This window comes from Hyperolius riggenbachi, chromosome 6, assembly GCF_040937935.1.
Source record: "Hyperolius riggenbachi isolate aHypRig1 chromosome 6, aHypRig1.pri, whole genome shotgun sequence".
In the NCBI taxonomy this organism is placed as follows: Eukaryota; Metazoa; Chordata; class Amphibia; order Anura; family Hyperoliidae; genus Hyperolius; species Hyperolius riggenbachi.
In genome coordinates, this window is record NC_090651.1 from 336739625 (window position 1) to 336811713 (window position 72089).

General features: G+C 45.1%; 1 long non-coding RNA gene across 1 annotated transcript; it reads left to right on the top strand.

Moving 5' to 3' along the window:
* The first annotated feature begins 678 nt into the window (after nucleotides 1–678).
* LOC137522941 (uncharacterized) lies at nucleotides 679–59501 on the top strand. The gene is made up of 5 exons (XR_011022486.1): nucleotides 679–758; nucleotides 28673–28789; nucleotides 36514–36663; nucleotides 43339–43479; nucleotides 58310–59501. It is a non-coding gene; the product is annotated as an uncharacterized lncRNA (long non-coding RNA).
* The last annotated feature ends 12588 nt before the right edge of the window (nucleotides 59502–72089 follow it).

Here is a 72089-nt window from a genome sequence, read left to right on the forward strand (position 1 = left end):
CAGTGAAATGCATATGTAATGTAAGTACAGCCAATATTTAGCTACTGATATATGTGTTTATTTTCTCTGAGACCTTATACCTAACAGCTCCTCTTTAACTCTCTTGACCCAAAGGGCCCTAGAAGGAGGTTGAACGAAAAAACCATTTTTGAAAAATTTCTTTCATGGCATACCTACGTGCCACTGGCGTAGGGATCACCATAGCAACCAGAGCAGCTGCTATGGGGCCCATAGGGCCCGTAGCACCAGTAGCCAAGGGGGGGCCGGAAGCCCATGGTGTGTAGTAGTTTTTTTTATGTTGCTGGGGGCCTGCTGCGGGATCCATGTGGTGCACGGAAGGTGCGAGTGGACAGGAAACTCATCTCCCTGGGCGGCTCTCCCGGCAATCTATCGCCGCCCGCCATGCGTCATGTTTCTATAACAACAGCGCCCCCTCCTCATGTGGCCGGACATCGGGCCATGTGACCACGGCCATATTACCACACACAGGCCACCTAGGACGGTATCTTGCCGACAGGAGAGCTGGGGGCCGTGGCAGCAGATCAGCTGTTGTTGTCCCAGTAATCAGCTTTCTGCTGTTCGCTATCATCCAGTCTTTCCTGCCTGTGTGCACAGCACAGAAGAACACCCCTCCTCTCTTCTCCTCTCCACTCTCGCGCTGAGGGGTGGGGCTGAGCCAGCAGACCTGGAGATTTGAACTGAAGGAAGAAGATGGTAGTCAAGTAAGCTATTCCTGGAGGAGGCTCTGTGCTGATGGGGTAAGGGAGTGAGAAATGCAGCTTACAGACATTTTACTTACTCGTAGCACGCTTCCTGTTGCAAAGCTGCTGTGGAGAGAGTGACCAGCTGGCAGCCCTGTTACTGCTACTATCTTGTGTTGTTAATCAGGACAGGCAGCTTTCCTTTTCTCCCCCTCCCTCCCACAGCTTTCATTCCCTCACTGGTCATTGTTATTCTAGTTTTGTACAGAAGGAGACATTGGCAGCGCTTCCAAACAGAGGCTGCACCCGAATTGACTACCTGCAATAGATGTGCAGAGCTCCACAATTGTGGACTAAAACACACAACATGCATTCAAAGCAGGTACAGCAAAGGAGGACGTTAGCATCAGTATAAATAATATGTGCACAAATGATTCCCTACTAGACTTCCCCACGGAGGTGACGGGTCCTTTCGGGGAAGACCTACCACTAATCTAACGATAAAAACACGATTTTTTTCCTAGTGCTGCTAGTCATAAAATGGTATACACATTTCTCTCAAACAGACATCAAACAAATGACAGCGCTCATAGGCTGCAAATGAATTGTAGACCAACAGACGTATGCAGAGCCCCACATTCAAATTGCATTCAAATTATAGATTAGGACAAGTACATGATTTGGATCTGATTTGCATTCAAGGCATGTATTTAGCCCTGTGGGGCTCTGCACACCTCTGTTGGTCTACAATTCATTTGCAGCCTATGAGCGCTGTCATTTTTTGTTTGATGGTTATTCTAGTTTTGGTCTTCTGAGCATAGTGGTTAACCAGACAGACAGAGAGAGCTTGCTTTACTGCGTGTTTGTGTTTTCCATAGCACTTTACTGTGTACATAGTCACTGACTGATTGTCTTCGAAGGAGCTCTAATCATACCATAGTCATAGTGTAGTGTCCTCCAATTTTATTATTATTATGTATTTATATAGCATTGACATCTTCTGCAGCAGTTTACAGAGTACATAGTCCTGTCACTGACTGTCCTCAGAGGAGCTCACACTCTAATCCTACCATAGTCATAGTCTAATGTCCTACCATATTAATATTATGTATTTATATAGCACTGACATCTTCTGCAGCACTTTACAGAGTACATAGTCATGTCACTGACTGGCCTCCGAGGAGCTCACATTCTAATCCCTACCATAGTCGTAGCCTAATGTCCTACCATATTATTATTATGTATTTATATAGCACTGACATTTTCTGCAGCACTATACAGCGTACCTAGTCATGTCACTGACTGTCTTCAGATGAGCTCACAATCTAATCCTACCATAGTCATAGTCTAATGTCCTCCCATATTATTAATATTATGTATTTATATAGCACTGACATCTTCTGCAGCACTTTACAGAGTACATAGTCATGTCACTGACTGGCCTCAGAGGAGCTCACACTCTAATCCCTACCATCGTCATAGTCTAATGTCCTACCATATTATTATGTATTTATATAGCACTGACATCTTCTGCAGCACTTTACAGAGCACATAGTCATGTCACTGACTGTCCTCAGAGTAGAGATGTCACGAACGGTTCCCGAACCGTTCGCCGGCGAACATCTCAATCTCCCTGTGCCCTGTGACCCGGAGTAGTATGCCTGCGCTGGCCCGGCAGTGTGCATCCTAGATCACGCTCCTGTTGCCGGGCACTTTCTGCACATGTGCGTGACATCATGAGTGACGTCAAGCTCATGCGCAGAGAGTGCCCAGCAACAGGAGCGCGATGTTCGCCGGCGAACGGTTCGGGAATCGTTCGCGACATCTTTACTCTGAGGACAGTGAGTGACATGACTATTTTTTTGGGGGGGGGCCCAATCAAAATTTTGCTATTGGGCCCCGTGATTTCTAGCTACGCCCCTGCTATGTGCAAAGCATATTAACCAAGGTAATATGTTGAGTGGATAGTGTAGCATCAGTATAGAGGCCCAGAAGGAGCCTCTTAAGGTCTAATACAATTCTCTCGCCCAGAACATCACTCAATAATGCACCAACCAACACCCAATAATTCTGAATAATATCATAACACCAGACCATGTGAAAAAAGGACCCTTCCTCCCTTTTACACTTGGGGCAAAGCTCGGATCTATCTGCATAAATAGCATGCAATTGGATTGGGGTGTAGTAGACTCTGTAAATCAGCTTAAAGCGTTATAAAACCCTAACATAATATTCAATAAAAACATGTTTTCCTACTTTTTATATGCCATATGGTTATCCAGGGTCAGACTGGGACACTGGGGGCCCACCAAAGAAATTTCAATCTGGGGCCCACACATCCCATGATTGCAGTGAAAAAAAGGGTGTGACCATGCGCCGGAAGGTGGTCATTATGTATTATGGACAGGGCCAAATGTACATGATCTTAGCAGCATTGTAATTCAGAGACACTGCTGCCCAGCAAAACTTTGCATAGAGTCCCCTCCTTCAATATAAAGTAATGTCCTACTTTGCAGAGGTTGCGACCGCATTGGGGCCCTTGGGCCAAAGGGGCCCCGAAGGGCCCTCAATCAACTACAATTACCTCTCTATTGGTCCTGTGCTCCTAATAATCACTTCTATAGATACTTTGAACAATGGTAATCATTAACAAGCTATTTCCCATCCCTTTCTTGCACCTCTGACACTGTAGTTGCCATTGGCAGGTTTTGGTGCGTCGTTTCAATTGTTATGTATAGAGTGCTTGGGGGGCCCCATTGTAAAATTTGCATCGAGGCCTACAGCTCCTTAGCTACGCCACTGCTCTCAGCATGAGTGATTATAGCACTGAGAAGAGAATTTTTGTGCTGCAGGCAGCAATTGGAGCTCTGTCAGACAAGGGTGGGGGGGGGGGGCCCCACCAGAGACCTGAAAGCGGGGCCCACCGAGGGAAAAAACTGTACTACTGTGGCCCAGTCCGACCCTGTGGTTATCATACCAATATCCGCCACCCACTTGGCCCTGGCTCTGTCTAATCTAGGAGTGGTTTGAAGGATCAGTATGGCATACACTTCAGATAGAAGTCTATCCTGGTTCTCACGCAGGAGTACACTGTCCAGCAGGTCTGACTCCCATGTCCATGTTTCTGGGAACTGGGTTTGCCATGCGTGACGGACCTGGAGGTAACAGAAAAACATACTATTAGGGAGCTGATATCTAGCTTTCAGTTGCGGAAAGGTAAGTAGCACTCCAGCTGGAGCAAGTAGCACTAACTGTTTGATACCCCATAGGGCCCATGTCTCACATCTATACATCAGGAATAGAGGCAAAGTGGAAAATCCTGGGATTGCCCCATAGCGGTGTAAAGGGCGAGAGGGTGTTCGGCTTCTGCAGGCTAACCCTGCTAACCTCCCAAGCTTTCATGGTGGTTTGCATGGGGATCGTTATAGTAAAGTACTAGTTCACTCCTCTCCTACGGGAGATTAGTAAGCGACTCTTGTGACTCAACAATTGCTACTTCCAATAAGTCTGCCGTGTTACGCTTATCTTGGGAAAACCACCACCTCATAGTACCGATGCCAAAAAATACTTTTGCAAATTGGGGAGAATGAGCCCGCCACCATCAATGGGAAGCTGCAGAGTAGCCAAAGACATTTGCGGAACACCCTCCCCCCAAATAAAGCTAGAAAGGATGGAGTCCAATGTCTGAAAAAACGGTTTGGGTTATCCAGACTGGCGATTGGCGAAATACATAATTAAATCTAGGGAGGAAAAGCATCTTGAAGAGGTTCACCTGACCCACCAGAAATGGTCAATGACAGGCTGGAGGTTTAATAGGAAAAAATGGCTAAGATCTCCATCAACTATTATTCCCAAGTATTTAAAGCTACGAACCCATTTAAGTTGAGCATGAGGGAGCGGAGGCGAGTTAGCTCTATCAATAGAGTATAGCAGGGATTTATACCAATTTATGCAGATGCTTGAATAGACACCAAACAAGTTAAGAATGCGTAAGGCTGCTGCGAGCGAGGATCCGGCGTAACCCAGAAAGAGTACCATGTAGTCCGCGTATAGTGCCACCTTCTCGACCAATCTCCCCACACAAAGCACAACAACATCAGTAGATACATGAAGCCGAATTGCAGATGGTTCAATCACGAGGGCAAACAGGAGGGGGAAACACAGCATTTGGGATCTCTATCTTTCTTTGGGACCACAAATATAAGAGCAGTTCTCATGGAATCCGGGATAAGACACTACATCTTCTTTTTATAGGTTGTAGTATTCCACAGGAATACCATCCAGCCCCGGCATCTTACCCGATTGCATGCTAGCAATTGCTAATTCAACTTCATCTGCAGAGATATCAGCATCTAGGCACTCAGCCTGTTCCACTTCCAGTTGTGGGAGGGGGACACCCCCAAGATAATGCTGTAGTGAAATTAGGGTGTAGGTTGCTTTGGATGAGTAGAGGTCTTTATAGTAGTCTCTAAAGACTTGATTAATGTCTGGTGGCAAGGTGCAGAGAGTGCCCATCTAGTTGAGGATGTGGGGTATACTGGCTTTATTGGTTTGTTCTTTGGCCAGCCAAGCTACCGTAATGCTCCCCCTGCTCAAATATACGCGTGTTTGCCTCAACAGGAATTTTTTGGTTAGCTCTACTTCAAGATAATTGACTTTAGTTTGAGCTATTTTCCATTGCCGAAAGCATTAGCAGATTGACTGGAACAGAATTCCACTTCCTGGGACCTAGCATAATTTTCTGCCTGAACAAGGGACAGTTTGCGAGTGTCTCTCACTTTTTTAATAGTAGATCTGTAAGCTCATTTGATGTATGCCTTGGAAGTAGAGTTGAGCTGAAATTTTCGTAATTTCGCATTACTATAATTACGCATGCGAAATTTGCGATTACGATGCGAAATTAGCGTAGCGAAATTGCCATTAAAATCGTAATTGAAAATACCGTAAGCGTAATTTTCAACGCGAAATTTCGCGTTTCGTTCATGCCGTAATTTCGCATTAAACGCTACCGTAATTTCGCGTTAAACCGTAACGCTCCGTATAATATAAAACAGCCGCCGACTTTAAGGGTTAATAGCAAAGCCCCCTTAAATGCTAAGAGCCTCAAATTTGGAGAATATATTAAGGAGATCAGGAGGAATAAGAGGAAAAATTTTTTTTTCAAAAAGACCTTATAGTTTTTTAGAAAATCGATGTTAAAGTTTCAAAGTAAAAATGTAAACATTTAAAAACCCGCCGACTTTAACGGTTAATAGCAAAGCCTGCTTAAAGTTTAGGAACACCAAATTCCTAGGGTATATTAAGGGGATCAGTGGGAATAAGAGGAAAAAATTTTTTTTTCAAAAACACCTTATAGTTTTTGAGAAAATCGATTTTTAAGTTTCAAGGGCAAAAATGTCTTTTAAATGCGGAAAATGTCAGTTTTTTTTGCACAGGTAACAATAGTGTATTATTTTCATAGATTCCCCCAAGTGGGAAGAGTTTTACTTACTTCGTTCTGAGTGTGGGAAATATAAAAAAAAAACGACGTGGGGTCCCCCCTCCCAGACCTCTTTAACCCCTTGTCCCCCATGCAGGCTGGGATAGCCAGAATGCGGAGCACCGGCCGCGTGGGGCTCCGCACCCTGACTATACCAGCCCGCATGGTCCATGGATTGGGGGGTCTCGGAAGGGGAGGGGCAGCCAAGCTTTCCCCTCCCCCTCCGAGCCCTTGTCCAATCCAAGGACAAGGGGCTCTTCTCCACCTCCGATGGGCGGTGGAGGTGGAGGCCGCGATTTCCTGGGTGGGGGGTTCATGGTGGAATCTGGGAGTCCCCTTTAAAAAGGGGTCCCCCAGATGCCCACCCCCCTCCCAGGAGAAATGAGTATAGAGGTACTTGTAGTACCCCTTACCCATTTCCTTTAAGAGTTAAAAGTAAATAAACACACAAACACATAGAAAAAGTATTTTAATTGAACAAAAAACATAACCACGAAAAAAGTCCTTTAATATTCTTAATTAACCATTAATACTTACCTGTCCCTTTAAATAAATGATCCCACGCAATATCCTCGGAAATGTTCTATCAGTTACAATGTAACAAAGTTATTACAATATAACAACTTTGTTACATTGTAACTACGCCGCACCCGACGTCACTCACCGCCGCCGCCGCGTCTGCGCTGCAGGACCCGACAGAGCTCTGAGCTATAGCTCAGAGCTCTCGAAAGCATCTTTGTATTTGGGCTCCAAGGAGCCCCATTGGTCCTTAGCAGACCAATGGGGTTCCTTCTGATTTGAAGGAACCCCATTGGTCTGCTAAGGACCAATGGGGCTCCTTGGAGCCCAAATACAAAGATGCTTCTCAGAGCTCTGAGCTGTATAGCTCAGAGCTCTGTCGGGTCCGTGCAGGACGCTAAGTCCCCGCCGGCTCCGCTGCCCTCCCCGCCTCTCCCACATGTCACCCACATGTCACCCACATGTGGGTGACATGTGGGTGACAGATGTGGGCGGGGTGGACAGCGGGAGCTGCGGGGACTTAGCGTCCTGCACGGACGCGTATGCGGCGGCTGAGCGGCGAGTGGCGTCGGGTGCGGCGTAGTTACAATGTAACAAAGTTGTTACATAATAACTTTGTTACATTGTAACTGATAGAACATTTCCGAGGATATTGCGTGGGATCATTTATTTAAAGGGACAGGTAAGTATTAATGGTTAATTAAGAATATTAAAGGACTTTTTTCGTGGTTATGTTTTTTGTTCAATTAAAATACTTTTTCTATGTGTTGTGTGTTTATTTACTTTTAACTCTTAAAGGAAATGGGTAAGGGGTACTACAAGTACCTCTATACTCATTTCTCCTGGGAGGGGGGTGGGCATCTGGGGGACCCCTTTTTAAAGGGGACTCCCAGATTCCACCATGAACCCCCCACCCAGGAAATCGCGGCCTCCACCTCCACCGCCCATCGGAGGTGGAGAAGAGCCCCTTGTCCTTGGATTGGACAAGGGCTCGGAGGGGGAGGGGAAAGCTTGGCTGCCCCTCCCCTTCCGAGACCCCCCAATCCATGGACCATGCGGGCTGGTATAGTCAGGGTGCGGAGCCCCACGCGGCCGGTGCTCCGCATTCTGGCTATCCCAGCCTGCATGGGGGACAAGGGGTTAAAGAGGTCTGGGAGGGGGGACCCCACGTCGTTTTTTTTTTATATTTCCCACACTCAGAACGAAGTAAGTAAAACTCTTCCCACTTGGGGGAATCTATGAAAATAATACACTATTGTTACCTGTGCAAAAAAAACTGACATTTTCCGCATTTAAAAGACATTTTCGCCCTTGAAACTTAAAAATCGATTTTCTCAAAAACTATAAGGTCTTTTTGAAAAAAAAATTTTTCCTCTTATTCCCACTGATCCCCTTAATATACCCTGGGAATTTGGTGTTCCTAAACTTTAAGCAGGCTTTGCTATTAACCGTTAAAGTCGGCGGGTTTTTAAATGTTTACATTTTTCCTTTGAAACTTTAACATCGATTTTCTCAAAAACTATAAGGTCTTTTTGAAAAAAAAATTTTTCCTCTTATTTCTCCTGATCTCCTTAATATATTCTCCAAATTTGAGGCTCTTAGCATTTAAGGGGGCTTTGCTATTAACCCTTAAAGTCGGCGGCTTTTTTATATTATACGGAGCGTTACGGTTTAACGCGAAATTACGGTAGCGTTTAATGCGAAATTACGGCATGATACGACTGTAATGCGAAAATTACGCGAAAATTACGCTTACGCGAAATTTCGCGAAATCCTTCTTCATTACGATTATGTACTTACGGCCATAATCGTAATTACACTAATTACGCGAAATTTCGCAAAATCGTAATTAGGTCATTACGCTCATCTCTACTTGGAAGCATCCCACACCATGTCCTCTGAGCTAGTGCCTGTATTTGTGTTCCAATAATTAAGAAGGCTGGTGTGTATTTCCTCTGGACATCTGCATCCTAAAGCCAATAAGCTGAAAGCCTGCAAACGGCTAGTGATCTTGCTCCACCCGAGGGCAATGTCAGTTTAAGTGGCGCATGGTTGGAAATGGCCCACGGGAGGTGATCAATCGCCAGTACCAATGAGAGGGTCCCCCAAGGCACAATGTCCAGTCTGGACATTGAGTGATAAGTTGAGGACTGGCATGTAAACCCCTGTGTCTCAGGGTGTTTCCACCTCCAAACATCAGTGAGGTTATAGGCCTCAGCCCAGTATGCAATTCAGGCGAATGTCTTATGGCCGGTGGGGCACTATCAGAGGCTGACATTGTGAAGTTGAAATCACCCGCAATAATCACATGAGCAGTCAGGAATTGAGCCGTAAGTGGAACCAGATCATTATTATTATTATTATTATTTAGTATTTATATAGCGCCGACATATTACGCAGCGCTGTACAGTGTATATATATATATACATATATATATATTGTCTTGTCACTAACTGTCCCTCAAAGGAGCTCACAATCTAATCCCTACCATTGCCATATGTCTATATTATGTAGTGTAAGTACTGTAGTCTAGGGCCCATTTTTTAGGGGGAGCCAATTAACTTATCTGTATGTTTTTGGAATCATAGAGGAGCCTAGAATCTGCAGGAGGGGGGAGACACACACCAACCACAACATATTCAATAGAGTTAAATTTTACATGTAGTAAGATATATCTGGCGTGTTAGTCAAGTTTAAGGGACAGAAAATCATATATTAGCTGCCTATGGATCAGGATAGAAACACCTCTAGAATAGGTGGAAAAGGTGGTGTGGTAATGAGATGCAACCCAAGGTTTTTTAATGGCAAGTACAGTATACGACTGCCACGCAGATGCGTCTCCTGCAGGAGACAAATACATGGTTTGTGTTGTTTCAAGTAGTTAAGGACAAGGGAGCTTTTGACCTTATTATTAAGGCCTCTAAGTAGAGATGGCCCGAACGGTTCGCCGGCGAACGGTTCCAGGCGAACTTTGGGTGGTTCGCCTTCGCCGGAAGTTCGGTTCGCCCCCATAATGCTCCATTAGGGTCAACTTTGACCCTCTACATCATAGGTTCTCAACGTGTGGTACGCGTACCCCAGGGGGTACTTCTGATGGTTCCAGGGGGTACTCGGGCTTGATATACTTAACCAAAAATAACACATTTAGAGTATTAGAAAATGATAAATCTTATTTAAACAGCACTAAATTAGTATTTTGGCTAATTAAAAGCAATAATAAATGCTTGGAAATTGTTAGAACCAATTATAATGTACTACGATTAAATATATATTTGTCAAGGGGTACGTGTGATATTGTTTACTATGCTAGGGGGTACTTGGTGAGTCCAGGGTTTTAAAAGGGGTACATACCAAAAAAATGTTGAGAAACACTGCTCTACATCACAGTCAGCAGGCACATTGTAGCCAATCAGGCTACACTCATTCCTGGAGCCACTCCCCCCCCCCCCTTATATAAAGCAGGCACCGCCGGCCTTTACACTCACTTGTGTGCCTGCAGTAAATAGAGAAGGAACAGCTGATGGCAGACTCTCATAGGGAAAGATTAGTTAGGCTCTTGTAGGCTTCTTAGCTTGCTCCTTGCTGATTCTTATTGCTAAAATAGCACCCCACAACAGCTCTTTTGAGAGCTAATGTTGTTCTTGTGATCTTTTTTTTTTTTTCTGTGTGTCCCATTGACACTTGTGTTGCATAGACAGCCTTGCTAATTCATACTGTGTGTGTGCCACTGCCAGGCCCAGCACATTCAGTGACTACCTGTGTGTGTGACAGGTGCACATTGTAATATCCATCACTGCATATACCTACCTGTTGTGTTCAGTGCACCCACCTCATCACTGCATATACCTACCTGTTGTGTTCAGTGAACCCACCTCATCACTGCATATACCTACTAGAGATGGCCCGAACGGTTCGCCGGCGAACGGTTCCAGGTGAACGTCCGGTGATTCGCGTTCACCAGCGACGGTGAACTTTTGCGGAAGTTCGGTTCGCCCCCATAGTACACTATTAGGGTCAACTTTGACCCTCTACATCACAGTCAGCAGGCACACTGTAGCTAATTAGGCTACACTCTCAGGGGCAAATCCAGGATTTTCAAGGTGGGGATTCCTGAAATGTTCGATCAGGGTTCGATTCGATATGCGTTCGTTCAACGCAAATCGAATCAAATCCTGATCGGACATGTTGGATTTTATCAATTTGATCAGTGATCGCATATCGATCGCATGACAAATCGAATGGTGTAGAAGATGGGGCTGGGCATGAGAGGGATATGGAGGCTGCCATATTTATTTCCTTTTAAGCAATATCAGTTGCCTGGCAGCGCCTCTGATCTATTCTGCTGCAGTAGTGTCTGAATCACACCAGTAACAAGCATGCAGCTAATCTTAATAATGTTAATAATGTCAGAAACACCTGATCTGCTGCATGCTTGTTCAGTGTCTAGGGCTGAAAGTATTAGAGGCAGAGGATCAGCAGGATAGCCAGGAAACTGTTATTGCTTAAAAGGAAGTAAATATTGCAGCCTCCATATCTCTCTCGCTTCAGTTGTCCTTAAGACAGCAACTGCCATGACTGTGTACTAAATATTGCAGCCTCCATATCTCTCTACGCTTCTGTGTGCTTTTTTTCAGCAACATGTATCTGTTAACATTATGTGCTGAAAAAAAGCGGACAGAATTGCACGAAGTGTGAATGAGGCCTAAGTGTAAGTGCTGCAGAAGATGTCAGTGCTATATAAACACATAATAATAATATGGGAGGGCATTAGACAATGACTATGGTAGTATTAGAGAGTGAGCTCCTCTGATGACAGTCAATGACGTGACTATGTACTCTAAAGTGCTGCAGAAGAGGTCAGTGTCATATAAATACATAATAATAATAAGGTAGGACATTAGACTATGACTATTAGATTGTGAGCTCCTCTGAGGACAGTCAGTGACATGACTATGTACTCTGTAAAGTGCTGCAGGAGATGTCAGTGCTATATACATACTGTACATAATAATAATATATTAGGATTAGATTGTGAGCCCCTCTGAGGGATGGCTAAGTCACAAGACAATATACTCTGTACAGTACTGCAGAAGATGTCACACTATATAAATGCTAAATAATAATAGACAAATGAGGGGGGGGATTTGACAAGCTAAACTCTAAATACATATAGGGTGCAGATCTGTTTTCCTTCTGTCCTGTTCACCTCACACATTTAAGAAGGAAAGAACTTGCCCTTCTCACCTGGCTTATCAGTAATCGCCTCTTGTCCCCCTCCCCATGTTACATTATGCCATTTACTGCTGCCTGGGGGTTTACTGCTGCCTGGGGAGGAGAATGGAGAATGAGAAAGCCAGCCACACACATTCTCTTCCCTGGCTAATCATCTGCCCTGTCCTGACTCCTTGACCCTTCCTATAAACATATAGCAGCAGTGAGTGACAGCCAGAGGAGCTTGTGTGACTGAGTGGCGGCAAGGGAGGGCTGATGAATGCGGGAGTCTGACTGAGCCACATACACAGTTTTAGATTACCTGGCTAGCTCAGCTGACTGTGTGACTGTCGCTGCTGCAGTGCTCTCTCCCTGGTGTCTGCTTGGCAGGGCCGGCGCTACCATAGAGGCAAAGGGGGCAATTGCCCCAGGGCCCCAGAGCTTGTAGGGGCCCCCAGTGGCTACAAGAGGAAAAAATTTTTTTTCAAATTGGCCTTACAGTTTTTGAGAAAATCGACTTTAAAGTTTCAAAGGAAAAAAAATACACATTTAAAAACCTGCCGACTTTAATGGTTAATAGCATATCCACCTTAAATGCTAGAAACCCTAAATTTGCAGGATATGTAGAGGAGATCATTGGGAATAAGAGAAAAAAACAATTTTTCAAAAAGACCTTATCGTTTTTGAGAAAATCGATTTTAAAGTTTCGAAGGAAAAAAGTATACTTTTAAATGCGGTAAATGTCACTTTTAGTAGCAAACCTAATGGCCCATACTCACGGGCTACAATTGTCGGCGCAACATGCGGCGCGCGCGTGTTGCGGCGACAGGTCGCCCGTGAGTATGCGGCGTTGCACGGGCGCGCACCCCGAACTGTCGCACGTCGCTGATGTTGCCAGGTGATTGAACCGCTCAATCGCCTGGCGACAGTTGCCGCCGCAACTCCGCCACAACTGTCGCTAGTCCGCGTGAGTATGCGGACTAGCGACAGCAACCTCTATCCACAACACGGAGCTTCCGGCGGCGGGGGAGGAGCGTCGGCGACGGCTTCCGTCGCTCAGCTGATCCCTCTGCCGCGTGTGTACGCGGAGGCAGCTGGCGACGAGCTGTTGCCGGCCTGTCGCGCACACGCTCACGTGTGCTGGCGACAGGCCACTTTTGTCCCTCATGAGTATGAGCCATAACGGTAGTGTAATTTTACATGCATCAAAAGAAAGAGCAATAAATTTCCTGACGGGGTTTCCAGGGGGTCTATACGCAGCCGCAGCGCTTTGGCCAGGGATCGATATACAGCCGCAATATGGCTGCATGAAGATCCCTGGCATTTTTTCCTATTTTCCCAATTTTTTTTTTATGTTTAGAGTGTGGGAAAATTTTTTTTTTAACTATGTGGGGTCCCCCCTCCTGAAACTTTTTAACCCCTTGTCCCCCATGCAGGCTGGGGTAGCCAGAATGTGGAGCTCCGACCGATTGGGGCTTCACACCCTGAATATACCAGCTGCAAAAAAGGTCCCTTAATGCCGATTTTTGTTCCGGGGTATCTGTTGGGGGAGGGCCCCCAGGTTTATTTTGCCCTGGGGCCCCATTGTTGCTTAAACCGGCCCTGCTGCTTGGTGACATGGTGTTTGCAGGGCTGGATGTGGAGAGTGGCTGGCTGCCTCCTTGGGGGAAAGAAGTACATTGGTGACCCAGTGGCAGCGGCACCTCCTGCAGACAGTGCAGTCTACCTGGACTGGAGGAGTGTGCTTCTCCTCCTGGCTCGGCTCCATGTGCGCGCTGACGGGTGTGTGGGGGTGGGCTGGCTCGGCTGCCTCTCTTTCTATAGGCTGAAGAGAGGCGCCAGTTTCAAAATGCTGTCACTGATTGGAGATAGAGCTAAGGGAGGAAGGGAGGGACAGAGGAGGACTCTTCTTTACTCAGCCGCCCGGAGTGTCGCAGCTCTCTGTAGTGAAGCGCCTATGCGCAGCAGCATCGCTGGGACAATTGGACACATTTATACCGACGGTCTCGGTGCAGGGAGGAGGTTCCAGACACCCGGAACACCCCCTTCCGTGCGCCAGTGACTCTATCCTGGAGCCACTCCCCCCCTTATAAAAGGCTGGCAGCGCTGGTTATTACACTCACTCATGTACCTGCATTAATTAGTGAAGGGACAGCTGCTGGCAGACTCTCATAGGGAAATATTAGTTAGGCTCTTGTAGGCTTGTGAGATTGCTCCTGGCTGATTTTTATTGCTAAAATAGCACCCCTCAACAGCTCTTTTGAGAGCTAATGTTCTCCTGATATGTTTTTTGTGTGTGTGTTGCCCACTGACACTGCATTATACAGCCCTATCTGTTGCAGCTGGACCTTGGTAATTGCTATTACTGTGCCAGCCAGGCCCTGCCTAACTATCTATACTGGGACGCCTACCTATGCCTACCTAACTACTGGGCCACCTACTTACCTATACGGGGACACCTACCTATGCCTACCTACCCACTTATACTAGAGCATATACCTATGCCTACCTACCTATACTGGGACTACTACCTATGCCTAGCTAACTACTGGGGCACCTACCTATTCCTGCCTACCTATACTGGGACTCCTACCTATGCCTACCTACCTATACTGGGACTCCTACCTATGCCTAAGTAACTACTGGGGCACCTACCTATGCCTACCTACCTATACTGGGACTCCTACCTATGCCTAGCTAACTACTGGGGGACCTACCTATGCCTAGCTACCTACACTGGGACTCCTACCTATACCTAGCTAACCATTGGGGCACCTACCTATGCCTATCTACCTATACTGGGACACCTACCTATGCCTACCTACCTATACTGGGACTCCTACCTATGCCTACCTACCTATACTGGGACTCCTACCTATGCCTAGCTAACTACTGGGGCACCTACCTATGCCTACCTACCTATACTGGGACTCCTACCTATGCCTAACTAACTACTGGGGCACCTACCTATGCCTACCTACCTATACTGGGACTCCTACCTATGCCTAGCTAACTACTGGGGCACCTACCTATGCCTAGCTACCTACACTGGGACTCCTACCTATACCTAGCTAACCATTGTGGCACCTACCTATGCCTATCTACCTATACTGGGACACCTACCTATGCCTACCTACCTATACTGGGACTCCTACCTATGCCTACCTACCTATACTGGGACTCCTACCTATGCCTAGCTAACTACTGGGGCACCTACCTATGCCTACCTACCTATACTGGGACTCCTACCTATGCCTAGCTAACTTCTGGGGCACCTACCTCTGCCTATCTACCTATACTGGGACACCTACCTATGCCTAGCTAACTACCGGGGCACCTACCTATGCCTACCTACCTATACTGGGACTCCTACCAATGCCTAGCTAACTACTAGGGCACCTACCAATGCCTACCTACCTATACTGGGACTCCTACCTATGCCTAGCTAACTACTGGGGCACCTACCAATGCCTATCTACCTATACTGGGACACCTACCTATGCCTATCTACCCACACTGGGACACCTACCTATGCCTACCTACCTATACTGGGGCACCTACCTATGCCTACCTACATACAAGAAGATAATAAGGTTGTTGCTTCATTGTGGACAGACCAAATTTGACTAGCTGGACAGTCACTGTTGTTCTATCATTGAGCTACCACAGCCCGGCGACCATATGGGCTTGAAAACCGCCACGGCCTGCACTCTCGCCATGGTGCGCTCCAGTCCAGCACAGCCGTCACTACACAAACAGCTGTTTGCGGTGTGTTACACAGTGCGTTTGGTGTGTCAGTGTGAAGCAATACTCTAATTACACTCCCTGATTTATGTACACACATGCAAGATGTTTTAAAGCACTTTAGGCCTGCAATTTAGCATTCAATGTGATTTCTGCCCTTAAAACGCTGCTTTGCGTCAAATCCAGATTTTTCCCGGGACCTTTGGCATCTATCCCACTCCGCCATGCCCCCCTCCAGGTGTTAGACCCCTTGAAACATCTTTTCCATCACTTATGTGGCCAGCATAAGTGTTTCTAGTTTTCAAAGTTCGCATCCCCATTGAAGTCTATAGCGGTTCGTGAAAGTTCGCGCAAACCGAACCTTTTGCGGAAGTTCGCGAACCGAAAATCGAAGGTTCGGGCCATCTCTAATAACTACCTGTTGTGTTCAGTGAACCCACCTCATCACTGCATATACCTACCTGTTGTGTTCAATGAACCCACCTCATCACTGCATATACCTACCTGTTGTGTTCAGTGAACCCACCTCATCACTGCATATACCTACCTGTTGTGTTCAGTGAACCCACCTCATCACTGCATATACCTACCTGTTGAGTTCAGTGAACCCACCTCATCACTGCATATACTTACCGGTTGTGTTCAGTGCACCCACCTCATAACTGCATATACCTACCTGTTGTGTTCAGTGAACCCACCTCATCACTGCATATACCTACCGGTTGTGTTCAGTGAACCCACCTACCTACGTGAGTGCACGCAGTGAGATATACCACTCCGTGCATACCTGTTAACTGCATCTGTGTGACTGCACATTGTATTAGTCAAATCAGTGTGAGGACGAGGGTGATGAAGTACCTGCTGTTGGTGCAGTTTTGGAGTTGTCTGAGGCAAGCGAAGCAGGGGGAGCTTGTCCTCAGAAACAGCTGGTGGCAGTGTCCGGCACCATGTATCGCCACCTATGGACAGCCAGCCAACATGCCCTTCAATGTCAGCTGCTGAGGCCACCATAGTGCCATCACCCCGGGGGGGCTCAGCGGTTTGGAAATTTTTTAGTGTGTCTGCCTCAGATTGGAGCAATGCCATCTGTTCTCTCTGCCTCCAAAAATTGAGCCGTGGAAAGGCCAACACTCACGTAGGGACAAGTGCCTTACTAAGGCACCTGGAGCAAAGGCACAAACTGCAATGGGAAAACCACCTGAGCAAAAGCAGCACACAAAAGCAAAGCCACCCTCCTTCTCCTCTTTCTCCTTCAGGTGCAGCATCTTCAGCCACTTTCTCCCTTGCACCTTCACAGCCACCCTCCTCCACTCCGTCTCTGCCCATGAGCGGTTCCTGCTCCTCTGCCCACAGCAGCCAGGTGTCCGTGAAGGAAATCTTTGAGTGGAAGAAGCCAATTTCTGCCAGTCACCCCCTTGCCCGGCGTCTGACAGCTGGCATGGCGGAAATGTTAGCTCGCCAGCTGTTACCATACAAGCTGGTGGACTCTGAGGCCTTCCGTAAATTTGTGGCCATTGGGACACCGCAGTGGAAGATACCAGGCCGCAATTATTTCTCTAAAAAGGCGATACCCAAACTCTACCGTGAAGTTGAGAGGAAAGTGGTGTCATCTCTGGCACACAGCGTTGGGTCAAGGGTCCACCTGACCACGGATGCCTGGTCTGCCAAGCACAGTCAGGGCCGCTACATTACTTAAAAAGCCCATTGGGTCAACCTGGTGAACAGTGGCAAGCAGGGAGTATGTGGCTGTGCAGCGGACCAACTTGTGACACCTCCACGACTTGCAGGCAGGCCTCCTGCCACCTCCTCTCCTTCTCTTCCTACTCCTCCTGCTACATCCTCTTCCCTGTCGTCCTCCTCCTTGGCTGAGTGGCAGTTCCTCTCTACTGGTGCTGCCATCTCCTCTCCAGCTACACAGCCCCATCTCCCCAGAGCCTATGCTGCATGCCAGGTATGAAGGTGTCACGCCATATTAGACATGTCTTGCCTCAAAGCAGAGAGTCACACTGGACCAGCTCTTCAGGCTGCTCTTAGCAAACAGGTGGATCAGTGGCTGACCCCATACCAGCTGGAGATCGGCAACATGGTGTGTGACAACAGCAGCAATCTCCTTTCCACTTTGAATTTGGGAAAGCTGACACATGTACCCTGCATGGCACATGTGCTGAATCTAGTAATTCAAAGATTTGTGTCAAAGTACCCAGGCTTAGAGGACGTCCTGAAGCAGGCCAGGAAGTTTTGTGGGCATTTCAGGCGGTCTTACACAGACATGGCACGCTTTGCGGACATTCAGCGGAGAGACAACTTGCCGGTGAGACGCTTGATATGTGATAGCCCGACTCGCTGGAATTCGACCCTGGTCATGTTCTCTTGCCTGCTAGAACAGGAGAAAGCAGTCACCCAGTACCTGTACAATTACAGTAGAAGGACACAATCTGGGGAGATGGGGATGTTATGGCCCAACAACTGGACACTGATGCGAAATACATGCAGGCTCATGCAGCCGTTTGAGGAGGTGACCAACCTGGTGAGTCGCAATGAAGGCACCATCAGCAACTTGATCCCCTACGCTTACTTCCTGGAGTGTGCTGTGCGTAGAGTGGTGGATCAAGCTGTGGAGGAGCATGAAGAGGAACAGTTATGGAAGGAGGAGTCGTGGGAGAAAATTTCATCCGAACCAGATGTTTCCTCAACACCTGCGGCAGCACAGAGGGGGGAGGAGGAGGAAGAGTCATGTGGGGAAGAGGAGTCAGACTCGGATGATGAGGAAGGTGTTTCTTTGGAGGAGGAGGAGGAAGTGGCTGCAGAAGAACAAACACAGCAGGTGTCGCAGGGGGCTTGTGCTGCTTGACGTTCCCGTGGTATTGTTCGTGGCTGGGGGGCAGTGTTGGACTGGGAGCTGGGAGAGCTGAGTAAATCCACTTGCTGGCCAAGCAGCAGTAATCGGGTGTTGCTGCTCACAGTGAAGACTTGCTGTAGGTTTCTATTGGGAGTGATAACACAGGATTACTGCTGCTTGGGCAGCAGGTGGATTTTCTAATTATTTCCACCTCCCAGTCCGATACTGCTGGGGGGAGGAGGAAGACTTACCTGACGTCACTGAGGAAGAGCAAGAGGAGATGGATAGTACGTCTGCATCCAACTTTGTGCAGATGTCATCTATGCTTTACAATGCGTATAAGGGTGATGTCACAGCACAACGCAATAAAGGTACCACTGCCAGTAATCCTCCTCCCATGTCCACGCAGGCAAGGACAGGACGCTCCAGCGATCTCATGGTGATGATGTTGGACATGCGGACATTCTTTAGTCCAACGCCTCATCTTAGCGCTTCCGGATCCACCCTCCACCAATGCCTGGACCAGCAGGTAGCCGACTACCTGGCCTTAAGTAAGAATGTAGACACTGTGAGCAGCGATGAACCCTTGGACTACTGGGTGCGCAGGCTTGACCTGTGGCCAGAGCTGTCCCAATTTGCCATCCAACTTCTGTCTTGCCCTGCCTCAAGCGTCCTGTCAGAAAGGACCTTCAGCGCAGCTGGAGGCATTGTTACTGAGAAGAGAAGTCGCCTAAGTCACAAAAGTGTTCAGTACCTCACCTTTATCAAAATGAATGAGGCATGGATCCCGAAGGGCTACTGCCCGCCCAAAGACTAAGTCAGTTCCCACACACAGCATCTCTGCCTGCACGCCATGTGACTGGCTGCCTGCCCCAAGACTAAGTCGCTCCCCACACAGCACCTCTGCCCGCAGGCCGCTTGACTGCCTTCTCCGCCACCACCAACAGGGTCCAGGATTCCAGGCGGATTCCTGAATTTTTAAGGCTGCTGCTAGCAGCGGCCACTATAATAATTTTTCTGGTGCGTGTACATGCCTGCCTAATTTTTCTGGCTGCACTGCGGGAGGCTGCAACAACAAAACAAAAGGCATGTACGTGTGCCCATCCCCCTTCGTGATCATAACCTTGCCGCGGTGAAGGGGCTTGCGTATCACAATGAAGCAATGACCGCCAGCTATATGAGTGTCTCGGGGGGCACACCAAAGATAATAAGGTCGTTGCTTCATTGTAGTCAGACCAAATTCAATCAGCTGGATAGTCACTGTTGTTCTATCATCGAGCTACCACAGCCCGGCGACCATATGGGCTTGAAAACCGCCACGGCCAGCACTCTGGCCATGGTGCCCAACAGTCCAGCACGGCCGTCACAATGCAAACAGCTGTTTGCGGTGAGTTACACAGTGAGTTTGGTGTGTCAGTGTGAAGCAGTACACTAATTACACTCCCTGACTGATGTACACATATGCAAGATGTATTAAAGCACTCTAGGCCTGCAATTTTGCATGCAATGTGATTTCTGCCTTTAATACGCTGCTTTGCGTCAAATCCTGATTTTTCCCCGGGACTTTTGGCGTGTATCCCACTCCGCCATACCCCCTTCCAGGATTTAGACCCCTTGAAACATCTTTTCCATCACTTTTGTGGCCAGCATAATTTTTTCTAGTTTTCAAAGTTCGCTTCCCCACTAACTGTTAGCACCGCTTTGTGAATCAAGCCCTTTGTGTCAACTGTCATACCTGTGCAGTAAAGAATTGAATTAAGAAACTGACCCCCACGGCAATAGCTCCAAGATCAACCCGATGCACATAACAAACCCCCCCAGTAAGGGCTCTTTTGCACTTAATCAGTTGGTGTGCGTTAGTAGTACGCGTTTTTTCCATAGCAGTACATTGTGACAAAGATTTCAGTTAAAACGCATAAAGTGTGAAAGGTGCCATAGGAAAACATGGGACTTACTTTGAAAATCAGTTTTCTTTCCGTTTTAACTGAGAGCAACTGATTAAGTGTAAAAGGGTCCTTACACCCACTCTAACCCTACCTGTATTCCCTCCCAACAATGATTAGTCCCATAATCCCAACAAACCAGTAACATGACAGGAACTAGAGTGTATACCAGCATTTGCTGTAACACTAGTAGAATATGGCAAATAACGGCTTGTAGAAGCACAGCAACCAGTACTCCCACAGCACATGAGGGAGACAGTCAGGAGAACTTTAGCAATTGGCTGAACATGGGAAATACTCCATCTTGCAAAAACAAAAGTTTCAAACCCCAGTAGGCAAAGGTATCATGAATGTTGGTAGTACAGCAGTACAGCCCGGGCTGCCAAAGTCACTCAACACGACACATCCCACAGTAGATGGAGAGATAATGGAGTCTCAGACTTCCAGGCACTGTTGTTTGGATACCTCTTTTTGATATCTGGATTGTTCCGGATCCAGATAGCAAAAAAATCTGGATAAATCCAGATATCTGGATTTGAGCCATTCGGACTATCCAGATCCAGATATCCGGATATCCGAACCCATTAACCAGATATCCAAACCCATTATCCAGATTGAAATCTGGAAGTGGCCTTTAAATTGCTTCCAAAACGTCTTTTATAGTAAATGATGCATGAAGCATCATGTTTTTTTTTTTTTTTTTTAGAGAAAAACAGTAATTGTTTTTGTGGGGATGTATAATACAAAACATTGGCTGTAAATTAACATCAGGAGGTTCCAAACAGCAGTCGTGCAGCCCACATTGTGTCCAAGTCCAACATTTCAAAAAAATTAAACAGTTTTTTTCCCCCAACAAAATACAGCTATTGTAGTGGCGTAATAGCTGGTGGCAGACTGGCAGCAGAAGATCTGTTCTGTGTGGACCCTGGCCGTGGGTAGAGATCTCTGTTGTAGAGCTGGTGGTGGCCTGATCATCCACCATCAGCTCCATCACAGGCTCGGCGTCTTTCTTCTCCAACGTGCGCTGACGACCCTGCTGGAAAATGGCCGCTACACGCTGCTGCACCTCTGCAGTATGACTCCCCCTAACAGCTCGGTGGCCAGTGTGTCCACGGCCAGTGGCTAGCAGCAGAATGGACACTGACGCGGCAGAACTGCCATCAGTGGCGGCAATGCTGCTCCCTCTCCTCTTGCCCTTGCTTTTCATGCTGCCCCTCCCCTGGCTGCCAGTGCCAGCAGACATAGTACAACTTTATATGTGTCCAAATGAAGTGGTGTACTTGTACTTTATTCAAATCAGTATTACTAGTAGATAGTAGCAGTAGTAGAAATTCAACTAATGGAGTGACAGCAGAGTAGCACACACTGACACACTAACTGTCTGTTTATCTGTCACACTGTAACAGCACTGCAATTAAAGTAAGCTAACTCAATACCAATTAACTATATATAACTGGTAGTAGTGGACTAGTTGTAGTAGAACTTCAACTGATGGAGTGACGGGAGCACACACTAACTTTCTATCTGTCACACACTGACTGACTCTAACAGCAGCACTGCAGTAACTATCTGTAGTAAATGAAGCTAACAGAGTAGTAGTACTCTCTCTAACAACTAACTACACACAATATAAGACTATTAATAGTACAGTAATCTAATCCCTAATAACCTACAAGCTATACTGTAGCTAAGGCTGGCAGCAGGCCTAGCCTGTGCACACAGCAGGCAGTAACCTAGCCTAGCAGCTGCAGCACTGAGTCTGACTGTCACGCTGACTAAAATCAAAATACAAGCTAGCTAACTAAAAAATAATAACATACTGGTGTAGTACAGGTGTTTAGGAGCAAAAACGCTAGGTTTAACACAGTAATACAGCACTTGCTTAGCCAACAGCACTGGAGATGTCTCTCAGTGAGCAGTCACAAGCAAGGACGAGATTCTCATCATAGCGCCCACCTTATATACAGGAGAAGCTGGCCAGGGTTCCCCTCTGTGATTGGTTGCTAGGGCTTTGGCTGGGAGCCCTCTGATTGGCTCAATGACGTCATGGACGTCATCTCCGTGGTTACGCTATCCGGATCCGGATACTCGAACTAGGTATCTGGACCGATTTCCAGGTACCTAATACGTATCTGAATGCACTCGGATAGTGCATTCCGGATTTATCCAGCTATCTGGAATCCGTATCCGAGTTCGGATACCAGAAAGAAGTTCGGATATCTGGATAGTTCGGGTATCTGGAATCTGGATGAGCATCACTGCTTCCAGGGATGTAAAGCCATTGTATGAGGCAGCTAACCAGGCAAAGTAGATCCAGGGCTGTAACATAAGGGAGCAAGTATTCCAAGAACAGTCAAGGCAGTAATAAGGCTGAACAGTAAGAAACACAAAGGGAAAGTTTGGCCAACATCCATAATGATGTACAGGGGGCGGGTCGAACATAGAGAATGCGAACAGCGGAAATTCACCGCGAACGGAACCGTTCGTGCCATCTCTTGCCAGCTTGCCAGCGCTAGAGATGTTGCCGCCTCTGTGATACATTTCAGAAACTAAATAAGAAAGCTGAAGGAGGAGCAGAAAGATTTTTGTGACTAAATAATTTACAGATGAATATTGTAAAACAAGGAGCAATTTTGCTCATCAAGTTATTTTGGTAACAGCTCCTCTTTAACATCCCTATTGTGCATGGCATGCTTTAAACTGGGATGTGACACCTAACATTATATGTATGTATGTATGGACTGTTATGAATTTTTGTGAATTGTGTTAACTGTTAAGTTAAACTGTTGTTTTAATGAAACCAAGAGAAGAAAAAAAAAAAACTGCCGGAACTGGTTTAAGAAAAACTGGTATAATATAAACAATAACCTCAATAACCCCAACAAGTATACAAAAAAAATGTATAAATGACTTTGGTGTTGATTGTTCTGTAACTGTGTGGTTTACACGAATAGCATGTTTTGTCTCTGGAGAGCTTGTCCCATACCGCCATCTGTTATTTAGAAGACATTCTTTGAAAGAATGTTGATGAAGGAAGAAGAATATGCCTCATGGAAAATATGCTGAATTTCATGTTCTTCATGAGTCATTCTCCTTACTACAAAGGCACTGGTAATTCAGGTGGTGTTTGTTTTGCATTATATAAAGGAACTAGTTGGCCTTAAAAACGGGCTTTAGGTCTTTGTCACACCCCGCCACCTGTCAGTGCGCATGTGCGCACTCCCCCGCCGCACGCACCCATCTGCTGCAGCACACACTCGTCCACTGTGCGTGCGCACCTGTCTGCCCTACATTCTCCTCCAGACCACCGCCACTACCTGGGACCCGCTGGAATTTTATGTCAGCACTCCTCTTAGTGCACCATGCAAATACAGCCATGTCTAAGCAGTAGCAGGGGGCCGCTCTTGGATGAGTGTCTCTGGCTTACTGCGCAGACAAACTTGTGCATAAAGAGGAGCAGAGCCACAATAACACAGTCACTAAGCTCCTGTCAGATATGTCCACATGCATGTGGCAATGGTGGGGCTAGAAGGACAAGGGAAGCCTCTGCAGGGGGCTTTCGTTCTAGGGATGTAGAAATAGCCATAGCAGCCATAGCAGCTGCTATGGGGCCCTGGAGTAAAGGGGGCCCCATTTGTACTTGATGTGTTTACTATTTACTTTCCTTTGTTTCATTTTTAAATAGCTTAATCACTACTAATCACAATGAAATGATCTATATCTCGTTTTTTTCACCACCAATTGAGCTTTTTGGGGTTGATATTTGTTTTCAGTAATTACTTTATTTTCTATGCATTTTAAAAGGAAAAACAAGGAAAAAATGAAAAAGTACACTATTTCTCCAATTCCTTCCCCTATAGTTGTAATATAAACACCGCTACTCTACATAAAACCCACACATTTTATCTGCCTATTTGTCCTGGTTATCACAAGATTTTAATGATGTCCCTAGTACAAAATATGGTGACAATATAACATTTGTAAATAAAGGTGTGTTTTTTCTTTGGTGTTTTTTTTTCACTATGTTCACGTGCACGTGTGGGGGCACGCACATGCACATGCACACGTGCGCACGCGCACACAGCGTCAGCAGCACTGTCTGACTTATAAAAACATCCTGGAGCCATTAAGAGGCTATAGCAGGACGTTATTATATGTCAGCTTGTGAACGAGGTTGATGTTCTGCGACACCTGTCAAGACTAAATGCTAGGAAAGCCTCAGGCCCAGACAGAGTGTCACAAGTAGAGATGGGCCGAATGGTTCGCCCACGAACGGTTCCAGGCGAACTTTGGGTGGTTCGCGTTCACCGGCGAAGGCGAACTTTTGTGGAAGTTAGGTTCACCCCCATAATGCTCCATTAGAGTCAACTTTGACCCTCTACATCACAGTCAGCAGGCACATTGTTGCCAATCAGACTACACTCACTCCTGGAGCCACCCCACCCCTTATATAAGGCAAGGTTCTCCTGCCGTTTTACTCACTCATCTGCCTACAGTAATTAGTGAAGGGACAGCTGCTGACAGACTTTGCTAGGGAAAGCTTAGTTAGGCTCTAGTATGCTTGTTAGCTGGCTCCTGGCTGATTGTTATTCCCTAAATAGCACCCCACAAGAGCTTTCTCCTCCTCCTCCTCAGGAGGATCTTGTCTTCCAGGGATTTGTAGGATGTCAAAAGCACGCTTACATACATTGGCCTGGAATCAAAAGCAGGTCAACTGCTTGGAGGGCAGCTATGCTCACCACTATACTACCAACACTACAGGCTGAAGCCAGCCTAGCTGACCTGGGAAGGATGAAAAGCTAGGTGGCCATGCAACCATTCCTGCTAACCTAAAAGCTTACTTGTGTCTTACAACACATTGTCTTACGACTTTACGAAATCCAATGCTCCAATATGGGGAAGCTTCTATGTTTGCTGTGTTTTTTTTTTTTTTTTTTTAAGTGTGGTGTCACAGTTCACTCATCTCTTCAACTACAAGAAAGGTCCAGGAGTAGTCTTAGCTACCGTAATATCTATGTTACGGCAGGGCCCTTATTACACTTTCTCTTACAGGGCTATGGAAACTGTTTTGCCCATGCGATAAAGCGAGGTGCAAAAATGAAATCATGCCTAGCAGAGGATGGTTTCGATCCATCAACCTCTGGGTTATGGGCCCAGCACACTTCCACTGAGCCACTCTGCTTACATTTGACTACAATCTTCAAGTTTAAGAAGGGTACATCAGTTGAATTAGTTACACTACAATCTATGTTACAGCAAGGCCCTAATGACACTTTCTCTTAAGAGGCTATGGCCACCGATTGGCCCATGTGGTAAAGCAAGGTGTAAAAAATAAAGTACACCTAGCAGAGGATGGTTTTGATCCATCAACCTCTGGGTTATGGGCCCAGCACACTTCTGCTGCACCACTCTGCAGTCTGCTTATGTTTGTATGCAATCTTCAAGTTTAAGAAGGGTACATTATTTGAAATAGTTACACTACAATCTATGTTACAGCAAGGCCCTAATGACACTTTCTCTTAAGGGGCTATGGTCGCCACTAGGTCCCATGGGCTACCATTTAGCATAAACGAGGTTTCAATTGCGATTACTTAAATCGGAAATCTGAAAAATTCCGCGGAAATGTAACGGTTACGGAATTTACCGCTGGCAGAATTCCGGCAGAATGGAATTTCCTTTTTCCAATCATCCCTAGTATCGGGCAATCTACACCAGGACCTCTAGGCACAGGGACAGCTTCTTCTCCTCAGCTGTCAAATCACTGAACTCTCTAGACTCACTCCCATCCCCCACAGCCATCACCAAAGAAGGAGAGGCCCCTCCTTAGGCCGCTTATGCTTTACTTTACTAGCTGGAATAGTCTTTTTAAGCATGTCTGCACTGCAGAACTCTCTGGACTCCATTTTTTCTATGGAAAATGGCTCTGTTATGTAATTACTGTATTGTATGGGATCTGATGCATGCTACCGTGTTATTTTGGTTTTTGTTATTTCCTGTATTTAAGCCCTGCTCTGTGCCAAGCCCAATTCCGGGCACGACCCAGTCGTGCTTGGTGGAAATAAAAATTCTGATTCTGATTCAGCGGTTAAAGGGTAACTATCACAAAACATTTTAAAATTTAAAATACTTTTTTTAACGTATACAAATAAGAAGTATGTTTCTTCCAGAGTAAAATGAGTTATAAATTATTTTTTTTCCTATGTTGCTGTCACTTATAGTAGTTAGTAGAAATATGACAGAACTGACAGGTTTTGGGCTAGTCCATCTCTTCTTGGGAGATTCTCAGTATTTCATGTATTCTGTAATGAATAGCGGAGATGCCGTGTGGGCAAGCGGCATGGTGGCCCTCTCCGCGTTCCAGCCGGCGGCTTCTGCCGTGCAGCAACATGCTGCTGGTTCATCTGGTCCTTCTAGTGCACACAGATTGAGAGCTACGCGTGCACGCGCCAGGCGACAGGACCTTTATGCTAGCAGAAGGGGAGCCAGCTGATCATGCCGATCAGCTGACCCCAGCTATGCTCCGGATTGGGTGAGTGACTGGGGCGGCGCTGTGGAGCTCTCTGGGTATATATAGGACTTGCCTGTCAGTTGCAAGTTGTCTGCTGTTGCGAATGCTTATGTGTGAGCGCTCAGACCCCAGTCAGATCTTACAGTGTGTTAGAACCAGCCGGAGCTGGGAATTCACACTTAGTCAGATTCCATTGATAGCCTTAAAAGTATTATTGTATTGTTTATGTATTAGACTAGTTACCAGGTGTTGAAACCAAGGACTTCACACCTAAGACTAGGAGATTGCTACATCGCTATTGTTTATGTATTAGACTAGTGCCCAGGTGTTGAAACCAAGGACTTCACACCTAGACTAGGATTGTTACATTCTGTTGCCTGTTATGATCTCTGGCTTTCCTGACCACTCTCCTGCTTACTGATTTGGTACCTTTGCCTATCTGGTAACCTGTTGCCGACATTGCCTGTACCCGGATACCGAATCAGTCTTCCGTCTCTGTACTTTATCTGTCCGTGTGTTGCCGACCTGGCTTGTCTGACCTTTCAGGCTGTTTACTGTACCATCCGTGACACTTGCTCTTCAGGTGTTCATTAGCTGCAAGGGTCACCTGCTCCTCAGGTGACCATCTTGCAGCTCAGTCAGTGGTCTCTACCCCTTATGAGTCCACTGGCTGCAGTACAGTCTGATTCCCTGCTCCTCAGGGAGTCCGTGGCTGCGGTCCGATCATATCTCTCAATACACCAGTTATCACTCTTGCAGTCCAGTCAGTGGTCCCTGCTCCTCAGGTGTCCACTGGCTGCAGTACCATCTGATTTCCTGCTCCTCAGGGAATCCTCGGCTGCAGTTCTATCATATCACTCTTTCACCCAGTTCTCTCTCCTGCAGCCCAGCCAGTGGTTCCTGCTCCTCAGGTGTCCACTGGCTGCAGTACTATCCAAAATTCCCTGCTCCTCAGGGAATTCTCGGCTGCAGTACAGTCTGTATTTCCTCCACATCAGGAAATCATCTTGCAGCACAGTCAGTGGAAACCTGCCCCTCAGGGGTCCACTGGCTGCTGTGCAGTCTGATTCCCTGCTCTTCAGGGAATCCTTGGCTGCAGTAGTGTCTGTATCTCCCGCGTCTCAGGAGATAACTTCTCTGATTACTGTTGCACCAAATACAATATCACATTGGGTGTCCTGTGTCTACCTATAATAGTATTATTGGTGAATATGCAGATCACCACATAATCAGGTATAGCATCTATATTATTGGTGATACTGCAGATCACCAATAATCAGAAAAATCTGTGTTGCTGACACCAATCGTTACATATTCTTTACAAAAGCCCTCCCTGGAAAGGATCTATATAAAGATGCAGGCCACCCCCTCCCCCACTACCACCACCACTACCACCACTTGTTTGCACCACTATTCTGGCAGTTGGACTGAGTAACTGCCATTCACTAAGTGCCTTTGTAAATAAAGAAAACCCTGAGAATTCCCCATGAAGAGATGGGCTAGTCCAAAACCTGTTAGTTCTGTCAGGTTTCTACTACCTACTGTAGATGACAGAAACATAGGAGAAAAGTAATTTATAGCACGTTTTACTTTGAGAGAAATGTACTTTTTATTTCTGTGCTTTCATGAATTTAAAATTTTACAATTGTTCACGATAGTCGTCTTTTTTTAAGATCCATCACAAAAATGTTACACCTAAACTTATATTTTATATTGTTTGTCTTGTAGGTTTCTCACTGACCTGCTATAAATGCATAGACTTAACTGGGAAGGCCTGTATCGACAGTAATGAGACGTGTCAAGCTGGTTATGCCTGTGCAACTTCTTTATCTACAACTATTCAAAGTGAGTATATTGATCCTACCAAGAGCTCTCTGTTAGTGCTGCTCGGTAGTGCTGCTCGGATTACCCTTTTCAAAATCCGAATTGAATTCGGATCCGGATACCCAGATATCCAGATCCGAATCGAATATCCGAATGCAAACTTTTTGGTTTTCGAGTAGAATCGGATATACGAACCCAATATCAGGGATATCCGGTCGGATTCGGATATCCGGATAGAAAACCGGAAGTGGCCTTTTTAATTTCTTCCAAAACCTCTCTCCCTCTCTCTCTCTCTCTCTCTCTCTCTCTCTCTCTCCCCCGTCTCTCTGTCTGTCTCTCTCTCTCTCTCTCTCCCTCTCTCCCCCCCCCCTCTCTCTCTCTCCCCCTCCCTCTCTCTCTCTCTTCCTAGGACTCTATGTCTCCAAACTGAATTTTGACCTGGAAACCTTCTGCTCGGATATCAGAACTAAGTATCAGACCGGATATCCGGATTTCAGAAAGATATCCGAGTTAACTCGGATAATGCTATTCGGATTTTAACAGATATCCGGAATCCGAATCTGGGTTAGGATAGCTGAAAAAGTTCAGATTATCTGGGTAGTTTGGATACCCAAATATTGGATGACCACCACTGCTCTCTGTATTCTGTCTCTTTCATTATCAGCAGGCATGGTCGGAAAATTCCGCGGAATTATTAATTCCGTGATTCCGGTCGGAATTAATAATTCCGATTTTGTTAGTCGGAACGGAATTTCTCAAACGGAATTCCGCGGAAATTTATAATTCCGACGGAATTTTCCGGAATCACATGAAAATATTCCTCCTCCTCCTCCTATATCATCCAGTACGGAATTGCAGATTTTCAAAACAGCTTATATACCATAGCTGGGATTTGAACCCAGGATGCAGTGTGTAGTAGGTATCTGTCTTCACCTCTAGACCATGAGCCACACTACATGGTAAAGCTATCCTAGCATAAACCATACTACCATTATGATCAATGCAGTAGAAAAAGTAGTATGATTAAGGATTGGTACTTTTTGAAAAGCATGCTTATATACCATAGCTGGGATTTGAACCCAGGACACAGTGTGTAGTAGCTAGTAGGTATCTGTCTTAACCTCTAGACCATGAACCACACTACATGGTAAAGCTATCCTAGCATAAACCATACTACCATTATGATCAATGCAATAGAAAAAGTAGTATGATTAAGGATCGGTACTTTTTGAAAAGCATGCTTATATACCATAGCTGGGATTTGAACCCAGGATGCAGTGTGTAGTAGCTAGTAGGTATCTGTCTTAACCTCTAGACCATGAACCACACTACATGGTAAAGCTATCCTAGCTTAAACCATACTACCATTATGATCAATGCAATAGAAAAAGTAGTATGATTAAGGATCAGTACTTTTTGAAAAGCATGCTTAAATACCATAGCTGGGATTTGAACCCAGGATGCAGTGTGTAGTAGCTAGTAGGTATCTGTTTTAACCTCTAGACCATGAACCACACTACATGGGAAAGCTATCCTAGCATAAACCATACTACCATTATGATCAATTCAATAGAAAAAGTAGCATGATTAAGGATTGGTACTTTTTGAAAAGCATGCTTATATACCATAGCTGGGATTTGAACCCAGGACACAGTGTGTAGTAGGGATCTGTGTTTCCCTCTAGACCATGAACCACACTACATGGTAGTAGGTATCTGTCTTACCCCCTAGACCATCAACCACACTCAGGGCCGGGCCGAGGCAGAGGCTGGAGAGGCTCCAGCCTCAGGGCGCAGTGTAGGAGGGGGTGCACAATTCATTCAGCTGTCATTCCCAATTGTGTTTGAAGCAGAAAGAAATAAGAAAAGGTGATACATGGCAGCGACTGCAAGCCAGATAAGTAGCGATTAAGGTGTTGGGGGGGTTGGGGGCCCTGGGGCACCTCTTAGTGTAATAGCAATCAGTGTGTGATGGCTGGGGTGGGAGGGATGGGGGGCACACTTTGCTGTCTCAGCCTTGGGTGCTGAAGGACCTTGTCCCACCTCTACATGCTAAAGCTGGCCTAGCATGTACCATACTACCATTATGATCAATTCAATAGATATGCTATGGTATATAAGCATGCTTTTCAAAAAGTACCAATCCTTAATCATGCTACTTTTTCTATTGAATTGATCATAATGGTAGTATGGTTTATGCTAGGACAGCTTTACCATGTAGTGTGGTTCATGGTCTAGAGGTTAAGACAGATACCTACTAGCTACTACACACTGCATAGAGAGAGAGAGAGAGAGAGAGAGAGAGAGAGAGAGTTTTAAAATTTACTGACGGAATTCCGTGTATCTCGGAATTCCGCGGAACGGCTTAGGAATTCCCGTAGTGGCGGTATGCGGAATTACCACGGAATCGGAAATTGGCTTTTCCGACCATGCCTGATTATCAGCATGATGGTCTTAAAGTCACACTGAAGTGAAAATATACATGTTATAATTCATTGTCTGTGTAGTACAGCTAAGAAATAGAACATTAGTAGCAAAATAATTTGATAATCTTATTTTATATATATATATATATATATACAGTGGCTTGCAAAAGTATGTGAGAAGGGGAACGAAAATCATACATGATTCCAAACATTTTTTACAAATCAATGACTGCAACGTGGGGTGTGCGTAATTATTCAGCCCCCTTTGGTCTGAGTGCAATCAGTTGCCTATAGACATTGCCTGATGAGTGCTAATGACTAAATATAGTGCACCTGTGTGTAATCTAATATCAGTACAAATACAGCTGCTCAGTGAGGGCCTCAGGGGTTGTCTAAGAGAATATTGGGAGCAACAACACCATGAAGTCCAAAGAACACACCAGACAGGTCAGGATACAGTTATTGAGAAATTTAAAGCAGGCTTAGGCTACAAAAAGATTTCCAAAGCCTTGAACATCCCACGGAGCACTGTTCAAGCGATCATTCAGAAATGGAAGGAGTATGGCACAACTGTAAACCTACCAAGACAAGGCCATTCACCTAAACTCACAGGCCGAACAAGGAGAGCGCTGATCAGAAATGCAGTCAAGAGGCCCATGGTGATTCTGGACGAGCTGCAGAGATCTACAGCTCAGGTGGGGGAATCTGTCCATGGGACAACTATTAGTCATGCACTGCACAAAATTGGCCTTTATGGAAGAGTGGCAAGAAGAAAGCCATTGTTAACAGAAAAGCATAAGAAGTACTGTTTGCCACAAGCCATGTGGGGGACACTGCAAACATGTGGAAGAAGGTGCTCTGGTCAGATGAGACCAAAACTGAACTTTTTGGCCACAATGCAAAACACTATGGGCCTGATTCACAAAGCGGTGCTAACAGTTACGACGCTGGTGAAAAGTCCTTTATCATGCCTAAACTCAGTTTAGGCATGATAAGTTTAGGTGTGATAAGTTTAGGTGTGATAAGTTTAGGCATGATAAGTTTAAGCGCCAACTGGGTTAGCACCGCAGTGCACAGCTGATCAAAAGTTTTGTGCTAGCAAAGTCTGGTGCACTTTGCATAGAGTTTAATGGCGCTGCTTTGCGTGCGGGACTTTGCTCGCGATCTAAACTTATCTAAACTTATCATGCCTAAACTTATCACACCTAAACTTATCACGCCTAAACTTATCACGCCTAAACTCACTTTTCACCAGCGTGGTGCAATGGTTATCACGCCTAAAGTCTCTAACAGGGTTAGCACCGCTTTGTGAATCGAGCCCTATGTGTGGAGGAAAACTAACATTGCACATCACTCTGAACACACCATCCCCACTGTCAAATATGGTGTTGGCAGTATCATGCTCGGTGGGTGCATCTCTTCAGCAGGGACAGGGAAGCTGGTCAGAGTTGATGGGAAGATGGATGGAGCCAAATACAGGGCAATATTGGAAGAAAACCTCTTTGAGTCTGCAAAAGACTTGAGACTGGGGCGGAGGTTCACCTTCCGGCAGGACAACGACCCTAAACATAAAGCCAGGGCAACAATGGAATGGTTTAAAACAAAACATATCCATGTGTTAGAATGGCCCAGTTAAAGTCCAGATCTAAATTCAATCGAAAATCTGTGGCAAGATCTGAAAACTGCTGTTCACAAACGCTGTCCATCTAATCTGACTGAACTGGAGCTGTTTTGCAAAGAAGAATGGGCAAGGATTTCAGTCTCTAGATGTGCAAAGCTGGTAGAGACATACCCTAAAAGACTGGCAGCTGTAATTGCAGCAAAAGGTGGTTCTACAATGTATTGACTCAGGGGGCTAAATAATTATGCACAGCCCACTTTGCAGTTATTTATTTGTAAAAAATGTTTGGAATCATGTATGATTTTTGTTCCACGTCTCACATGTACACCACTTTGTATTGGTGTTTCACGTGAAATTCCAATAAAATTGATTCATGTTTGTGGCAGTAATGTGACAAAATGTGGAAAACTTCAAGGGGGCCAAATACTTTTGCAAGCCACTGTATATATGTACTAGCTGGTGGCCCGGCGTTGCCCGGGTATGTACTTGGCCGGTGTTGGCTCTGTCCACTTTTCCTAACCTTAACACACAATTACTCAATTGCTTAATGACCAAGTTTGTGAGCTTTGCGGTCTTTGGCATAAATAATTTGTATTGAAATAAAATAAATCTGATTGGATGTGGCTCCACCCCTTTTCTGAATTTGAACCCCAATCACCCAATGGCCAACTGTACCAGGTACAGGTGATTAACAGTGCAAGAGGCTTGTGCTATTAACAGTGCATGAATGGCAGCAAACAAATATTCCCCTTAAAAATCAGTGCAACTGCAGTTCCCATGTATTCTCTGCACTACCACCGGAGACAGTGCAGAGAGTATAGAAGGATACTGTAGTGCCTGGAACCATTATTAAGGGACCTGCTGTGTGTGCCGCCTTTATCCTTCCTCAATGTTCAGTGCAGCGAAGAGAGAGAATCCGGCTGCGGTGGCGGCAGAAGGGCTGTGGGGGGGGGGGGGCGCGGACATGCTACTGGAGGAGGGGGGCAGAGGACAGTGACAGTAGATAGCCTCTGGCCCCCCTCCCTGCACTCTTACAGCAGCTGGACCACGGAGAGAAGGGGAGACCAAGTCGGCCAATCAACGACCAGAGAAGTTAATGACAGAGGCATCAGCCAATCAGGCAGATTCAGCATGCCGGTCACTTCTGTTCTGCGGCTGTGCGTACGCTCTTAGAGCCTGGGGGCATGCACATAAAAAAAGTAAGAATGGTTTTCAACTTTTCTATTACCTGATTAACATCCTTTTTACTAATACAGGATCTTATCAAAAAATTAGCATATTGTGATAAAGTTCATTATTTTCTGTAATGTACTGATAAACATTAGACTTTCATATATTTTAGATTCATTATATACAACTGAAGTAGTTCAAGCCTTTTATTGTTTTAATATTGATGATTTTGGCATACAGCTCATGAAAACCCAAATTTCCTATCTCAAAAAATTAGCATATTTCATCCGACCAATACAAGAAAAGTGTTTTTAAAGAGGAACTGTAACGACAAAACGTCCCCTGGGGGGTACTCACCTCGGGTGGGGGAAGCCTCCGGATCCTAATGAGGCTTCCCACGCCGTCCTCCATCCCCCAGGGGTCTCGCTGCAGCCCTCCGTGCAGCGGTGACGTCAATATTTACCTTCCCGGCTCCTGCGCAGGCACTCTGACGGCTGTCGGCTCCGAAGTAGGCGGAAATACCCGATCGCCGTCGGGTCTGCTCTACTGCGCAGGCGCAAGTTTCCGGCGCCTGCGCAGTAGAGCGGACCCGACGGAGATAGGGTATTTCCCTCTATTTCCATGCCGAAAGCAGCCACAGCGCCCCCACTGGAGCCAGCAAAGGTAAATATTGAAGCTACAGTCGGGTCTGTCGCCGGCTGTTCGGAGGGCTGCAGCGAGACCCCCGTGGGACAGAGGACCGTGTGGGAAGCCTCATTAGGATCCGGAGGCTTCCCCCACCCGAGGTGAGTAGCCCCCAGGGGAGGTTTTTGATGTTACAGAGTCTCTTTAAAGCAAACAAAGTCAACCTTCAAATAGTTATGTTCAGTTATGCACTCAATACTTGGTCGGGAATCTTTTTGCGAGAAATTACTGCTTCAATGCAGCGTGGCATGGAGGCAATCAGCCTGTGGCACTGCTCAGGTGTTATGGAGGCCCAGGATGCTTCGATAGCGGCCTTAAGCTCATCCAGAGTGTTGGGTCTTGCGTCTCTCAACTTTCTCTTCACAATATCCCACAGATTCTCTATGGGGTTTAGGTCTGGAGAGTTGGCAGGCCAATTGAGCACAGTAATACCATGGTCAGTAAACCATTTACCAGTGGTTTTGGCACTATGAGCAGGTGCCAGGTCATGCTGAAAAATGAAATCTTCATCTCCATAAAGCTTTTCAGCAGATGGAAGCATGAAGTGCTCCAAAATTTCCTGATAGCTAGCTGCATTGACCCTGCCCTTGATAAAACACAGTGGACCAACACCAGCAGCTGACATGGTACCCCAGACCATCACTGACTGTGGGTACTTGACACTGGACTTCAGGCATTTTGGCATTTCCCTCCCTCTCCCCAGTCTTCCTCCAGACTCTGGCACCTTGATTTCCGAATGACATGCAAAAGTTGCTTTCATCCGAAAAAGTACTTTGGAACACTGAGCAACAGTCCAGTGCTGCTTCTCTGTAGCCCAGGTCAGGCGCTTCTGCTGCTGTTTCTGGTTCAAAAGTGGCTTGACCTGGGGAATGCGGCACCTGTAGCCCATTTCCTGCACACACCTGAACACGGTGGCTCTGGATTTTTTTTACTCCAGACTCAGTCCACTGCTTCCCCAGGTCCCCCAAGGTCTGGAATCGGTCCTTCTCCACAATCTTCCTCAGGGTCCGGTCACCTCTTTTCATTGTGCAGCGTTTTCTGCCACACTTTTTCCTTCCCACAGACTTCCCACTGAGGTGCCTTGATACAGCACTCTGGGAACAGCCTATTCATTCAGAAATTTCTTTCTGTGTCTTACCCTCTTGCTTGAGGGTGTCAATGATGGCCTTCTGGACAGCAGTCAGGTCGGCAGTCTTACCCATGATTGTGGTTTTGAGTAATGAACCAGACTGGGAGTTTTTAAAAGCCTGTGTTTAGAGTTAATTAGTTGATTCAGGTGATTAGGTTAATAGCTTGTTTAGATAACCTTTTCATGATATGCTAATTTTTTGAGATTTATCAGTACATTACAGAAAATAATAAACTTTATCACAATATGCACATACCTGGGCAATGCTGTGTTATCAGCTAGTCCTACCTGATAAAACCCCTGTGTCTCTGTGTCCTATGTCCGTGTGTGTGTGTCCCTGCTTTGCACTACTGTGCATGTGCTGCAGGAAGAGTCATTGTTCAGATGGGAGCAGGACAGCCAGAGGGCCGGTCTGGAAGGTGGGCGAGTGTGCGTGCGGGATGAGCGGGTGTGTGACGAGCGGGCGCGCGCAGCGTGCGCGTGCGCTGACAAGTGGTGGCAGTGACAGACCTAGAGCCCATTATTAAACAGGCTAAGGTCCCTAGTATGCCATAAAATTCAGGTCTTAGGTCTGCTTCAAAGCCAGGGTTATTGTGACTTCTGAATAAATGTCCTGTGGTCGCTGATCTTGCCACAATCTTTAAAGCTGTGATGATATCAGCCCAAACATTTTAATCTTTATGCACCTGACCAATAACTTAATGATCTTTCTATAGCTTCTGGAACTGTGACATCGACTTTAACTCGAGGATGCACCCCGACCAACCAGTGCAACATAACGGGGAGCCTGACGTTTGACTATGGAAATGTCTCAATTGCAACTGTGTGCTGCAATACTGACAACTGCTTGTCTGCCCTTCCCACATGTAAGTACATTCAGGATTGGCATGCCATGCATCTACATAGGCTTACAGGAAGTCAGGGGTGAGCTGACAATTACTACACCTCCACAATGGCTGCAAATAGAAAGCCCCATCCCAGATTACAGCCTGATTTAGGTTGCTGCCAACATAAAGACTCTGACTCCCTTCCTTGCATCTGATCAATCATGTGCACTATTCACACCCATTTCCATGTTTTCCTGTTAATGAATGGGCTGGTTAACATCTAAAAAACAAACTTGCAGTGGCACGCCTCATGTATTCATATTGGTTTTATGACCACCATTGACATTGACACGTGTGGGTTGCACTTGGTAAGTGTGGAAAACATGTATCCTCTAAAAATAACGTGAATGCAGCCTAAGCCTAATGTAACCTAATTTGGTTGGTCAACCATTGATCAATTTGACCACCAACACACTTTGAATACTATAAACAAATTGTGTAGGTATGCTCTTACACTACATGGAAGTGGTACGATTGGCCAATCAAATTGGATTAAGCTAGTTGTCGGGCGTTTTACAACTTAAGGCGTGGTTATGAACCCGGTATGATAATGTCAGACAAGCTGTGACTATGATATCAAAATAATTTAAGACTCCTTTATAGGGATACTGTAGGGGGGTTGGGGGAAAATAAGCTCCTAATGGTCCCCCGCAGACATCCGGCACCTGCGCAGCCACTCACCGATGCTCCGGCCCCGCCTCCGATTCACTTCTGGAATTTCAGACTTTAAAGTCTGAAAACCACTGCACCTGTGCTGCCGTGTCCTCGCTACCTGGTTGTGCCTAACCCTAAGACCCCCCTGATGGTGCCTAATCCTAAGACCCCCCCAGTGGTGTCTAACCATAACCTTGACAGTGTTACATTAAATCCATTCACCGTTTTGCAGTTAAATAACGTCTGCAGTTTGGCTTATGTAGGGCGCTATTGCTAAATAACATTACTGTGCGCAATAACGTCTGCTGTTTCGCAAATGAACGGCACTATTGATAAATAACGTTAGTGTGTGCCACTATTGATAAATAACGTTAGTGTGTGCCACTATTGATAAATAACGTTAGTGTGTGCCACTATTGATCAATAACGTTAATGTGTGCCACTATTGATAAATAACGTTAGAGTGTGCCACTATTGATAAATAACGTTAGTGTGTGCCACTATTGATCAATAACGTTAGTGTGTGCCGTTTTTCTTCTCTTTTCCCTGTGCGCCATTATTATGCAGTACTAACGATAAATAGCGATACGCGTATCTTTTTAATGCGGCTCCATTGTTATGCATAGGCGCTGTGCGCCATTATTTACTGATCTGTTGTTTTCCACTTATGGACCAGAGCAGTTTTGACAGTTTAGCTATGTCCTTATTTAATCAGAAATAACTTTATCCCTACTTATGACACAGAAATGAGATATATATTGTTTTTATCAAGACAAACTAGGCTTTCATTTTATGCTATTTTTTCCTTTACATAATTTTGTTTTCTATGAATTTTAATGGGAAAACAAGGAAAAAAATGGAAAAAAACACATTAATTCTCAGTTTTACCAATTCCAGTTTAAAAATAAAAAGTGCTACTGTAGGAAAAAAAATCGTTTGGCTATTCTTACCGCTTATCACAAAACTTAGATTATGTTCCTGGCACAATTTATGGTTATATTTGATTCTGAAATAATGATCCAGAGTGTATTTTTCACTATGAACTGAGAAAATAAAAGTATTTTTATTGGTAAAAATCAATCTCATTAGCTCAGGAAACGTATATTCCCGTTCACCAATTAGTGCTGCATCAGATAGTGCCAGAAATGTGCACAGGATCTACTGACTCATGGCTTAAGGTTCGTACATACGCTCTATTTGCAGGAACGACGGGCCCCTCAGACCCTCCCCCTGGGTGAGCGTTCCAGCGACAGTAGAGCGTGTGTACAGTCTGTTGGCAGACTGATCGTTCAAAAACAGCCTTATCAGTCTGCCTGACACACGCTCAACTGTCGCTGGAACGCCCGCCCAGCGGGAGGGTCTGACGGACCAGCTGCAAATAAAGCGTGTGTACAAACTTTAAGATGAAGTCACAGATGACATAGATATACTGTAGTGGTGGATAAAGTTGTTAAAATAATACTAGTTGCCCATTCTTGTTAATCCCCTCCAGACAAGATTGTGCATTCAAGGTATATTGAGAAAAATCCTCTGGCCTTCTTTTGACAAATACATTACACAATAGAACTATTTGCTGGTCTAGTAAGCAGACTGAAACTGGAATATACTGACTACACTTTATTTTGAACTAAGCATTATTAAAACATAATAAAATATCAATTTCTCATACTCCTATAATAATCAGGCATGTAGAATATCAATTAAAACACATTTATAATCATTATTATACTGAACTTCATATCCTATACCGAAAGGAAAAAAGAAGGTTTACCTTTATTCCATAAAAAAAAAAAAATTTGATTAATCGATAAATTGATACTCCGCCATTCATACTCACCATATCCCCCCCCACACACACACACACACCTTTCCACCCAAGTAAAGCCAATACGTAAAAAAAGTCTAAGCTTAAAAACACCCAAAAACCTCCACATTCCCTCACAAAAGCTGTCCTGGTGCAGGGAGTGCATGTACTGTATGTTTACTGCAGCAGATTATTTTGGTGCCCGGCACTAAGCACTGGGCGCTGTCATAGGAGCGCGCCCCATGTAACGTTAATTTGTGGCCAGACCCCAAAATACATCTCCCTCCGAGTTGCTACAACTCAGATGAGATATAGTATTTAATGGACCACTATCGCAAAAATGTTAACATTTAAAACAATAAGATGAGAAGTACTTTTCCCTTAGAGTAAAAAGTAATTTATGGCTCATTTTACCCTGGAAGAAAAATACTTCTTATTTGTATATGTTTACATGCATTTAAAATTTTAAAATGTTTCGTCATTCGGCTCGCCCTGGGCCAAACTGCCTGGCGCTGGGATAATATGCACTCATATTTACCTACTTACAAGCACAGTGGGTCTCCTCCGTACTTCACAGCTGAACACTTTCTGTGGTCATTCGCTAGATCCCAATCACGTGACACCCTGTGCTTGGAAGTAGGTAAATATGCACCTGCTCCCTGGGCCACTCAGCAGGGTGGGAGGGAATGGGGAGGTTCTTTTTAACAACTGCATAGATATTGTCTTAGTTATTGGCCGGGCCTGTGGGTGGGGATAGGAAGGAGGAGCAGGCATGCAAAACCAGATCTGACTCTGCCCAAACGAAACCTCAACATTAACCCTTTAAAGCAAACCCGTGAGATCATTGGGAGAAAAAGTTAGATACTTATCTCAGTAGAGGGGCTTCCCACGTCCTCCAAGACGTCATGGTTAACTAGATGTAATAGCTGCTATTTCTAGAGAGCATAAACGGAGGTAGGAGGTGCCCGGGTGGGTATTTGGGGTTTGTTTTAGAGGGTTGATGCACATATATGTGCGCCTGAACACGGGGAACTTTTCCTACTGGGACAGTACACGACCTGATGAAGCGGTTTACGCCGCGAAACGCGTTGTCAATCTAAGTGCCCCAATAAAGTAATTTTCTTTTATGAATGACTACTTTTTAAGGTAAGATTTTGTCTTACCAGTATGTACACACATAATCATTTTATAGCCATACATATATGTGCATCAACCCTCTAAAACAAACCCAAAGTACCCACCCGGGCGCCTCCTACCTCCGTTTATGCTGACTCTCCCCTGGGTCTAGGGGATACCACCTTGGCAGGTGGTTTTTTCAAAGGAGCTGCGACCACCTGATCTACACAACAAGGCCGAGTAGGGACTATACTTCCCCACATGCGACTCAAAGTGGTTGCCTTATACGCAACCCGGCTTTGTGAGTATATCTATTACCAGATACTTTGCTGATCTTTTACGCTTGAGATAATACACCAGTTTGGGCTCCCGGTGTTTCCCTTTCCCCCGTTTTTTCTATCTATCCAGTATACGTCTATTTCTAGAGAGCACAACTCTCATCTTTAGTTTTTTTTCGTGAATATGTATATTTAATTGCTATGTTCTATTTCAACTATGCACTAAGCATCTCTAGCGCTTTAACCCTCTGGGCGATACAATTAGATCGCCCAGGAGGGGGCGCAGCACTTTTTTAATTTTTTAAATCATGTAGTGAGCCCTGGGCTCGCTACATGATAGCCGCTGCGCATCGGCATCCCCCCACCCACTCTGATCGCCTTCGGCGATCAGAGTAAGCAGGAAATCCCGTTCAGAACGGGATTTCCTGCTGGGCTTCCCCGGTCGCCATGGCGACCGGGCAGGATGACGTCACCGACGTCATGGACGTCGTGACATCAGAGGGAGTCCCGATCCACCCCTCAGCGCTGCCTGGCATTGATTGGCCAGGCTGCGCAAGGGGTTGGGAGGGGGGGGCTGCGCGGCACGGCGGCGAGCGGCGGCGATCGGAAGTTACACGCAGCTAGCAAAGTGCTAGCAGCGTGTAACAAAAAAAATGTATGCAATTCGGCCCACCAGGGCCTGAGAACTCCTCCTGCGCGACATACCCCAAGCTCAGCTCGGGATTATCGCCCAGGAGGTTAAAATTTTGCCCTGACGACGGCTCCATCTTTAGGGAGCTGAAACATGTCGGTTTTGGTGGGGGGATTTTTCTTTATGTTTTGAAGTAACTCAGCATCTAGTTAACCATGATATAGGGGTAGTGACGGCATACACTACCAGAAAAAATAAAATTACTGTGCCTACATATACCAAATAACCCTGACATGGTTATTGAAGTAAATAAGAAAGATAAATAGTCAAAAATAATTGTATTATAATGTAAGTAAAAGTTACGTTTTAATTGGTCTCAGACAAGTCCAAAATTGTGTCATTCTTGAATTAAACCGATATTTAAAAAATTGTATGGTGTGTGGCCACCTTAAGACTAATCCTACTCAGAACAATCTCCTAGCCCTAACTTGATCCTGGTTCTGAAACCAGACAATTTTGAGGTGGCCACGCACGCTACAATAAGATGATCCGATTTTATGGCAATTTGGTAAAAAGAAACAATCAGATTTTCCGGAAAATCAAAAGCTTTTTTTTCATTCGAGCAAGAAATCTGATTTCCCATTTTTATTTGATTAAAAGTCTATTGGGAGTGCTGGATTTTTCTGATCAATTTTTTTGAAAATTGAATGTTGTAGGGTAGATATTCAATTTCCTTATACATACTTATATGCCATTTTCTTGGAGTTTTAATCATCTTTTTCATAACTGAGTAAAAATTGAATACAGGTGTGTGGTACATTGGTCCGATTTTTTAAATGTTACAGTCAGTCAGACAAATGGATTGCAATTCTTGAATTGAAAAGATATTTTAAAAATTGTATGGTGTATAGCCAGCCACCGATAGGCTTTGTTAACATTATAAATCGCAAGTGCTATCGCAAGCGATGAGCGATTTATACTGTGATTTTTACAGCGCTTTTCCCAGTGCTTTTCACTTACAAAACTTCTTTTATAAGCGCTTTTGCTTAACGATAATTATTTTCAGTTTCTGATGGCAGTCAGGAAGTGAACTCTTTAACCTGAAAACGAATAAATACAATGTATTTATTCATAAAAGCGCTCAGGAAATCATTACACAAGTGCTTTTAGGGCGATTTGCAAAGTCGCCAATGCTTAAAAATTTCAGCAAACACTCATAGGGCTTGATTCACTAAACCGTGATACTGATATCATGGTCGCGCTAGCATTTTGCACGCATTATAACATGCGTAATGATTTCCACGCGCTATCGCCATCACGGATTTCAGCATGCAATCGCAAATTTTGTGCACAAAAACATGGGCGTTCGCGCGAGCAAAATTTGTGATTGCGTGTCAAGTAAGAAATATATTAAGGTCAAGTTTGAGAATGCAGAGTCAATTTCAAACATTTTTTAGAAGAAAAATACATATAATTACACAGATCTGTACATCTGTCCCGAAAGAGGGACAGATGAGCAAAAAAGAGAGGCAGAGGGGTTTAGTTCTCAAAGAGTCCCTCTTAGGCTAGGTGCACACATAGAATAGCGTTAAAATCCTGCGGTTTCCGCAGGTGCTTTTGCGTTTTTGTATTGCGTTTTGGTGTCTGCGTTTTGTATTTTTTTGCAGATGCGTTTTGCAGATGCGTTTTGCAGATGCGTTTTTCAAGCGTTTTGCATGTGCTTGTACACCTTTGCAGTTCGCTAATGCGTTTTCTATGCTTTTTTTAGGTAAATACATGCAAATCATTAGGAAGACAACAGGAAGTGAAAACACATCAGCGATCTTTACTTTTTAATTAAAAACGCTGCAGAAAACACATTAAAAATACAACCCATATGCGTTACCATAGACTTTCATTATGTGCGTTTTGGCAGCCAGCCTGCATATTATGCAACACTGTAAGCGTCTGCAGAACGCTTACTGTAAATCACAGGTGGAACGATGGTTCTTCTGCTTCCCATAGACTAACATTTCTGCATAAAACGCAGCGTATCCCGCTCCGCAAGCGTTTCCTCCATGTGTGCTCCCGGCCTTAAAAAGGGACAGTTGGAAACCATGCAAACAGTAAAGGAAAAATGAAAATCTGTATCCATAACACACTAACTTCTGTTTTTGTCTTTTTCTTCTTAGTACCAACGGGCAGCTCACAGACAAACGGTGTGACTTGTAACAAATGTTCCACGGGTTCCAGTGACTACTGCTATTCCACCAACACCATGCAGTGTACAGGCGATCAGACAATGTGTGGGAGAATGTCTACATATGTTACCGGTATTTTCACTGACTTTTGATCTGTAAAAGCAAAATTCATTAACCAGTAAAAAATGTTTTAAAAGAAAACCAGAGATGAAGGAGTACATACTCTGCAGTGAAGTTTTATGTGTTTTTTGTATTCCCTTTACCTCTGTGATACAGCAGACACGGGCTCTGTAAGTGCTCGTTCACACTAGGGGCGTTTTTGACATTTCTTTTAAGCGCTGGTGAATTTTAACCCATTCGCGTTCCGTCGTTTTCACTTGAGAAATGTTCACCTCCCATTCATTAGCCTATAACTTTATCACTACTTATCACAATGAACTGATCTATATCTTGTTTTTTCCACCACCAATTAGGCTTTCTTTGGGGGGTACATTTTGCTAAGAGCCACTTTACTGTAAATACATTTTAACAGTAAGAATAAGAAAAAAACGGAAAAAAATCATTATTTCTCAGTTTTCAGCCATTATAGTTTTAAAATTATACATGCCTCCATAATTAAAACTCACGTATTGTATTTGCCCATATGTCCCGGTTATTACACCGTTAAAATTATGTCCCTATCACAATGTATGTCGACAATATTTTATTTGGAAATAAAGGTGCATTTTTTCCATTTTGCATCTATTACTAGTTTAAAATAAAAAAAATATAGAAATATTTCATCTTTACATTGATATTTAAAAAGTTTAGACCCTTAGGTAAATATTTACATGTTTTTTTTTTTTTTATTGTAATGTTTTTTTTTTTTTTTTTATATTAAACATTTTATTTGGGTAGTTTTGGGAGGGTGGGAGGTAAACAATAGGTTTATAATGTAAATGTGTGTTGATTTTCATTTTTTTTACACTTTTAGTTGTAGTATTACTTTTTGGCCACAAGATGGCGGCCATGAGTTTGTTTACATGACGTCACTCTAAGCGTAACACACGCTTAGAGCGACGCATGGGGTACGTTACAGCCAGAAAAGGCGCAGCTTCCGAGAGAAGCTGTCGCTTTTTCAGTGGAGGAGAGGAATCAGTGATCGGGCACCATAGCCCGATTCACTGACTGCCTGGCTAACGAACCGCGGGTCGGGAGCACGTGTGCACGCGCGCAATCGGCCGCCGGAGCGCGCGGTAGCGCGCATGGTTCCTGGACGTAGTTTCTACATCCAGGAACCAAAATAGGTTAAAGTTGCCCTGAAAGCGCTTGTGTAATGATTCTCTATGAGAAAGTTCACATCTGAGCGGTTCGTTCCGATCCGCTCAGAAAAGTGGTGCCTGGGCTATTTTTGAGGCGATTCCGCCTCAATGGAAGGTATAGGAAAATGCAAAAAGCTCACAATATCGCTATATGCAGTGATTTTGTGAGCGTTTTCAAGAATGAATACATGGGGCCTGATTCACAAAGCGGTGCTAACAGTTAGCACGCTGGTGAAAAGCCCTTTATCATGCCTTAACTCAGTTTAGGCATGATAAGTTTAGGTGTGATAAGTTTAGGTGTGATAAGTTTAAGCACCAACTGGGTTAGTACCGGAGTGCACAGCTGATCAAAAGTTTTGTGCTAGCAAAATCTGGTGCACTTCGCATAGAGTTTAATGGCGCTGCTTTGCGTGCGGGACTTTGCGCACGATCTAAACTTATCTAAACTTATCATGCCTAAACTTATCATGCCTAAACTTAGCATGCCTAAACTTATCACGCCTAAACTGGCTTTTCACCAGCGTGGTGCAATGGTTATCACGCCTAAAGTCTCTAACTGGGTTAGCACCGCTTTGTGAATCAAGCCCTTTGTATTTATGTTATATGTAAAAGAAAAAATACATTGTATTTATTCTTTTCCGGATCAAAGAGTTCACTTCCTGACTGACGTCAGGAAGGGAAAAAACGCAATCGCTCTGCAAAAGCGCATAGAAAAGTGCTTAACAAAATCTTCCAACGCACATAAATAATAAAAAAAAGTGTCAAAAATCAGCCAACGTGAATGTGATTGGAGCGCAATGCGAGCAAGGCCTGAGAATTGGGCAGCGGACCAGAGTGAGTACAGCGGCCCAACGATGATTGATACAAATCTGCCATGTTGGACCTTTTGGCAACTTCCCTCACACTGGAAGTCATTCTGCTGCACGTGCTTGTCGTTCTGCCCTGCATAGCAACAGATGTGTCGTCAGCCAAAGGCGACAGTGCACTAACAACGCTGTACAGACGTGTCATCAGCCTTTTCACATGGCTAGTCTTTTGCAATGCAGGGGGGAGCGGAGAAACGGCGAGCGTGTGTAATGGTGAAGCTTCTGGCGGTGGGAGCAGCAAGAACAATGTCATTGTGCTGTACTTGGGCATCACTAAAAATTCAGGAGGTTAAAGGATACATGATTGAAAAAAATAATCATATTTACTTACTTGGGGCTTTTTCCAGCCCCTAGAAGCCTGGCTAGGTTTCCCTTGCAGCAGCTATGCCCTCCGCCAGTGTCCTGGGGTCCCCTCCATAGCAGCCACCGCTTCTGTGCATGCCCCTAAATTGGCAATAGACTACAATACATACATAGACATATGACTATGATAGGGATGAGATTGTGAGCCGTTCTGAGGGCAGGGATGAATCTGGGGGGAGCAGGCGGGTCTCTTGCCCCAGGCGCAGTTTGTTGAATTCTTAAAAAGGCGGCAAAATGAATGGCAGTTTAGGCGCCAAAACCTGACCTTGCCCCATGCGCAACTTGGTCCAGATCCGTCTCTGTCTAAGGGACAATTAAGTGACAAGACAATATTCTCAGTACAGTGCTGCAGAAGATATTGACACTATATAAATAGTAAATATAGTGCAGGGTAACAGGTTACAATTTTCTTATCGGCTAGTTGATGCCTTTTGATAGCTGAGCAACAGGTCTCTGATAACAGCAGAGCAGAAAGGGAGATAAACACTACTCTGGCTGCCTTCAGCTCTGCTACAGGGTTGCTTGAATACACCCAATTCCAGATTCGAGTGGTTTTGATCACGGCTCCCCCTACTTCCGGATTGCCATGATTATGGATAGAAATCAGAGTCCCAAATTTGAATGTGGTTTCGAGTCGGAATTACGCATTGCAGCCATGAACACGAGTCAGAATCCATTATTACTTTAACAGTTAATAGCAAAGGCACCATACGTGCTAGAAACACCAACTTTGCAGGGTATGTTAAATAGAACATTGGAAACAAGAAGAAAAAAAACATTTTTCAAGTTTTTTTTATAATTTTTTTTATAGTTTTTGAGAAAATCAATTTTAAAATTACAATAGGAAAAAAGTATACATTTAAATGCGGTAAATGACAGATAATGTAGCAATCAATCTAATGGTAGTGTAAATTGATATATCTAAAAAAAAAAGAGCAATGAATTTCATGACGGTATTTCCAGCACGTATGGACCTCCTGGAAACCCTGTGAAACTGGCAATGCTTTGGCCACAGATCGATATACAGCTGCAATATGGCTGTATAAGGATCCCTGGCAACTTGGCCAAGCCTGCCCCTATTCCCGGGGCCCTTGTCTGGGGCTCTTTTCACCTCCAGTGCCAAAGGAGGAGGTGGAGCCTCAAAGCCTGGGGGGGGGGTGTTCATGGTGGCATCGGGGAATCCCCTTTTAAGAAGGGGACCCCAAGATGCCCATCCCCCTCCCAGGAGAAATGGGTATAGGGGTACATAGTACACCTTACCCATTTTCACGAAGGCTTAAGTGAAAAAAAAACCCACAACAATGAAAAAAGGCCTATATTATTCTAAATTACCCAGAAATCCTTACCTATACCTTTAAATACATTTTCCCACTAGAGATGTCCCGAATGGTACGCCAGCGAACCGATTCACGTGAACTTCGCTGGTTCGCGTTCGCGGTGAACCGCAAACTATATGTGAGTTCGACCCGCCTCCTATACTACATAATTAGGGTCAACTTTGACCCTCTACATCACAGTCAGCAGACACAGGGTAGCCAATCAGGCTACACTCCCTCATGGAGCCCCCCCCCCCCTTATAAAAGGCAGGCAGCGTCAGTCTTTTCACTCACTCTGCAGTAATTAGAGAAGGGAGAGGAACCTGCTGTAGACATAGGGAAAGCTTAGTTAGGCTCTTGTTAGGCTTGTTAGCTTGCTCCTTGCTGATACTTATTGCTAAAAAGCACCCCTCAACAGCTTTTTTTTTGTGTGTGTGTGTGTCCCATAGACACTTGTGTTGCATATACGAGCCTGTCAGTCAGTCGCAGCTGGCCCTTGGCCCCTTGGTAATTCCTACTGTGCCACTGCCAGGCCCAGCACATTCAGTGACTACCTGTGTGTGTGGCAGCTGTACATTTGTAATACCAATTGCTGCATACCTACCTGTCCAGTGCACCTACCCACGTGACCGCACGCAGTGTTATATACCAGTCACTGCACCTGTTCACGGTACCTGTGTGTGTGATAGCTGCACATTTGTAATACCAATCACTGCATATCTGTTCAGTGCACCTACCTACGTGACCGCATGCAGTGTTATATTGTATACCAGTCACTGCATACCTGTTCACTGCACATGTGTGACTGCACATTGTATTAGTCAAGTCAGTGCATACCTTTCACTTCATCCCCCCCAATATGGGCAAAACAGGCAGAGGCAGGCCACCCGGCAGATCTGTTCAAGGTCATGCTGTTGTGGTTTTGTGTGGCTCTGGACCAAAGTACAGTGTACAGAAGGCGGGCGCCATCAACCCCCAAGATTGTCAGGACGTAGTTGACTATTTAACACAGAACACCTCATCTTCCTCAGCTTCCGCACGGAAGCGTGACATATCTTCCTCCTCCTGCTCTGATTCTGGCACCCCACTTAACACTCAGTCGGCCGCCACCACCAAAGTGCCATCACCCCATGGCTCAGCGGTGTGAAATTTTTTTTGTGTGTCTGCCGCAGATGAGAGCAATGCCATCTGTACTCTCTGTTACCAAAAATTGAGCCGTGGAAAGACCAAGACCCACGTAGGGACAACTTACTTATGAAGGCACATGATGACAAAGCACAAACTGCAATGGGATGACCACCTGAGGAAAAGCAGCACACAAAAGCAAATACACACACCTCAGTGGAAGATATGCAATTATTTCTCAAAAAAGACGATACCCAAACTGTACCGTGATGTTGAAAGGCAAGTGGTGTCATCTCTGGCACACAGCGTTGGGTCAAGGGTCCATCTGACCACATGGTCTGCAAAGCACGGTCAGGCCTGCCCGAAGACTAAGTCAGTCCCCATACACAGCATCTCTGCCTGCACACCATGTGACTGCCTGCCCCAAGACTAAGTCGGTCCCCACACAGCATCTCTGCCTGAAGGTCTCTTGACTGCCTTCTCCGCCACCACCAACAGGGTCCAGGACTCCAGGCGGATTCCTGAATTTTTAAGGCCGCTGCTAGCAGCGGCCTCTATAATAATATTTCTGGTGTGTGTACATGCCTGTCTAATTTTTCTGGCTGCGCTCCAGTTGCAACAACAAAACAAAAAGGCATGTACATGTGTCAATTCCCCTTCATGATCGTTACCTTGCAGCGGTGAAGGGGCTTGCATATCACAATGAAGCAATATGAGTGTCTCGGGGGGAACACCCAAGGTAATACGGTCGTTGCTTAATTGTGGACAGACCAAATTCGATCAGCTGGACAGTCACTGTTCTGTCATTGAGCTACCTCAGCCTGGCGACCATATAGGCTTGAAAACCACTATCGCCTGCACTCTGGCCATAGTGGACACCAGTCCAGCATGGCCATAACTACACAAACAGCTGTTTTTCGGTGCGTTACACAGTGAGTTTGGTGTGTCAGTGGTAAGCAGTACACTACTTACACTACTTGATTGATGTATACACATGCAAGATGTTTTAAAGCACTTTAGGCCTCCAATTTAGCATGCAATGTGATTTCTACCCTTAAAACGCTGCTGTGCATCAAATCCAGATTTTTCCCCGGGACTTTTGGCGTGTATCCCATTCCGCCATGCAAAAACTCAGGTGTTAGACCCCTTGAAACATCTTTTCCATCACTTTTGGGGCCAACATAAATGTTTGTAGTTTTCAAAGTTCGCCTCCCCATTGAAGTCTATTGCGGTTCACAACGTTCGTACAAACCAAACTTTTTGCGGAAGTTCACGTTCGAGGTTCGCAAACCAAAAATCGGAGGTTCGAGTCATCTCTATTTCCATCACCAATATCCTTGGTAGCAGTCCCATGCTAATATACTCTAAACTTGAGATCTTCAGTTACAACTTGATTGAAGATCTCTGCACACCACTGCAACACACTGCCACTAGCCGTGCAGCTCTAGCTGCATAGCCAGAGCAAAAGCATCTTTAAATTCTGGCTTCAGGAGGATCACAATTGGTCTGTTAATAGATCAATGGGGAGCTAAAATTCAAAGGTGCTTTTGCTCTAGCGACAAAATAGCTTGAGCTTCGTGGTTAGAGGCGGTGTGTAGTTTCAGGTGCTCTTCAATCTTCAATCAACGTAACGAAGATCACAAGATGAGAGGATATTGACATGGGACCTTTCCGAGGATATTGGCATGGGAGCATTTTTTTAAAGGTACAGGTAAGTATTTCTGGTTAATCCTATATAATAAAACCCTACGGCTTCTGCGTCCCGTGCCCCTGTGAGTGTCCCATTGGCGCTCTGCGCATGTGCAGGGAGGCAGAGACAGTGAGGGGAAGTGACAGGAGCCGCATGGCCAAGGGGCAGGTGAACGGGCGGGCGAGTAGACGGGCTCGGATGGGGGCACGCGGCATGCTTGGGCAGGGGCGCACGGCTTGGGTGCATGCGTGGCGGGCGTATGTGCAATGAAGACCTCTACCCCTTTTTTAAACGGGCTTAGGTCCACTAGTTTAGAATAATAAAGGACTTTTTTAGTTTTTTTTTTACTTAAACCTTTGTGGAAATGAGTAAGGGGTACGATGTACCTCTATACCCATTTCTGATGGGATGGGGGTGGGCAGCAGGGGAACCCCAGACATATAAAGCTGTTAAAGGCTGAGGCCATTTTTATTATTTATGAGAGTTTAAAGCAAAACTTTATTAACTTTTTATGAGCACAAATTTCGCATAATTGTAATTTCACATCATATTTCGCAATTACAATGCAAAATTTCCTTACATTTGTAATATACTTGTAAACATAAAACTCCCATGCATGCTATCATCACCAAAATTGCTATGTATGTTAACCATTTCAGCCCGTGGATATTTCCTCCCTTTCATTCCCCAATAATTTTATCACAAAGAAATGATCTATACCTTGTTTTTTCCTCCACCAAGTAGGCTTTCTTTGGGTGGTACATTATGTTAAAGAGAGTCTGAAGAGAGTCTGAAGCGAGAATAGATCTCGCTTCAGCTCTCATATATAGCAGGGGCACGTGTGCCTCTGCTAAAACGCTGCTATCCCGCGGATTAACGAGGGTCCCTGTCCCCCCAAATCCCCTCCGTAATGCGAGGGAGCGCTTCCGCATTGGGGCAGGGCTAACCGCCGCAGCCCTGCCCCACGTGCGTCTGTCAGCGCGTATCTCCGCCTCTCCCCCGCACCCTCTCAGTCTTCCTTCACTGAGAGGGGCGGGGGAGAGGCGGCAATGCGCGTCTGATAGACGCGCTGGGAGGCAGGGCTGCAGCCGTTAGCCCTGCCTCCAGGAAGCAGAATCCGGCGACCAAGTCTGCGACCAAGGTTTGCGGGGGGTGGGTTGGGGGTCAGGGACCCTCATTCAGCCGAGGGATAGCAGCGTTTTAGCAGGGGCACACATGCCCCTACTATATTTGAGAGCTGAAGCGAGATTTAGTCTCGCTTCAGTGTCTCTTTAAGAATTATTTTATTCTAAATGCAATTTAATGGGTACAATTAAAAAATGGAAATAATCATTATTTCTCAGTTTTTGGCCATTACAGTTTAAAAATACCACATGCTACTGTGAATAAAATCCACACAGGTAATTTTTTTCAGTTTTACATCCATCGCTAATTTTTAGCCCATAAATTGATAATAATATGCTCTTGTAACGATCCGCTCAGCTGCCTGCGCAGGCAGGCAGCCTTTTGACTATTGTTCAGGTCTGCATTCTGCAGGTCTCTGGAGGAGAGACCTTTTGTCAGTTTGGCAGCTTGCTGCTGAGGAATTTGCATACATTTGTCATGCAGATTGCCTAACTATCTCCTTTGAAGGCGGGCAGTATAAAAGCTTTTCTGGCCCACAATGCTTTGCTGCTCATAGAGGTTTGTTCCTGCTGGACTCACCTGGAGTGTCAGCCACTGCTATCTTAGTATAGTTAATTCTTGGGGAGTGCTCCTTGCATTCCTAGTTAGTGCAGTCAGTTTGTGTATAATTTGTACTGCCTATTCTGTCCTGTCTTGTCTGTCGCGATTGCGCTGTCGCCAGCGGCGGTTGATAGCGAATCGCTCTGTCTTGTTTGGATCGCACTAGCCTCTAGCGGTAGCGGCTGTGGATCGTTCTGATCTGAGTTCCTGGAGTGTAAGCTGGAGCAGCGGTTGCTACCGGCTACCTCATCTGATCTGTCTTGTTTAGATCGCACTAGCCGCTAGCGTTAGCGGCTGTGGATCTTTCTGATCTGTGTTCCTGCTTGGATCACACTTGCTCTGGCGGAAGAGCGGTGGATCCTTTCTGCCTAGTTACTGTTTCTCGTTTGTCTGTCTTGTCTGATACGGGCGCTTGCTGTAGGCTCGGTGAGGTAACCGTTAAGCAAGCGTTCACATTCTTTGTTTCGTGTTTGTCTGTCGGTGGTTAGTTAGGCGTGCTTGTCTCTGTTGTGCTTATCACGTGGAGACCGCGCATAACCGCATGCACTGTTGCGAATGAGTGCGGTGTTCGCGGTTAGCTAGCGTTTGTTATTTTCTTTATCATTCTCGTTGTATTATTTGCTGTGCTTTTGCTCCTCTCGTGCTCTGTCCTGCTCAGTCTGGTGTCACTATTTGGCAATCGCCATTCTTGCAAATGCGTTCTCACTTTATTTCCACCGTTGTGTGTTCACCGTTGCTGGGTGGCGACTAGTTTGGTGGACACACATTGATTCTGTCTCTTTGCTCTCTCTCTTGGGGTCTATCTTGCCTTGCGTTGCTGCTTTTCGTACAATTTCCATCTGGCATTTGTGGCAGCGCAGAGGGTTTATTCCTCTGCACTCCACAGCTCCACCTGCCGGTGGGAATTCCCCTCTACTGGTGCTTGCACCAAAAGCTGGGTTCTAGTATCTTGACACGCTTGTGGAGGACCTCCGCAGTATCAGCGCACATCTTTGTGCGCTGAACACGGAGATATCCCACAATCGTTACAGCTCTCTTTTTACTATTTGACCACAAGATGTCCCTGCTGAGCAAATCCTATTAGCGTACAAGTACACTATAAAGGTGTCAGAATCCGCTCTGCTGGCCCTGATTCCCTGGACTGTTTTGTTTCCTATGCAGGTTGCATAGTTCAGTCCAGGGAAAAGAGGACTTTTTGTCAGTTTGCGAGGCTGACTGATTTGCATCTACTTATCTTGCAATCTGCTTGTCTGCTTCCTTTGAAGGTTTCCAGTATAAATGTCACTTCCTCCCAGAATTCCTTGCTCATCATAGGTTTTGTTTGGTGAAGACTGACTTTAGAGCCTCAGCCTCTTTGTACCTTATTGCGAATGTTCTAGTGTAGTAAATTCTTGGGGAGTGCATTTTGCACTCCTCCTAGTGCATTTGTACTGCCTAAGTCTTGTTTTGTCTTGTACTGTTCTTGCGATTGTACTATCTCCTGTGGAGGCTGATAGTAAATCGTTCAGTCCTGTTTCTAGATCGCATTCGCCCTAGCTCTAGAGGTGGTGGATCTCTCTTGTCTGTGTCTTGGAGTATAACCTTGGCAGCGGTTGCTACTGGTTACTCCTTCAGTCTTTTCTGTCTGGAACGAACGCTTGCTGTTGTCTTGTGTTTGGCAACCGATTAGCAAGCGTTCCCGCTATTTGTTTGTCTTTGTTTTCCATGTTCATTCGTTAGTCAGGGTTGGTACGTTTTGTCACTGTTGCGCTTAACGTGCGGTGACCGTACAATTAACACGCTTGTCACTGTTGCACATAACGTGCGGTGACCGCGTTTAGCTACTTCATTTGTTATTTTCCTTGATGTTCAGATTGTAGTTATTTGCTGTGTCTTCTTTTACTCAATTCATGCTCTGTCTTGCTCAGTCTTGTGTTGCTGATAGCAATCGCCACTCTTGCCATTAGCTTTCTCACTCTGGTCTGTTCTATGTCTACCGTCGCTGGGTGGCGACTAGATTGGTAGACATTCATATAATCTATCTCTGTTCTTGCTTTATTTTGTGCATCGTGCAATTCCAATCTGGCATCTGTGGATGTACAGAGGACTTGTTCCTCTGTACTCCACAGCTCCACCTGCTGGTTGGAATTCCCCTCTACGTGGTGTGCGCTGACTTTGGAAATCGCCCCCAGATCATTACAAAAGGAAACATTGTGTTGTAACTAGGGAAGTGATGCAGGCTTCAGTGGAAGCCTGCAATCACGGGTGGCCTGTGGAGAGATTCATGAAAGTTCCCATTCATAAATCTAACGATCGGGGGCAGAAAGCAGCGGAAATTTTCGGCGGAAGGAAGTGGTTCTATTTAAGAATAAACACGGTTTGTGAACAAAAACAGTGTGTATTCTTGGTGGACATGTACAGATTGGCACATGGGACTTTTGTTTCCTGTAGCCAATCCCCCCTGCTACCAGCAACATAGCGATCACGGGCATTTGCCCGCACAATCGTGTACAAACCCCCCCAAACTGCAGGGACGTGACTAGCATGTCCTTGCAGCTTTAGCAGCTGCCGCTGCAGACGTGAGGCTCACGTCCACGTGGCATAAATGGTTAAGGGGAAAACTGTGAACAAGTTAGCACATTTTTCAAAAAGACCTTGTAGTTTTTGAGAAAATCAATTTAAAAAAATGCAAAGGGAACATGATTTTTAAACTGTCATTTCTCTGAGTTTAAAAAAACATTTTTCCTTGCATTTTTTTAAATCAATTTTCTCAAAAACAACAAAGTATTTTTGAAAAAAAATGTTTTTTGACTTTTTCCGATTATTCTCTTTAACTTGTATAGGAATTTTAGTGTCAATAGCATGTATGGGAGCTTTGCCTTTCACTGCTAAATTCAGCACTTAATTATGTGAAAATGACGCAAAAAATTACTTGAAATAATGAATGTGTATACGAAATTACAAATTATAATCCCGTGTAGGCATAATTGCAAAAATTTCTACAAAATTTAATGTAATTGTAATTAGCTGATTAGGATCATCACTGTCAGTTAGTATGTTAATTATCGTTTTTATGGAGTTTTTTCAACGGTTTTTAAGTAGGAAAGGAAAAGTTATCATTTTTTGTGGGGTTTTTTTTATCCATTTTTGTGAAAGGGGGCCGGTTAGGATTAGGCATCAGGAAGGGTGTTTGTGCAAGGGAGAGTGGTTAGGGTTAGGTGATGGGAAGGGGATTTGTGCAGAGGGGTGGCTAGGGTTAGGCAACAGGGGGGAGGGTTCTGTGTGAGAGTAGGGTGATCTTTGGGTAAAGTAAAATATCAGTGGCAATAACCAATATTTTACTATTGAAAATGAACACTTTAAATTGTAGAATATCGGTAAATGTACCGATATTCTAGTATTGGCTGTGTTCTGTGGTGCCCGAAATTCATGTATGCAATACTGCACCTGTTTAACTCTCTAGTAAGGCCGAATCTGGAATATGGAATTCAGTTCTGGGCACCACATGACAGGAAAGATATTGCAGTTTAAGGGCTCTTTCACACCAAGGCACTGCGTTTTAGGGGACGTTAAAGAGAACCTGTACTGAGTAAAATTATTTAAAATAAACACATGAGGTAACTTCAAATGAACATTACATAGTTACCTTGCCATCAGTTCCTCTCAGAAGCTCACCATTTTCTTCTGACAATGATCCCTTCCAGTTCTGACAACATTTTGTCAGAACTGAAATATATCAGTTGCTGTCAGTTATATATCAGTTGCTGTCAGTTACAGCTGAGAGGAGAACTGATGTGTCCATGTTTCCCTATGGCTCAAGTGGGTGATGTTACAGTTTAACTGTGTGCTGACCAGGAAGCTGTTATGGGGTGAAGGCCATTTTCAAAATGGAGGACGGAGAATTCCATTGATCACAGTGGACAAACAGGACACAGGAGAGGAGAAAGCGATTGAGGAGTAGACTACACAGGAGGTAAGTATGACTTGTGCATGTTATTTTGACTTTTAATTTTCAGTACAGGTTTTCTTTAAGGTCGCATAACATGCCCCTAACGCAACGTCTGGTGGTGTTTAAGTTGGACGTCAGTTTGAGCTGCGTTATGCGGCTCAAAAGACTGTGGAGACCATGTGATCGGAACACTCCACGTCACGTGGTCCAGCCAGCCAATTGGCGCACAAACCGGCCGCTCCAGGAAGAAAACAGTTACGTCAGCATTATTAATTAGCCATGTGGCTAATCACTGTGCATGTGCAAGCAGTTTAACGCTGCTAAAAGCGCGTATAACGCACAGCATGCTGCACTTTCTGTCAACGTCCAGCATTACACTGTAACACAATGTGGGCACTGTGAACAGCCCATTGATTTTTCATTACTGTGATTTGGGCTGCGTTACAGGCTGCTGTAACGTCCCAATGTGAAAGCAGCCTTAGAGCAGATGCAGAGACAAGCAACATCATTGATACGAGGGATGGAAAATCTCACTTACCAGGGAAGGTTAGATAAACTGGGTTTATTTAGTCTGAAGAAAAAATCCTTTACAGGACTACTATCATGAAAATCATAACATTTAAAATACGTATGTGTTGTTGTCACACCTACAGCAGGTAGTAGAAATATGACAGAACCAACAGGTTTTGGACTAGTGCATCTCCTGATAGGGGATTCTCAGGGTTTTGTTTATTTTTAAAAGCACTTAATGAATGGCAGTTTCTCTGTCCAACTGCCAAAAATAAAATAAAAAAAACTACAGCAAGCAGGAAGGCTGGCTTGCATTATTGTATATATCAGGGTTGCTCGTAAACTACGCCAGCGCGAATCTACGAGTCGTAGACCGCAACTACACATCGTAGTTCATAGCCGAAGTTTTAAAACGTTGCATACGTATTTCCGCGTAGTCGTAGTCCCGCTATGCGAAGCTTCGCCCGCTACGCATAGTTGACGTATGTATTGCGAAGTCAACTATGCTTGCGGTAACTGCGTCTATACGGATCATTGCGCATGCACAGAAACATTATTGCCCTTCTATACGTATACAATTCCGCATTGAAGGTAGAATGTACGCATATATTAGTTCACCCATGCGCATAGTTAGCGGATTATTGCGGAAAGTGTTCCGCATAAGGGCATAAGCGTCTGCATCAACTACGCTTCGCACTACGTGAAGCTTCCGTATTTTAACGTGTAGTCTATGAAATGCCAACGTAGCGAAGTTTCTGATTTCGTAGCCGTAGTTTGCGAAGCGTAATTGCGGAAAACTATGCGTAGTTCCAGCGTAGCGAAGTTGGCTGACTACGACCAGCTCTGGTGTTTAGCAAGAGTTTATTTTAAGACATTCACTGAAAACTATATTTAAAACTGTATTTATAGTATGAATACAGTTTTAAATATAGTTTTCAATGAATGTCTTAAAATAAACTCTTGCTAAAAAAAACCCATGAAGAGATGGACTAGTCCAAAACCTGTTGGTTCTGTAAGATTTTTTACCATCTACTGTAAGTGACAGCAACATAGGAGAAAATTAATTTATGGCTTATTTTATTCTGGAAGAAACATATTTTTTATTTGTATATGTTTACATGTATTTTACATTTTACAATTTTCGCAATAGTGGTCCCTTAAAGCTCACACACATCCAACACAATGCACAACCAATAGCACAACATGACCAACTGCACAACAAGTTGTTTACAGGACAAGTACATACAAACACGGCAACCAACTAAACAACCAACTCACTTAAATACCATGCACGCAAGCTAAACGACAAACTGCTCAACATGTCCGCATTCAAACACAGTTGTTCAAAAGACTTTCACACACTTGGCCAACCTACATGATAGTTGGGCAGGTTAATCCACCAGTTGGATCTGACAAACAACCTGTTATCAGTTGGTCATCTTGGTTGTTTGCCAGCCTCATACAGGCCCAACTATCTTCCAACAGACCAAGTTTAGAAGATACCTGGGCAAATTGTTCGGATGTTTGTAGGAGCTGAAGATCTAATTGACATGTTTAAAAATATTAAAGTGCAATATGAAAGCTTGGCAGATGTGCTTTTTGTCCATAGGCTTGTGCAAAGGACTAGACGATATGAACTGTGCATGGAGGAAAAAAGTTTTGGGCCAGGGGCACACTTAGCAGAATCACATGAGTTTTCCACTATGCGGTATGAGGAGAATTCATGTGATTTTGCTAAGTCTGACCTTAGCCTTTGCCAATTTTTTTAGGAAAGGGTTCTTTACAGTAAGGCCAGGGTCGCACTTAGCAGAATCGCTTTAGTTTTAGAACACATTGGTAACATGGTAAAGCACGGTAGCAGGTGGGTGGCAAACATCTGCAAACGGAGGGCACAGTCTGAGAAAGGATGACATTAATAACATAAGCGGGTACTGCATTTCACTTCATTTTTTTTTATCTCAAAAGTCCTTTAAGCTTTAAACTATGCTTAAACAAAAAAAACAAAACAAATCTAAATCAAGCAAAGCATCTCAGGATGCAGCATTGTACTGTTTGTTTGTTTATGTTGTTTTCATGGCTGAACTTGATGCAAAAATGTCTTTTTTCAACTTTAGTTCATTTATTCTTTTACTTTCCAGGATCATCATCATCGACCTCCAGCATACGAGGCTGCACCACTCCGAGTGTCTGCAACTTGCTCGGAAACCAGGCGTTGACTTACACCTCTGGAACAACAACTAGTGCCACTGTGAAGACATTCTGCAGCAACAGTGTTGCCCGACTACAGCACAGCGCATTTTCCATGACCTTGCTGTGCATTCTCTTTCTAATTAAAAGTTTACTGTAAAGGTGCACTTAGGCATGCGTGGGCATCAGGCCTGGAACCCACTAGCAGTATGTTACTAGGCCATTACTAAGCGCTTGTGATATGAAAAGCTCTTGCTAATGTAATGCTATGGGTGTGATTCCAATTGAGCCATGTGATTTTACACAATTCCCCCATAGCATTGCAGTAGCAAAAGTTTTTTCAAATCACTAGCTAGGTGCTTGTTCACATCTAAAATCTGACGTCATCGATTTTCGATTTTTTTGGGGCCTTTTGTTTTTTCCCCTCCCAGCGGCGCTTACCTGCGCACTTCGGTTTTGTATAAAGCGTTTTTGTAAGCGCTTTTGCAGAGCGATTCTGTATTTTCACTTCCTCACGTCAGACAGGAAGTGATCTCTATCACCTGGAAATGAATAAACACAATGGGCCTGATTCACAAAGCGGTGCAAACTGTTTGCACGCCAGTGAAAAGCCCTTTATTACGCCTAAACTCAGTTTAGGCATGATAAGAAGAAACTCGCGCGAAATTGCCGCGCACAAAGCACAGCGCGGTGCGCGCGATATGCCCATTAAACCCTATGGGACTTTATTCATGAAAGCGCTGGGGAAACCGCTATACAAAGTGCTTTTTCAAGCACTTTGGGATTTCCTATATTTTCTATTGAGTCAAAGCGCTCAGAAAATGGTACAGGCAGCGCTTTGGTGAGCCGACCGGAAATGAACCGCTCAGATGTGAACTCTCTCATAGGGAATCATTGAACGAGCTCTTTTAGGGCAATTTTGAAAATCGCCGGCGTTTAAAAAAACAACCCAAAACGCCCTAGGAGTGAATGAGCCCTTAGAAAAAGCTGCTAGTGGGCCCTTACTGATGCTCATGTGATGACATGAATATTCTCGGCTATTGAATGCAAAAAAACAAAACAAAACCTTTTGAGGATGTGCATTTACTTTAAACTGTCTCTAAAATACACATATTTTACATTCTCTGCTTTGTTAATGTTTTTACTGAAACTATTGTTTTGTAATGCTGTAGATAACAAGAGTAAATGCAGAAAATATGACAATAAAATAAAACATCTTTAGAAAGTAAAAAACAAACAAAAAACACTTGTGTGACTGACCGTATTGCTGATATCAGTTTGCACAAGAAAAACAAACAAACAAAAAAAAGCGTGACAGACATGTGTGACAATATCCCTTTGCTGGTCACTGCCTGCTGTGTGTGGAATGTGCATTGACTGTTGCCATCTCCCTTTACCACCTGTGCAACTGTACTGTGTATTCTAGGTGACCTCTGTGTCGCAAAAAATATATAGAGATTTTATTTAAATTGCGATAATTCCCCTTGGCTGGTCACTCACTGCCTGCCGTGTGTGGAACGGACATGCACTGATTGCTACTGTTTACCACCCGTGTGACGTAAAAATAGGTTCACACTTGTTCTAAAAACGTATCTGTGGCTCTGTTTTTTGGCCCGGAACAAAACCCGAGCCACAGATACCAATGTTAAAAATAGAGTCCATCTTCACTAAAAACAAAAACGGATCCGTCTGCGTACCGAGGGATCCGTTTGGAAAACCTGAACAGAAAGCCCGGATTTGCAGGATTTTTCTCGGACCCCAGATACACGGAGGGGTAGTGAAAATCAATGCAAAAACAGATCCCCCTCTACACAGACATCTTTGGACACAGAAACTGATCCGTTTTCTGTGTCCCAGTCCCAGTGGGTGGGGAGGGGACCACCATGCTGAAAAGGGTAGCAGGCAGGAAGGGGGCAGCGGGGGCTGCGGTGGGAAGGGAGGTCACCCTCCTTCACCTGGGTCCCCCTCCTTCACCTGGGTCCCCCCCTTCACCTGGGTCCCCCCCCCCTTCACCTGGGTCCCCCCCCCCTCTCCTGGGTCCCCCCTTCCCCCTCTAGCTTGCAGTGGAATGCAAGGAAGTAAGTTCCCCGCTCGTCTTTTACATTGATGATTTTAATTAAAGTGGACGCTAATTAAAAATACAAGATTTAAAAAATAAAATCTATTTTCTAAATTATAATAATAAATAGCAGCCTTTTTTCAGCTGCATGATGACATATATAAAATATTTTACATCTTTGGAGGAACCCCTCCCTTTCTTTCATATTGCTGGGACAGAATCCGGCAGACTGGTGGAGTAGGAGGTGTCCGACAAAGGAGGAATTGCTAATGGCTGCCACCTGTATAACCCTAGCTATGAAAAGAGAAGGGTGAAAAGCATGCACTGAAATGCTCATAGGCTAGAAGGAGTGTTTATTTATCTTTGTATGTGTCAGTGTGGTGTAATTAAATATTTTGAATTCAAAAAATGTTTGGTTTGGGTCCGCTTTAATGAAACTAGCTGGAGGGGGAGCAGGGAAGGGGGGACTCAGGTGATGGAGGGGGGCAGACCCCCCTCCCCACCACTGCCCTGCTGCCCCGCTTCCTGCCTGCTACCCCCTCCAGCATGGCGGGAGCCCCCACCCACAGCCAGGGCTCGGGATACGTTTCCACGGACTGGAAAGTAAGCTGCAAAAAGGCTATATTCTCTCAAAACTGAGAGACATTTTTTTTTGTACAAAAACGGATCACTTTGAAACGGAACCAATCTGCAACATACAAGTGTGGCCCTAGCCTCACAGCAATATACAGTGGCTTGCAAAAGTATTCTGCCCCCTTGAAGTTTTCCACATGTTGTCACATTACTGCCACAAACATGAATCAATTTTATTGGAATTCCACGTGAAAGACCAATACAAAGTGGTGTACACGTGAGAAGTGGAACGAAAATCATACATGATTCCAAACATTTTTTTACAAATCAATAACTGCAAAGTGGGGTGTGCGTAATTATTCAGCCCCCTTTATTCTGAGTGCAGTCAGTTGCCCATAGACATTGCCTGATGAGTGCTAATGACTAAATAGAGTGCACCTGTGTGTAATCTAATGTCAGTACAAATACAGCTGCTCTGTGACGGCTTCAGAGGTTGTCTAAGAGAATCTTGGGAGAAACAACACCATGAAGTCCAAAGAACACACCAGACAGGTCAGGGATAAAGTTATTGAGAAATTTAAAGCAGGCTTAGGCTAAAAAAATATTTCCAAAGCCTTTGAACATCCCACGGAGCACTGTTCAAGCGATCATTCAGAAATTGAAGGAGTATGGCACAACTGTAAACCAACCAAGACAAGGCTGTCCACCTAAACTCACAGGCCGAACAAGGAGAGCGCAGATCAGAAATGCAGTCAAGAGGCCCATGGTGAGACTGGACGAGCAGCAGAGATCTACAGCTCAGGTGGGGGAATCTGTCTATAGGACAACTATTAGTCGTGCACTGTACAAAGTTGGCCTTTATGGAAGAGTGGCAAGAAGAAAGCCATTGTGAACAGAAAAGCATAGGAAATCCTGTTTGCAGTTTGCCACAAGCCATGTGGGGGACACATTAAGCATGTGGAAGAAGGTGCTCTGGTCAGATGAGACCAAAATGGAACTTTTTGGCCAAAATGAAAAACGCTATGTGTGGCGGTAAACTAACACTGCACATCACTCAAACACACCATCCACACTGTCAAATATGGTGGTGGCAGCATCATGCTCGGGGGGTGCTTCTCTTCAGCAGGGTCAGGGAAGCTGGTCAGAGTTGATAGGAAGATGTATTGAGCCAAATACAGGGCAATCTTGGAAGAAAACCTCTTGGAGTCTGCAAAAGACTTGAGACTGGGGCGGAGGTTCACCTTGCAGCAGGACAACGACCCTAAACATAAAGGCAGGGCAGCAATGGAATGGTTTAAAACAAAACGTATCCATGTGTTAGAATGGCCCAGTCAAAGTCCAGATCTAAATCCAATCGAGAATCTGTGGCAAGATCTGAAAACTGCTGTTCACAAACGCTGTCCATCTAATCTGACTGAGCTGGAGCTGTTTTGCAAAGAAGAATGGGCAAGGATTTCAGTCTCTAGATGTGCAAAGCTGGTAGAGACATACCCTAAAAGACTGGCAGCTGTAATTGCAGCAAAAGGTGGTTCTACAAAGTATTGACTCAGGGGGCCGAATAATTACGCACACCCCACTTTTCAGTTATTGATTTGTAAAAAATGTTTGGAATCATGTATGATTTCCGTTCCACTTCTCACGTGTACACCACTTTGTATTGGTCTTTCACTGGGAATTCCAATAAAATTGATTCATGTTTGTGGCAGTAATGTGACAAAATGTGGAAAACTTCAAGGGGGCCGAATACTTTTGCAAGCCACTGTATATACATTCAGGTCCATAAATGCTGGGATATCGACACAATTCTAACATTTTTGGCTCTAGACACAACCACAATGTATTTGAAATGAAACAAACCCGATGTGCTTGAACTGCAAACTGTCACGTGAACGGTGCAGGAATTGCAACAGTTTGCAAATGTGTCTCCCACTTGTTAAGGAAGACAAAGTAATGGGACAGAATAATAATCACAAATCAAACTTTCACTTTTTAATACTTGGTTGCAAATCTTTTACAGTCAGTCAACCACAGCCTTAAGTCTGGAACGCATAGACATCACCAGACGTTGGGTTTCATCCCTGGTGATGCTCTGCCGGGCCACTACTGCAACTGTCTTTAGTTCCTGCTTGTTTGCGGGGCATTTTCCCTTCAGTTTTGTCTTCAGCAAGTGAAATGCATGACCTGGGTAGGGCCCAATTGAGCCGACCTTACCATCTACTGTAAAAGAAGCTATGACACTCAATTGGAGTTTAAAAGGCCACAGCTTTATTACAGTATCGAACATTAAAAACAAGCAAATTTGAAAATCAAAACAAATTAAAATAAAACACAATAAAAGATGACGTTGGGCGCTCATGCGCTCTGCCCGGTCCCTTGACAATGCCTTTCCGTACTGGCCACCAGCCCTCGGCTTTCATTATAACATTATACCATTATACCACTTACTCCATTATTGATATTATCCATTATACCGTAAGTTTTTATTATCTATTCATCACATTATGCATTAATTCATTATGCCAGCTCGGTGGGTACTTCTTTTTCTCGCTGTCCTAAGAGACGGCATTGTCAAGGACCCGCCACAGCATTCGTACTTGCCCCCTCAAGAACGAATGCCTGCCCAATGCAGAGCGCCCTGCCGATTTCTTTAAGCGTATGCTATACCCCCAGACTTGCGCTTGAACTAGGATATGGTTAATTTTGTTGCCACGTTAGCCTGGGGACTATTTCTGACCAAATTATGATCTGTTGAGGTAATTAGCTTCAAACTTGCCTGAATGATACGTTTATGTCATACATCAGTAACTCCAACGGCATAGTCCCGCTGGCTTTATCCCCTATATGTGTCATTAGTACACCAGCCCTATTTACGTTCCCTCCAGAAGGATCATTTCTTTATGGGAAATTTGGGGGGGGGGGGGGGGGCTGGGAAGGGTAGGCTCCTTTCAGTCTCGAACAAACTCTCTGAGCAAGTTATGGGTGACTGCTGGAAAACTGCCCTTTAAAGGCGCTTGCAGAGTTTCTTTGTCACCTCTTAACTGTTGTTGCAGTGTCCCACCCAGTGACCTCAACCTTATCTCTTACCTGCCCAAGGTGCCAACCCCCACCCCCTACCCTTTATTGCAGCCTGTGCTATGAATGAGTGACTCGTAGGCCATTACCTTTCTACCTGGTGTCCTGTTAACGGGGAGTATCCCAAGGGTTGTGCATCCGCCAGCTTGCTAGAAATTGGCCGTTAGTGGCTGTTGCAGTAGCGCTTAACGCTTGAAAGCACCGTCTGTGGGGTAAGTGACCAGCAAGTATGGTTATGCTTAACAATTCAAATTTCTTTATTTACTTTATTTTATTTTAGTTTCTTCTATACTTACCGGTACCACCTTGTACCCCCTCTTGTAGAGTATAATGCATATCTATATATAGTCATAAAAACATTATTTTAGTTTCTTATATACTTACCGGTACCACCTTGTACCCCATCTTTTAGCATATAATGCATTTTTCAGTGCATTTTTAGTCATAAAACATTACCTTAGGCCCAGTGCCCAGTTTTTGTTTGAATCGTGATAATCTAAATAAAATGGCCACTCGTGGCTGCATTGCATTGATTTCAGAAATATTTCATGAGGGAAAGTCGCTGATCCTTTTTGCACTTGTTGACACTCCTATGTAATCTCTACCATGCAATGATCATTTATACTGTATATACCATATGATGCAGTAACCTTATGGGTCATCCACTGCCTGCTGAAGAAGGCCTGCGATCCCCTGCCTTACGAGGACTGTAGCGCAAAGGTATATTCTGTAAACTTTGTACGGAACCTATAAGGTACCCTACATACCATCAAGTACATGAGTCAGGTATGTTTCTGCTGATCCCTTGACAAATGCCCTTTCATACCAGCCACCAGCCTTCAGCTTCCATTACACCACCACTCCTCACTCCTTAATTGATATCATCCATTAACATCCTCCATCGTTGCATTAAATTGATTATGCCAGCTTGGTGGCCATTATAACAGTATACATTAAATTGCCAGCTTGGTGGCCATTATAACATTGTACATTAAATTGCCAGCTTGGTGGCCATTATAACATTATACATTAACTTGATTATGCCAGCTCGGTGGCCGGCCACCAGCCGTTGGCTTCCATTATAACATTATACATCAGTTGCATTAATTGATTATGCCAGCTCGGTGGGAAATACTTTTCTCAAAGTCCAGAGATGTGGCATTGTCAAGGGTAGCATACTATCTTTCTATCTATCTCTCTACATACATATATATATACCCACACACACACACTTATCTACATACCCATACATTTATACCCATACCCTCAAATACATACACGCTTGTCTATGTATATATATGCATACACACAAACACATATATGCTGCATATCCATACACACCTTATTATTATTGATTTGTAAAGCGCCAACTTATTCCTTGGCGCTGTACAGAGTCAGAAACGAACCTGGGGTACATAATAAAGACAATGCGCGGTGGTGTACTGGTTAGCTCCCCGCAAGCGCTGGGTCCCCGGTTCGGATCCCAGCCAGGTCAACATCCGCAAGGAGCCCATACGTTCTCCCCATGTCTGCGCGGGCCTCCCCCGGGCACTCCGGTTTTCTCCCACATCACAAAACACACCGACAAGCCAATTGGCTTCCCGCCCAAATTGTCCCTAGACCACGATACATGCGCTACGTGATATAGACATATGACAATGGTAGGGACTAGATTGCGAGCCCCTCTGACGGACAGTTAGTGACAAGACAGTATATATAATCTGTACAGCGCTGCGTAATATGTCAGCGCTATATAACTACTTAAATACATAAAATTAAATAACTAAATATACAAATTGGTGAGGGAAAAAATAGACTAAATTGGTGACAAAATAAATTAAATACCTACATATACCTATATATATATAAATACATACCTACATACATACATATATCTCCGTCCGCTACACATGCGCCTGTAACAAAACCCCACTCATATGTATCCACTTACACATGCATGCCTCAGCGCTGTGAAGTTTGTTGGCGATCCCTAAATACCATAACCAAGTAGGTAATAAATAAATACCTACTTATATACCACCTCTATGGTAAAGCAATAGTAATGACAAGTTTAATTAACAGCCCTTCTATGTGTGTACCTGTAATGCTGGGATCACAATGTAAGACCAGATCACTGATCAATGTCCTTGGTGTGGAAGACAACAAAGAGAATTAGCATTTCCTTGTGATCAAAGTCAACCAAAACTCACAGCAGATGGTTTTGTCCAGGGGTAATGTACTGTAGCCTGGGGGAGTGAGGACTGCTCAAAGAACAAAAGATGAATGGTTTTATTTGAAATGAGACAAGTGAAGGAGTGAGCAAAAGGAAAACATTATGTCTAACGGAAAATCACATTATATAAGTAGAACCTATTATACAGATGTAAGGGATGCCCAGTGTTATCTAGAAACAGTACATAGAGTCCTGGTTACCCAGAAGCTGTGCAAGTTTGAGAGGGGCCTTATACTTTCTCCCTCCCCCTCCCCATAAACATACACACACCTCCCACAAGCAAACTCAAGGCAGACTATATTGTCCAGGAGCAATGGCTGGTGCCTCAGAGAACAAAAGCTGGCTAGATTTTTGGCCATCTCTTTGACTAGAATAAATTAATGCAGTGGTAGCTCTGGCCGACATTATGATACTTAAAGTGAACTTGTATTTGATAAGTAGGAGCTTGCATTAAATTCTGGCTACTGACATCAGAGTGCTATAGGAACAATTTATCGCATTTCTTGCACAGCGTTCTGTGTGAATGGGGCCTAAACCTTTGTATGCATGGAAAATTACCGTGCTACCGCTGAGGTAGCCATACAATATAGAATTTTCATCAGAACGATAGTAAACTGAATTGGGTTTAAGTATAGATCGCAATTACCATCACAGTATAAGACAGACAGACTCGCTGCATGATCTGCTGTACTGGCTACTTCAGCAGGAAAGTGCGGGCTAGATTGGAACCCGACACTTCCTGTAGGTAACTGTAGCTTTGGTTTTATAAATCGCCCCATATTCCGTGGCGATTCACCGAGTAAATATAACTAGGCAAATGCTTTACAGAAATAATATGAAGTTTACCTCTCCCGTATGCGTGGTCACCACCGACCTTCGCTAGATGCACTTTCATCCCCCAATGAGATGCGCGAGAGAGGACAAATCGATATACTTGTTATGGTTTGGGGCAAGGGGGAGCTCCGGCAGCCATTTTGCCATGGGGGATGGTTGAACAGTGGCCATTTTGCCAGAGTCCGGAGCCGCCTGAGAGCTGGGGGGGGGGGGGGGGCTGGATAAGGGGAGTGGACTCTTGTCCGTTCTTTCTGGGCTTGCCTGTCTAAGAAAGCTGCGGGCGGTGCGGACTGTTTGTGCGGGCGGGGGAGAAGATTTGGGCTGGGGTTTGGCTCTGCGGCGTCATTGTTTCGGCGCAGACCGCTGGAGGTGGTCCGGCGGCCATCACCCTGAGGCCGCCGCCATCTTGCTGGCGCCCACAAGATGGTCGCGATGCAGTGGCGGGCTGAGGGGAAGGAGGCCTGGCAATGGGGGACACGGAGCTGCTGCAGGGGTGGCCGGGCATCGCGTGCGCTTGGATGGCTGGTTCTCCGCCCAGGGATGGAGCTGCAAGGGGAGGGGCCTCCTCCTCTCCTCGCTCCCCGTGCAGTCCACATGTGATGCTGGTTGTTGAGGGGGGGGGGGATGGAGCGACAGGGCGTTCGCCGTGGGCCAGGTTGTAGTGCGGCGGCGGCCATATTCTGGACGCCGCCATTTTTCTGAAGGCCGGGCGCGGGCTGGCGGCCGTTCTGCTGGGGGCAGAGAGCCGGAAAAGAGGCCTCCTAGAAGGGGGGTGATGCATGGAGGGGTATTTGGGCCTAGTGGTGGGGGTAGGGGTTGATTGAAACACTCCCCAGGCCTATGCTCCAGCGCTGAGAGAAGTTTGCTGCATCCCATGTGAATCTGAGCCTGGCTCAGCCTGAAGCTGTCTGGGATGAATGGGGCAGGAGGGCTGGCTCGGCCTGAAGCTGCTCGGGATGGATGGGATGGCTGGCTCAGCCTAAAGCTGTCCGGGATGAATGGGGCAGGAGGGCTGGCTCGGCCTGAAGCTGCTCGGGATGGATGGGATGGGATTGCTGGCTCAGCCTAAAGCTGTCTGGGATGGATGGGGCAGGAGGGCTGGCTCGGCCTGAAGGTGCTCGGGATGGATGGGATGGCTGGCTCAGCCTAAAGCTGTCCGGGATGGATGGGGCAGGGGGGCTGGCTCGGCCTGAAGTTTCTCGGGATGGATGGGATGCCTGGCTCAGCCTGAAGCTGTCCGGGATGGATGGGGCAGGAGGGCTGGCTCTGCCTGAAGTTTCTCGGGATGGATGGGATGCCTGGCTCAGCCTGAAGCTGTCCGGGATGGATGGGGCAGGAGGGCTGGCACGGCCTGAAGGTGCTCCGGATGGATGGGATGGAATGCCTGGCTCAGCCTAAAGCTGTCCGGGATGGATGGGGCAGGAGGGCTGGCACGGCCTGAAGCTGCTCAGGATGGATGAGATGGGATGCCTGGCTCAGCCTGAAGCTGTCCGGGATGGATGGGGCAGGAGGGCTGGCACGGCCTGAAGCTGCTCGAGATGGATGGGGTGGGATGGCTGGCTCAGCCTGAAGCTGTCTGGGATAGATGGGGCAGGAGGGCTGGCACGGCCTAAAGCTGCTCGGGATGGATGGGGTGGGATGGCTGGCTCAGCCTGAAGCTGTCTGGGATGGATGGGGCAGGAGGGCTGGCTCAGCTTGAGGCTGCTCAGGATGGGAGGACTGTGGTAACCTGGGGCAGCAATGGATGCATGGGATGGGGTGCTGGATATAATAAAAAACGTTTGCACTTACCCCAGCCTTTGTTCCAGCGAAGAGAAGTTTGCTGTATCCCATGTGAATCTAAAAGGAAATAAGCTTCCAGCTCCAGTGCTCTAATAGTGCCCTGGCCTCTGGCCAGCATACTCCACCCTTAATTCACACCTGAAACCCTATCATTCCTGGTCAGTCCAGCTCTGGGCCCACCCGGTCACGCCCTTTCTCGCCCTAGCTGTGCTCAGCTCTCAGGTTACTTTCTCAGTCTTATTCAGGTTATGTGATTGACTTGGCCATTGCATAACATTCCACTGCTTTTGCAGTATGCTTGGGTCATTGTCCATCTGTACTGTAAAGTGCCGTCCAATGAGTTCTGAAGCATTTGGCTGAATATGGTTCTGAATTCCTCCACTGATTTAAACTCATCCTACACCCCTCGACTGGTCACTCAGTGCCGGATTTTTTTGTGGAATGTGTGCTGACTGTTACCATGTCCTTTTACCACTTGAGTGACTATACTGTGCATTCTAAGTGATCTGTGTGTAGCATATTTATATATATATATATATATATATATATATATATATATATATATATATATATATATATATATATATATATATATATATATATATATATATACTAGCTGATGACCCGGCGTTGCCTGGGTATGCACTTGGCTGGTTTCGGCTCCTCCCACTTTTTTTTACCCTAACACAAACAGTGGCGTATCTAAGGAGCTGTGGGCCCCGAAGCAAGGTTTACATTGCCCCCCCCCTACCCCAAGCACTCTATACATAACAATTGATATGGCACACCAAAACTTGCCAATGGCAACTACAGTGTTAGAGGTACAAGAGGGGGTTGGGAAACAGTTTGTTCGTGATTACCACTATTCAAAGTTATTATTATGAGCACAGGACCAATAGAGAGCTAATACAGTAGTTGAGGGAGGGCCCTTCAGGGCCCCTCTGGCCCAAGGGCCCTGATGCGGTCGCAATCTCTGCAACCCCTATTGCTACGCTACTGCACACAAACACTCAATGACCAAGTTTGTGAGCTTTGGCATCAATAATTTGTATATTCCCATAGAAATTAAATAAATCAGATTAACGGTTTGTTACTCCATCCCTCTCCAGCGTTTGGACCCCAGTCACCTAATGACCAATTATAGCAGGTTTGAGGCATCTGCTATTAACAGTGTAAAAATGGCAGCAATTTAAATATTCCCCTTGAAAATCAACAGGTGAATTTTGATTGGCCATAATAAGTTCCATCCACCTGAATATTAATCTCAGTCACCCAGTGACCATCTGGGCAAGGTTTGAGAACCCGGTGTAAGAAAGCCTGCAGTTTTTATTTCCCCAGTGAAATTTGTTTTTGGCTCTCCCGGTCTCCCCACTTTAATGAACAAGCGACACCCATGCTAACCTAGAAATAAAAATACATATATAAGTAGATAAATACTACTTCTACTTACATAACATATGTATTGTGCTATCCAAGTAATGATTCCTGTGATTTTTATGAAGGAAAAGCAGAAAATCCTATTCTAGGCAGTGGCCATCTTGCCAAGCTAATGCTGACATCATATCCTCCCTGACTCTCGTTCCCCTCCCCCTCCCTTCTCTTGCTCATTGTGTATTCATTAGCTGCCCTCCTCCCAGATTTTTTTTTATTTTTATTTACACATCTAATCACTGAGTCACCACAGCCTTGCTTGTAAACAAGTGATCAGAGGGTGTTTCTGATAAGCAGCTGGCAGGGAAATAAATGGAAGAGGAGGAATATATTATAGACTAGCTGGTCGCCCGGGTATGTAATTGGCTAGTGTTAACTCTGTCCACTTTTTCTAATCCTAACACACAATTACTCAATGATGACCTAGTTTGTGAGCTTTGCAGTCTTTGGCATCAATAATTGGCATTGAAATGAAATAAATCTAATTGGCTGTGGCTCCACTCCTTTGAAAATCAACAGGTGAATTTTGATTAGCTTTTGTAGGCTCCACCCACTTTTCTGAACTTTGCACAGTTGGTCACTGGGTGACTGGGATAGTCACCCAGTGACCAACTGTGCAAAGTTTAAGAACTCTGCCATTGACAGACAGTGTAAGAATGGCTGCAGTTTACATTCTGGCAGTGAAATTTGTATTTTTCTCCACCCACTGATGTCCTAATGTTTCCCGGGTATGTATTTGGCTGCTGTTGGCTGTGGCCACTTTTTCTAACCCTAACACACAATTGTCAATAGTCATTGACCAAGTTTGTGAGATTTGTGGTCTTTGGCATGAATAATTTTCATTGAAATGAAACACATCTGATTCGCTGTTTGTGGCCCCACCCCTTTTCTAAATATTTAACCGCAGTCACCCAATGATCAACTGTACCAGGTTTGAGGCTTGTGCCATTAACAGTGCAAAAATGGCAGCAATTAAATATTTGCCTTGAAAATCAATAGGTGAATTGTGATTGGTTTTTGTAGGCTCCACCCACTTTTCTGAATATTAATCCCAGTCACCCAGTGACCAACTGTGCAAAGTTTGAGAACCCTACAATTAATAGTGTAAGAATGGCTGCAGTTTACATTTTCCCAGTTAAATTTGTGTTTGTCTCCGCCCACTGAAGACTCGGCATTGCCCAGGTATGTATTTGGCTGGTGCTGGCTCCGCCCACTTTTTCTAACCCTAACACAAAATTGCTTAATGACCAAGTTTGTGAGCTTTGCGGTCTTTGGCATCAATAATTTGCATTGAAATAAAATAAATCTGATTGGCTGTGGCTCCACCCCTTTTCTGAATTTGAACCCCAATCACCCAATGGCCAACTGTACCAGGTACAGGTGATTAACAGTGCAAGAATGGCATCAATTAAATATTCCCCTTAAAGATTAATAAGTGGATTTTGATTGGCTTTTGTAGGCTCCACCCACTTCTCTGAATATTAATCTCAGTCACCCAGTGACCAACTGTGCAAAGTTTAAGAACCCTACCATTAATAGTGTAAGAATTGCTGCAGTTTACATTTTCTTAGTGAAATTTGTATTTGTTTCCACCTACTGATGACCCGGCATTGCCCGATTATGTATTTGGCTGGTGTTGGCTGCGCCCACTTTTCCTAACCCTAACACACAATTACTCAATTACTCAATGACCAAGTTTGTGAGCTTAGCGGTCTTTGGCATCAATAACCTGCATTAAAATGAAACA